The 72,089-nt window shown below is 32.0% G+C and overlaps 2 long non-coding RNA genes across 2 annotated transcripts; both read right to left on the reverse strand.

Annotated features, from left to right (window-relative positions):
* Window positions 1-19,169: 19,169 nt before the first annotated feature.
* Window positions 19,170-33,453, reverse strand: LOC127707373 (uncharacterized). The gene is made up of 5 exons (XR_007984827.1): window positions 33,376-33,453; window positions 26,776-26,922; window positions 25,081-25,235; window positions 21,504-21,657; window positions 19,170-19,290 (listed from the first exon to the last, which is right to left on the reverse strand). It is a non-coding gene; the product is annotated as an uncharacterized LOC127707373 (long non-coding RNA).
* Window positions 33,454-41,241: 7,788 nt separating this feature from the next.
* Window positions 41,242-44,408, reverse strand: LOC127707374 (uncharacterized). Its single transcript, XR_007984829.1, has 3 exons — window positions 44,252-44,408; window positions 42,395-42,464; window positions 41,242-42,110 (listed from the first exon to the last, which is right to left on the reverse strand). It is a non-coding gene; the product is annotated as an uncharacterized LOC127707374 (long non-coding RNA).
* Window positions 44,409-72,089: the final 27,681 nt, after the last annotated feature.

The following is a 72,089-nucleotide window of genomic DNA, read 5'->3' on the forward strand; positions in this document are numbered from 1 at the left end:
CGAATGGTTTTTGGGATGTATAAATACACATCCACGTTTATTTTCTATTTAGAGATTGCTTAATCTATATATAACATGATACATATATATTATAAGGTTAAATCCTAACTATCCTACTGCCTGTCGATTACTTTTTTTTTTGTGCATTGCACAAGTCATATATGAATAAGAAGATGTGATATGAGTGCCAATGAGACAACTATCCATCCAAGTCACAATGTGTAAAAAGTAAATTCTTTGACTGCCCATGGCGTTAAAACACTAAATCCCTGGGATGTGTTTTAATTGATTTTAGTCTCTGATGCATGATTTTTTTATTACTATTTTTTTTTTTGGCTTTTAACTAGCTTTCAGTAACTGCAAGTACTCTCCAATCGTACTTTCTTGTTAATTTGACCTGTTGACACAATTTGTTTCTGTTATTCAATGTTTACTTATTTTGTGTTATATCTCGTCTCACTATTTTTTATATGTACCACCTTTGAAGTATTTAGTATGACGATAAATTTTCACTTCTGTACTCGTACTGTGAACAACAAATTTATTTATTTTGTAAAAAATGTTTCTGTACTCCTAACAACAGAATTATTATATTTAAATTTACCTGACTGTGTACGTTATTTTATTTAACGCCATTTTGTCCCATGTTAGAGTTGTCTTTTTGACATCGTTCCTACATCTTTTTTTATTATATTGTATCTATATTGTGTCATTGACCAAACAAATTCGTTCAGTGTGTGTTTACTTGTTTTTGTTTATATGTCTTTTTGATGTATGTAAGCCATTTCAATTGATATTTTATAGTGTGTCTTTTAATGTTACACTACTGTTTCAGGTAAGGGTGAAGGTTGACGCCTGTTAAAACGTTTAAACCCACTGCATTTGTATGCACCTGTCCTAAGTCAGGAGCCTGTTGTTCAGTGGTTGTTGTTTGTTGGTGTGGTTCATAAGTGTTTCTCGTTTTTTATATAGATTAGACAGTTGGTTTTGCTGTTTGAATTGTTTTACACTAGTCATTTTTGGGCCCTTTATGGCTTGCTGTTCGGTGTGAGCCAAGGCTCCGTGTTGAAGGCCGTACTTTGACCTATAATTGTTTACTTTTCATACATTGTGACTTGGATGGAGAGTTGTCTCATAGGCACTAATACCACATCTTCTTATTTATATATAAGCAACAATAGTTTACCAATGTTCAATTTGACAAACAATAACTGAGGGCATCACATGAACTCCAAAATGAGCGAGACAGGATGTGTCGATAGGGTAAGCGTTTCGTGCCATGCATGCATCATATACCGATGTTTTAACAAAAGTTTCACAACTCCTTCCATAAAGATCTAAAGTCTGAATATTTAAAACAAATGAGACTGTTGGAGACAATTCAAACACATACGAAAGAGAACTATTAATGTTTTTATAAATAAAGTGAAGGTCGATTGATTGATGTTTCGATTGGTACATGCAGTGTTATATTCTTTACCTCACCGTTAAGAATTGGAGTAAATGACAAAACATCATTAATCAACGTTACTTGATAAATATTTTCATTAAAATAAGACGAAATATTTTGTTTTAATGACTTATTTTAAATAAAAAAAACACCAATGAAATCAACCCACCGAAACTTACCATATTAAAATAAAATCTTTTTAAGTGATGATTTTATGTATGTTTTTGTAATATTATACATGAACATTTACATGTTAGCTATCCCTGCCATTTAAGGAGTTAAGTGTTAAGTGCACATAATAATTGTATCGATTAAAATTATACAAAATGTTATTATAGATACGAGTATTTTAGAGCTAAGCATATGTTATTGTCGCCTGTTTATCGTTTAACTATCATTTTGCTGTATTGTTGCTTGAATCATTGTAAGGCGCGAAAATCAAAAACACTACAAAAATCCACAAAATCCATGTAATACATGACGCTATACAGAAAAAGGTAAACATGTTTGCATTCATTTTGGTTTGGTTTGTCTATATACCGATTCTGTTTCTATTTATTTCTTTCATTGTTGTATTGCCTTCTGTGATTTGCAATGTTCGTTATTGTCATTTTCAGATATATTGATGATGCCTTGTTACTCAATAACTTCTACATGTTAGTAGGTGCTTGCATCTCAAATATCCAAGTGAACTTAAAATGTAGGACACTATAAGGTCTGCTTCATATTTTAATATTATCTTAATATTGACAAAGGTTGGCGACGTCAAAGTAAAATCTATAACAAACTTGAGCTTGCCCATTGCCAACTTCCCACTTCTCATCAGTTACATACTTTCTGTCCCATCGTATATTCCAGCTGATAAGTTCATTCATGTCTAGTGTACAAAGTAGTACCGATATTGTCGACATCGCAAAGTAGGCAATGTCGACACAATATTGTACAACGTTGTCGATATCGTTTCATACTCTAATCTACATCGTTGACATTGACGATATCGCGAAGTAGACAATGTCGACACGATATTGTACAACGTTGTCGATATTGTTTCATACTCTTGTCTACATCGTTGACTTTGACGATATCGCGAAGTAGACAATGTCGACACGATGTTGTACAACGTTGTCGATATCGTTTCATACTCTTGTCTATATCGTTGACTTTGACGATATCGCGAAGTAGACAATGTCGACACGATGTTGTACAACGTTGTCGATATCGTTTCATACTCTTGTCTACATCGTTGACATTGCCGATATCGCTAACACATTACTCGTGTTTACATTGTTAATTTTGAATACAACGATGTCGACATTGTGTTGTACTACTTTGTCGATATCCTTTCATCATCTTGTCTCTGCATGGATGGCATTGCCGGCATCACGAAAAAGACAATGTCAAAACACTGTATTCCAACGTAATCTATAATGTCAACATCGCAAAGATGTTGAGGAGGAGGAGGAGGAGGATGACGAAAAGGAGGAGGACGAGGAGGAGGAGGAGGATAGAGATTTGCAAACAATAAAAAACTGTCCAAATAAGTTCTACTATTAAGAACATCGACACAGGCGTAATATAAATACATTATTTGAAATTGAAATTGATAAACTAAACACTTCTTTATTTAAAAAAATGTAGGCGATGTCAATGATACAGACAGGAAAGGGGGACGATGTAGACGATGTCGTCACGATGTTGTCAACATCGCAATATCGGCGATGTTAACGATTTAGATAGCAAGAAAAACGATGTAGACGATGTCGTCACGATGTTGTCATCATCACGATGTCGGCGATGTCAACGATGTAGACAGGAAAGGGGGACGATGTAGACGATGTCGTCACGATGTTGTCAACATCACGATGTCGATAATGTCAACGATGTAGACAGGAAAGGGGACGATGTAGACAGCAAGAAGAACGATGTCGGCGATATCAACGATGTAGACAACAAGTAAGACAACAAGTAAAACAATGTTGCGAGCTGGTATTAATCATGAACGAAGTTGACAATATCGGCGATATCGTCACTACATCGTGCACTGGACATACCTCGATAAGTTACACTCGTGCAGGTTAACATTATACGGACTTCCTAAACAAGCTTAAGGATGTGCTCCTCACAAAAAAATTGATCTTACAGCATTATAATACATTATATCCGTCAAATATTTTGTTACATTAGTGTAAATAAATACTCTCCCTCACAACTTAAGTTCTATTAGTAATAATGTTTTGCTTTGGAAAAAAAATTACTAATTTGAATTTCTTATTATTTATATACGAAATAAATATGTTACCTTAAGATTATCAGAAGAACAAATAGAATGCACAATCCGATGAGAACAACATTCACATACACAATTTCTTCTACAATTAGAAAACATATAAATGTATTTATATTTTATAAATGTATTTATATCTTCTTAATGTATTTATATTTCAAATGTATTTATATTTTATATTAACTAAAACACATCAGCGACATTGCGGGGTCTTAACTCAAACGAGTAATAAAGTGTATTTTTACCTGGATTCGTATTCGTATTGTTATCAGATGAAGTCACGCAGTTAATAAGGTGGACAGTTTATTTCTGCGTGCTGCAACCACTGTAAGACTGAATCGTTCTTTTCATACCTGGTTTAAGCTGGATGGGTGTCAGAAAGAACACAATTCGCTTATCCTTCTGAAGAACCTAATCATTTTGCTAATGGTGTCTCTAGTTTTATTGGGGTGTATGTTTTCAATTGTTTATACATTAAGTTTCTCAAACAAAATTTTCATAAAGAAACTGCGGCGATATAATTATGGTTATATATGTCCATAATTTATCATTTCTTGTTTATTTTATTTCACCTTCGACATTTATCGGGGTTATAAAGTAATCACTTCGTCCGTTCGCCGTCACCTAATATCTGCAACTCCTCCTAAGGTTCAAAGAATTCTTCTCATGATACTATTTTCCTCATGGATTATGTATATTTGCAGCTATTTTAGACTTATCGATTTTTGATTGTTTTGGTACATGTACCTTCAGACTCATCATGGACATAAATGACTGCTCAATTAGTTAATATTATGGAGAAATCTTTTAATTTTTTGGGAAAATACAGCCCATTGAGAAAGTGCATTATCAAATGATGAAATTCAAGAATGTTCTATAATTTTAATAGCTTTTTTTCAAGGACTCAAAATTTTCCGCACTTAGACACATTATAAGTATAGTAATTTTGTTTAGAAGTACATTTTTTCAAAGTCCAGAGAGAGATATTGATTTATGGTCCTTGTAGGCCAAATTATTATTTTTGTATGTTAAGAGAACCCCAAAAACTAAAAAGAGACCTTTGTTCTTCCAATTGTTAAATGGTTGGTTTTAGTTCATTTGGTATCAATAATAGATAACCCTTGATACGTAGTATAATTGTGATAATACAGCACACCCAGTGTTAGTGATCAAGTATACACAATACAAATAGCAACAACAGATGTTGATCTTCAATGTAGAAATTAATCATCAATTATTATTCATGACTTCAATGGTACTTTTAAACCTCTCACTTGTATGACATTCGCATATAATTCCATTATATTGACAACAATGTGTGAGTAAAACAAACAGACATAATAGGTAAAAATGTCAAAAATAGGGGTACAGCAGTCGACATTGTCTTATAATCTTAATCACTATAAAAACAAACAAATATGTCAACAAAGTGGCATATAGACAAAGCACATAAGCAAAAATGAAAGACAAGAATACAAAAAATGACCACAGCACAACAACACATTGGCGGGATGCATAAGTACCGAGCCACGATAAAAGTATATTACCAAAATTGGACTAGACAGTAAAGGTTAATAATTTACAAAGACAAATAAAAGAACACTATAACACGTAATTAAGATGATAAACAACGTCAGTACCCACAATCTATACTTCAAGACCATCATGTATTATTTGTGAAGTTGATATGGAATATTTATCATCAAGGTCTTGATATCATCCGATGAAGTTTAGAAAACTTACGAGACGTTCTTTGACATAATCCTGGTTCATCAACTTTCTGCTCAGACACTGGTGACGTTTTATAAAGTATAGGTAGCAGCTGCAAGCTCTTGAATACCGAATGAGTTGGGAAATGTATATCCCATATGCAGGTGAGGATGGTATATTGCTACTAAGGTGGGTGAAATTGATAATTTCAAAATTAAAATCGTCTCGTTTGTCATTGATTCTGGTACTGAGATGACCGTTTATGTCAAATTCGAGGTATAAATCTAAACTGAGGCAGAGGAAGCCGTGTCTGTTGTTTCTTTAATATATAGCTCTGGAGGATATATTTATGGAACCCAATCAGACAAATTTGGATAGTTAATGGAAAGAACATCATCAATATTTCTGAATGTGAACTTAAATGATCTGGCATCTTTTATCTTCTTGTTTTTGACAAGTGTCTGAAGGAACTCCGACTCATATGAAAATAAGAAGAGGTCGGCAAGGAGAAAACACACATTTCGTTCCCATAGGAATGTCGACAATTTGTTGAAAAGTCTACCTCCAAATTCAACAAATATGTTGTCAATAAGAAACTCCAGCATAATGATCACTTGTTCCTCTGTGTAGCATGTTTTACCTGTGTTTTTTCAGTATTATCAAAATATGCTGTATGGTATCCAAAAGTAATAAATTTATAGCGTATGCTATCATTTTTATATTGAAAAGAATTGTGGATTATTTCTTTTAGACGATTTTTCAATTTTACATGGGAAATAGTGGTATACAGGGTTGAAAAATCAAACGTTTTTGTGTATTACCACCATTGATTTTCCCCTATTAGTCTTTTTTAAATTTGCACTTTTCAAAAAAATGTGCAGAATTTATCTTTGTTTCAAATAAAGAAATACTTGGCAGGAGTAAAGTTTTATCCTGTCCAGTACTATAGATAAAAATTCACATAACATTTCATTGCATATAAGAAAGTAACCATCACTGGAAGTTAACCAATCAAATTTTCCCCTTTTTTAACCTGTGTACAAGCTTTAGTAACCATGTAACCTCAAGTTTCCAAAATATTCTATAGAAACCCCAAATAAAAAAATAATGGTGCTTTGAAATACCTAAGAAATATGTTTATGACCCAGAAATGTTTTACTGCAATAAAATGTAGGATCAATTACCTGCAACTGTCAAATTCAAAGGAATATTTTTTTTCGACCTATTTTCCTATGCAACCGGATGTGACGTACTATGATCTGGTGGTATTACACCTAAAGAAAACTTTTTTGTTAAATAAACTGAATGTGACTTTTTTCCTTTGTAATACTGGTTATTTCAAGCATGTCAAGCATTCCTGTCAAGTTTTGTCACAATCAGTTCAATAGTTTGAGAAAAATCTAGTATAATGTAAGACGACATCTACAGCGATTCGAGCAAAATTTCTTCGAAAAATCCAAACCAAGCCGCATCATGATAGAATATAGTGTGGACCGATAAATGATCAAATATTTATCTCATCTGCCCACAAACAGTTGAATATGATACCAAAGATGACTTTAGGATGATAAATACTACTTATGGACCTCTTTGTCTTCCTTCTAATGTCTCTTTTGGTCCATTTATACCTCTCATTTCCTCAAAATGTCTACTTTTTAGGCCAATAAATAAAAAAGTTTGGGGTAACTTTCACTCATTTATGATAGAAATGTTATAATAAATGATTAATTGAAGTATTCAAGCTGAATGAACTATCTGTATAAAAGTTTGCTGTCTCCAAGGAGGTTTCAATAAGTCCTTACGTAAAACTTAAATTTACGCCGCGTTCCAGAGAGGGACATAAAAAGCTTCTCTTTTGGTGAATAATTTGTTGTTACTGCTTTAAAAATCATTTCATTTACTTAAAACTATATATTTATTAAAGTATTTCTTAGGAAAATTTTCTTAGTATAGCAGAATATAAGAAATAAGGAGAAAAAGCTCCCCAAAACTCTAAGTATGGCTTGTTCTGTCAACTAATATTCATGGTAAAGTCCTATTTCAGGGAAATTTTCTCATAAAATGTGTTTTGGAGACTCAATCCACTCAGAATATTTCATTATTTGTAATATTTCACTTAAATATCAAGAAATTTTAACACATGAGAGTACTCACAAGGTCAAAGGTGCATGTTCAGCTTCCCATATTAGGTGTAATACCACCATTGATTTTCCCCTATTAGTCTTTGTTAAATTTGCACTTTTCAAAAAAATGTGCAGAATTTATCTTTGTTTCAAATAAAGAAATACTTGGCATGAGTAAAGTTTTATCCTGTCCAGTACTATAGAAAAAAATTCACATAACATTTCATTGCATATAAGAAAGTAACCATCACTGGAAGTTAACCAATCAAATTTTTCCCCTTTTTTAACCTGTGTACAAGCTTTAGTAACCACGTAACCTCAAGTTTCCAAAATATTCTATAGAAACACCAAATAAAAAAATAATGGTGCTTTGAAATACCTAAGATATATGTTTATGACCCAGAAATGTTTTACTGCAATAAAATGTAGGATCAATTACCTGCAACTGTCAAAATCAAGGGAATATTTTTTTTCGACCTATTTTCCTATGCAACCGGATGTGACGTTCTATGATTTGGTGGTATTACACCTTTTGATAGATTTAGATTTAGAGAAAGATCGAGATTTAAAATTATCCAGAAGTTCTTAAGAGTTTATTTTAGAATCCACATATGGTTTATACCACTACGCGAGTAAACAGTTTCACAGTATTTCTGAAGACCCTCTTTCACTGCGGACAGAATTTTTGTCAATCTAATGGACAATTCCTTTGTAGAAAATCCAGATGAGCCGGCAATGTACCGTTGTTTGTTCGGAATTTTGTGAAGCTTAGGTATCCAATACAAAAAAGGTGAGTCCTCAGATTTGCTGTCCAATGTAATAATCATTGAAGCCATGAAGGACTTATGATTCGCCAAAATCTCATCCTTGTCAAATGATATGTTTTTGTATGTGGGATTACCTGAATGCTCATTCATTCCTAATTCTCTTACAAGACATTCGTAGTAGTACGATTTACATAAAAAGACAATATTATTTGAAGCTTTGTCCACAGGAACAACAACATATTTATCGTGAAGAGATGATAGACATTTCACAGCTTCTTTGTCTCTGAAAACGAACTTTGGTCGATCATTCACGCAGTTTTGTAACTTACAAATTCGACTTTTTAATAGAGACCTGATTGTTTTGACCCATTCTGACAAAGTGTCCAGTTCAACTTCTTTTCGTTTAGCCCATGCTCTGGCGTAGTCCTCAATGAAATCCATAAATATTTTGAAGTTATGGTTCCAATTGATTTGTTGGGGTTCTCTGAACTTAGGAACATGATATATTAACTTTCGGGGATGCTCATGTTGAATTATGTTTAGAGCCCCAGTAATAACATGGCCAGAAGGACTGTAAATATAAGGCGAGTGGGAACAGTCACATGTCAGAGGTTTTTTTTTTTTTAGATATTCTTCTAAATCAAGGTCCTGCCATGCTTGCTTGTAGTTAAATACTTTAGGTGCAATGGTTTTGGTGTAACTGTAGGATACAATATGAACAGACTGTAGTATTAAATTCATTACATTTACATCACTGCAGGCTGGACGACAAATTTCCTACTCCTTTGATGTTATCATTGCAATCGTATGGAATTGCAGTACCTTGTTCCCTTTTCCAGAAATTGTCTCTATCTTTTCGGAAAGGAGTACTTAGTACAGGGTTTTTTTTATGTGGTCATAAATTTTTTCTCGATGGTGCGTACTTTCATAGATAAAGAAGGATCATGGTCCGGTTGATTAAAATGGTTATGAAGAACCCTAAATTGCGGATCTTTATTATCGTGGAAAAGTCCGTGGAAGTGTTCCTTTACTAATTTTTATACCGGGTGTAAAATTGAAAAACATTCTTGTTAAGAACTTTCACTACACGTTTTTTTTTTCGACACCAATGTTGCAGCGGATTTTCAAATATTACCTTTTTTATTTGTTTTTTTGGAAATTTTGGAGAAAAAAAATTAGGGGGAGGGAAGTTTTAGAAAAAAAGAATTTATTATTTTTTTGTAATTTTTGCATTTTAATTTTTTTTTTTTTTTCAGTTTGGAAATTTTTAATTTTTTGGAAATTTAATTATTTTTCATCCCCGTGTGAATTGGAGCGGGGTGTTATTTACACCCCTGTAATTGACCAATCAGATTGCAAGATTCTTGCTTCATAAGAAATTAATATATTTTTATACACGATTTTCTTTTTGACAATAAATGTGTTATTATACTCATATTGAGAAATATTGTCAAGAACAGTTAATCATTCGTAAATATAGCTCAACATGCAGACTTCTTATACGTTTAGGTATTTCACATCCAATTTTTTATGGAAATATTCTTTATAAAGCACAAAAATGTCAGTATTCACCTCTGAAACTAACAAAACCTTTAAATAGACTTATTAAGAAGGGATATAGTTACGATACTGTTGTCAGGTCATTAAAGATTGCATATTTTGGCGTTAATATTGATTCACTTATAGGGTCTTTGCATCGGCACTAAACACATTTATTTATAAACCAGTTGTTGGCATGACACGGGTTATGTTCTTCTCATATATGTTATGATGGTATGATACTAAACCCCTAACGGGAAGGATTGTGCCTGATATTCATATAATGAAGACATAATCTTTCAATCAGTTTAATTGAAGTCTGGAGCTGGCATGTCAGTTAACTGCTAGTAGTCTGTTGTTATTTATGTATTATTGTCATTTTGTTTATTTTCTTTGGTTACATCTTCTGACATCAGACTCGGACTTCTCTTGAACTGAATTTTAATGTGCGTTTTGTTATGCGTTTACTTTTCTACATTGGCTAGAGGTATAGGGGGAGGGTTGAGATCTCATAAACATGTTTAACCCCGCCGCATTTTTGCGCCTGTCCCAAGTCAGGAGCCTCTAGCCTTTGTTAGTCTTGTATTATTTTTAATTTTAGTTTCTTGTGTACAATTTGGAGTTTAGTATGGCGTTCATTATCACTGAACTAGTATATATATTTGTTTAGGGGCCAGCTGAAGGACGCCTCCGGGTGCGGGAATTTCTCGCTGCATTGAAGACCTGTTGGTGGCCTTCTGCTGTTGTCTGTTCTGTGGTCGGGTTGTTGTCTCTTTGACACATTCCCCATTTCCATTCTCAATTTTAATCATATTGAAGGGGCTGTATGTTCAATATTATATACTGCAAGGGAAAGTATACAGGTTTTGCACTTGCCGTCAGGAGATATGAGGATTTGTCAAAGGAAATAAATATTTTATTCCTCTGCTTATACTTTTTGTTTCTTCTTGGATATTAAATATGCATTCACCTGTTATTGTCATATCATCTTGCCTTTTCAACTTTTTTTGTGACAAAAACAATACATCTGTTCAATAACTAATTATTTATTAAATGACAGGTTTTTTTCTGAATGATTTTCCGTATGAAATAAGTGCAAATATGGTGTTTGCATTTAAATTGCTATGGAAAACAGTGAAACATTAAACAAACCGCGCGAAATGTCTTATGACGTATTCAGTTGAAAAATATTTCTTAATTTAATTCAAATAACCCTATCGGAAAAATGCTTGTACCAGGTCAGAAATATACAGTTTTCCGTTTGTTGATATGGTCGAACGTTTGATATTGTCAGGTTTTTTAGACTTCCCTGTTTTATTTAATTGACGTTCGGTATTTTTGTTAATCCTTTTTTCATAATATGGTACCTAATATTTTAGTAACATTAATGGAACTCTGTCTAATTCCTGCAGTTCTGATGCCTGCAGGTAAGGCAAACAGTATATTTCCGCTATCTTGTTTCTGTCTTTTTTGCTTGCACGCAAATATTTTTTTTTATCCCAAACCACTCTAGTGCATACAAAAATTAAAGGAGATAGTTTAGAATGCAATATCGATCAACATCGACCAGTATGCAATTTCTGAAGTTCATCGAAAATGCTCTTCTTTTGGGTACTGGTATTAAGGAAGACTAGTAAAAATATCGGCAAATCCTGAATTTTTGGTTTACAAAGAAATCATAATGAATATTTGTTACTATGTCATAAGTTAGTTCAAAAAATTCAGTTGAGACTGAGTTGCACAAAATCACTCCTTGTTTTTGGTGAAGTTCATGTTGCTCCGTCTTTAGTTTATTATGTTTTGTTTTGTATATTGTTGGATTTGTTTTGGTCGTTATTTGTTTTTGTCATGGCGTGTCAGTTTGTAATCGACTTATGAGTTTGAATATCCATTTGGTATCATCCACTTCTCTTTTATGTATCTAGTCATACGAGTTTGAATCAACCACCTCTCGTGTATGTATCTAGTCATGTGTCTATCTATACGAAACTATGCAAACAGAATCCAAGCTTATGTCATGACAATATAATAAGTGTTTTTTCACTTTCCTTTTCTTGTAAAGTTTTTGTATGGCGATACGTTTCGATGTTGGGTCCAGTATTGTGCGGTTTTATTATTAAAACTTTCATACCAAATGTTTCATTCATCATACCTGGTCTTTGTACATCAGGCATGTTTGATGAAGTAGGATTCATTGTTCTATCGGAAATTGGTTCTGTTGAGTTTGCTTGAAACTGACTACCACGGTTCCCAATTACTGGCTTTATAAGATGACCTACACACATGAAGTAAAAGCATTATTACATTCAGGCATACATTTAAACAATGTATATAGTATTGCAATGTTTTGTTATTTGTATGATTCTGAGATATGTTTAGATTGAGATAATATTTTGAAAAACTATAAAACGAAACATTGTTACCGTACTTATTTTCGAGCTAAAAGAGGTTAAAGATTGTGAATATCTGGCATTGTATTTTAAGATATTCACATAACTTTATGATTTTGAAAACTAATATGTGAAGGAATAAAATAAGCTATTTGATGTAGTTTTGATCACAACCTTTATTGAAAAGTTTTACATAGTTCTTGTTTTGTCGTCTACATAACAGTTTTACGTAAGCAGTCTTTCATAACGCATTTTGAAATAAATACATATACATATATATGGTAAAGAGCGTATTTTAATACATCATTCCTGTATAAAGGTTTCCCCAAATCAAGTCTTCTTACTTTTTTCAACGAACGCAATGTGTAATGGTGTCTTCCGACAAAATCTAAAATGTAGTACTGAAATAGCCAAAAAATCTTACACAAACAATTGTTTGTCTGTTCCGTCATTACGATGTGAAATTTGCGCGATGTGAAATTTTCTAAAAGGCTACAATTAAGATTTTAAGGAATCTCTTGTCGTCTTTTAATCTTATTCAGATATGACAAACATTTAACTCTTGCATTTGTCGTTTTGTAATGCTGAACTATATTGCCATATTGTCAATGTTCTGTTTAAAAAATACTGATATTAGATAAGAATAATATTCTACTATTTTCTAACTAATTACTCTCAGAGGAACTGTAGCCTACTCGATCAACGGAATTTGATCCCAAGTACATGCAACTTCATAAAAAGGAATATCAAGAGACTAGGTCTTGATAAAATGACGCCCTTGTAAGAGGATAAAAAAAACCAGACGAAAAAAAGGAAAATTTTCAAACCGACAACAAAATTATAACTAAAAGTAGACAAACAATAATAATTAAGTCATATCTCTACACTTTGATTTAGTATGAATTATGTATATTTGACATCGATAAAAGAAATGTATAAACTTACTGTTGCTTTCGTCCACACATAAAACAGGCAAGCGGTCTGAGCATGGTCTGAACTGGTAGGTCAGTTTTCGAAACATAGTGTCTCTAGTGATTGCAACACACTGTTTATTTCCTTTGTCTAAATGTCAAGAACTTTTAATACATCAAAGTCCCAGATCAAACAAATACATTTAAAGAAAAATCAACAATATATAAATATTCAATACAAAATCAGACAAAAGTCATACGACTCCGGCATGACTAAACCCGATCTTGAATCAGCTAATTTCATTTCAGAAGTGAAATTGGTTGACGTCAGATCAAGATAAAAACGGATTGTTTTAATCAACTACGAAAGAGGTAATTACTTTTACTGTAATTTCTTTGAAAAAGGATGCAGCTAAACTATTTGATTTAGGAGACACCTACAAATTACCGAATCGTTCCCCGCCTTTAGCAAAAATACATTACAACTGTATGTACGACTAACAAATCAGATAAGAATATAAATTAAGTTTTACTGTTAAGTTCAAATAAAGCGGATTTAAGCAACTATGCGTCACCATAAGGCCTTCAACAATGAGAAAAAACCCATACCATATAGTCAGTTATAAAAGGCCCGGACATGACACAGTTTTAAAATCTTCAAATAAACAAAAAACCAACGCCCTGATTTATGACAAAATAATAAACGAAAAATAAATATGACAAACAGTCGGAGATTTTGATGCTTATTATAGATGTTGTAGGTGGATGATAGTCATAGTTAACTGTAAGTTCTTGAACACTGGTGACAATTTAAAATAAGTTTATATGTTTAGATTTGAGAATTTGTGTCCAAAATTAATCCCAATAAGCGATTCCAACGCACTGAATTTGTTAAATGTTAGATATTTTCATTTACTTTGTAAATCATTGTCTGTTTTGAAGACTGTTATCATCTGGATGTCTTTCAAATTGTTTGATCAGTGGTTTTATTTTCCATTGATGTATAATCCGTGCCGCTTTTCATATATAGCAAAGAGTAAGGTTAATAACATATAATGAATATTATCTTTTCTTTGGCAGTATTATCCATGTCAGCAATAAAGACTGAAGGCAAATTTAGGAATTCCAATCGAATTTGTACCAGCTACGGTTAGCACGACGGATGTCACTAGTAAAGCATATTTGCTTACCCTTCCTTAGCACCTTAGATCACCCTGAGTTTTAAGTGGTAACTTTACTTTACTTTAGTTTTCAGTGTTTTATTTCGTCTTATTTTATTTTAAAATGTCTGTGTTGTGTCTATATGTGTCAGTCTTGTTTGACCATTATCCTAATGAACTTATTTTCATTCGACCTTCGTCAATTTTGGATTACAGAATTATTTTGTACAGCGCGTTTACAAATTCATTAATGTCTTATGATTAGACAGGAGACATTCACCAATCAGCTTTAGCATAATCACCTGAAATGACTCAAACTATTTCAGCTAAAGTTGTTTGTTTCGTTTGATATTTTGTAAACTGTTGTTTGAATGATCGTAAGTTTTTTATATGGTGTTGTCTGTTTTTTATGATTTTTGATTGCCCTCTCGATTATTGTTGCCTCTTTTTTAGTTTTAAGTTATTCACCTTTTACGGTCATGCCATTGTGCAAACGTCTCTTCCTGGTTTGTCACATATATTTAATTGAAATCCGTCGTGGCTTTACGTTTAGTCTTATTCCATACTGCAGCCTTTATTATTGTTGCTCATTGACAGCTTTTGTGTAAATACTATTTGAAAAATACATTAAGGTTCACAACAAATCAGCTGAAATTTAATCCTTGGTGAATATGCTTTTATTTTTAGTTGAGTGTTGGTTTACATAAATTAGCCATGCTTCAATTCGAACAATGAATGGGTAATTTTTTTTAGATTATTATGGTACATACTTGACATAAGAATTGAAAAGGTGTAATGCATTTGTTATCGGCGATGAAATATGATTCAACTAAGATTATCTTCCATTATTAGAATAAATGTCAGTTAAAAAGTAACATAAAAAGGCGTATGATATCAAAGGGACAATCAAAACTAATTAAGTCTAAGAAAGACCGACAGAAACATGTAAAAAAACGAAAAGGAACGTTAGGCAAACAATAGTCTATAGAACAATACAGGAAAACTAAAGACTGAGGAACAAGAACACGACCAAAACAGAGAGTAATGGCAGGTGGTCCGGCACGGTTTGCAATTCGGCTCTAAATGTGACACCCGTCATCTTGCTTATGGTAAGTACTAACTTAAAGGTAACTAGTCTTATTTGGTGAAAACATAACAAAGTAATGTTTAGATTAGTATTTATTTCATTATTAGTGGCATAGTCAGGTCATTCGAAAAGTATATAACATTGAACTCCAGTGGTTGCAGCATTGATTGTATCAAACAATTACATTATCTGACAGAAAAAAAAGTGTGCTTTGAAAAATCAATACACACTGATGATGGCATGCATTTTATTATCTTAAATGTTGATTTGATTACCGACTTTGTATACAAAATGTTATACGCACTATCTTACCTTCTTCATACATGAAGTACCGTAACCAATAATCAAAATATGTACTGTTGTGTTTCACAAGTGATGTATATTTGACTGCACAGTTGTAGATAGCAGTAGTCCATGTACCGTATCCAATGTCTCCTGCAAAATAGTGCTGACTGAATGATAACACTGTTGACTGTTGATTGCTGTACCCCAATTTTTGACATTTTTACCTATTATGTCTGTTTGTTTTGCTCACATAGTGTTGTCAATAAAATGGAATTGTATGCGACTGTCATACAAGTTAGAGGTTTAGCTAGCTATAAAACCAGGTTTCATCCACCATTTTCTACATAAGGAAATGCCTGTACCAAGTCAGGAATATGCATGTCATTGCATAAAAAAAATTCTGAGTCATAAACATATGAGCTGCTTCAGATAGAAATCGACCTTATGCAAATGAATATCTGTTAAATTATTTCGGGCTGAAAAAATCAATATGCAAAGTCTGTTACTGTTTGAAATTGAGTTGATATCAGAATCATACTAACCAGACCAAAATTCATCTTTTATTTCGTATTCGAATGTTCCGAAATCTATTAAAGCCTTATACATGTACACATATAGATATAAGGCCGGTATTAATCTGAAGCAGCTCATATATCTTGTGTGTTTCTAAGCACCATTCTTTTTTTATTTGGTGTTTCTATAAAATATTCTGGAAACTTGAGGTTCAATGGTTACTAAAGCTTGTAAACCGGAAAAAAAATGTGAAAATTTGATTGGTTAACTTCCAGTGATAGTTACTATATTATATGCAAAAAAATGTTATGTGAGATTTTGTCTTAAGTACTGGACAGGATAAAACTTCACTCATGCCAAGTATTTCTTCATTGGAAACAAAGATAAATTCTGCACAATTTTTTGAAAAGTGCCAATTTAACAAAGACTAACAGGGAAAAAAGAATAGTGGTATATGTATTAACCCTATTTAGTGAAACTGCACATGCACCTTTGACCTTGTATGTACTCTCAAAATTCATGCTATTTCACTGAAATATTGCAAACATGAAATATTCTGAGTGGAATATAAGTAGGTAGAGCAAGTCATACTCATTGTTTTGGGGAGCTTTTTCTGACTCTTTTTCTCCTTATTTCCTATATTGGGCTATAAAAGAAAACTTTTTCCTACGTAATTCTTTAAAAGATATACAGTAATAAGTAAATGAAATGTTTTTTAAAGCGGTTACAACAAATTATTTATTAAAAGGGAACCTCTCTGGAACGCGGCGTAAACTTAAGTTTTACGTAAGGAGTTATTGAAACCTCAATGGAGTCATTAACATTTTATATGGATAGTTTATTAGCTTGAAATCTTCAATTTTACTCATTTATTAATTAGTATCACATTTCTTACATAAATGTGTGATAGTTACCTCAAAAGTTTGATTTATCAGCCTAAAAAGTTAAAATTTTGAGGAAATGAGAGGTATAAATGGACCAAAAGGTACCTTATAATGAAGACAAAGAGGCACACTACTGGTGTTTATCATCTTAGAGTCATCTGTTGTATCATATTCAACTGTTTTATGAAGATGGGATGAATAATTAATCATTTATTAGTTAATTTACTGGTCCACACTATATACACCTTATCGCTATTTGTCCGCTATTACAGGACTCCACACAAGTTCCCATAAAATTTTGACGTCATAATAGAAAACATCTGACGCCACAATGGAAAAGTGATTATTGTATGACGTCAAAAGTTCGAGCGGGACAGATTCTCGGGTCAAGCGGGAATAGCGATAAGGTGTATTCTATCATGATGCGGCGTGATTTTGATTTTTCGAAGAAAGTTTGCTCAAATCACCGTGGATGTCGTCTTACATTATACTTAATATCTATCAAACTATTGAACAGACTGCATTGTATAACAAAACTTGACAGCAATGCTTGAAATAACTAGTATTTCACAGAAAACTAATCACATTCATTTTTTTGTGAGGTGTAATACCACCAAGTCATAGTAAAAAAATGTACGTCACATCCGTATTCATACGACAAAGGGTAGAAAAAAAAATATTCCTTTGAATTTAAAGTTGTAGGAAATTAACCCTACATTTCATTGCATAACAAATTTCGGAGTCAGAAACACGCGTCTTGGATGTTTTAATGCACCATTCTTTTTTTTATTTGGTGTGTCTGTAAATGAAGGGCGAAAGATACCAAAGGGACATTCAAACTCATAAGTCGAAAATAAACTGACAACACCATGGCTAAAAAAGAAAAAAGACATACAGACAAACAACAGTACACAAAACACAACATAGACAACTAAAGACTGAGCAACACGAACCCCACCAAAAACTGGGGGTGATCTCAGGTGCTCCGGAAGGGTAAGCAGATCCTGCTCCACATGTGGCACCCGTCGTGTTGCTCATGTTAGTACACACCGGGTGATAAATCTTTTTCGGAAGGTCACATTCGGGAAAAGGGGACGGGATTGTAGTTACGACATTAAGAACATATCCTCTATCATCTGTGAAACGGATATTCCGAAACGGTCAACCAACTCGTGATGGTGTGCGTAAAATTTACGAAGGGATGATGTAATGTATTTTGGAAATTTGAGGTTAAATGGTTACTAAAGCATGTAAACAGGAAAAAGAGGGGTGAAAATTTGATTGATTAACTTCCGGTTATGGTTATTTTCTGATATGCAATGAAATGTTATGTGAAATGTTGTCGTTAGTACTGGACAGAATAACACTTTGATCATGCCAAGTATTTCTTTTCTTGATACAAAGATAAATTCTGCACAATGTTTTGAAATGTGACAATTTAACAAATACTAATTGGTGAAAACAATTGTGATATTACTCCTTTGGGACATCTGAGATCACCCCCGGTTTTTGGTTAAGTTCATGTAGCTCAGTCTTTAGTTTTTCTGTTTGTCTTTTGGTGGTTTTTCAATTTTTTTTTTGCCTTGGAGTTGTCAGTTTGTCTTCGACTTATGAGTTTAAATATCCCTTTGGTATTTTCGGTCTTTCTTTTATCCGATACACGGTCATTTTAAAAATATCACTATTCTCGATCGTCATAGGCTCTATCGAAGAAATGCTGATAAGCGTAATGAAATGTGAGATTTCTAATCAATGGTATTATCCATTTTGAAGAAAAAAAACATAGGAACATATGGAAATGATATTTGAGTATTGTTGTATGAGATTGTATTTTGATATACTGAAAATTAACAATTATAACAACTACGCAGGTTCATTTGACCAAACTGTAATCTGGCAGCTAGCCCGTACAAATTGCAGGAGGAAACGGGATGCAAAACAGCCAGTGATAGTACTAGATTGTTATCAAGATTCTGAATGATAATTTACAATGTATATTTGCATACATTTTAAAACTATTTGTTTACAAAGGTCAAATAAAAATGAGATTAAAATACTTGCCTTCTTCACAAGTAAACATTTTTTCAGAGTTGCAGTCACTTTTCGAGAACGTACCATTTCTTTTGGCGAGGCAATAATGTTGATGGTGTTCTCTATCACCTTTTTGTATAATCGCAGTACGCAAGTCTAAAAATATATGCAATATATTAAAATACAATGTAGTTTCATGTCATAGTTATGTAAATACTATAAATTTAGAATTCGGAATTCTTTAAACAGCAGTATGTGGCAAATTGTGAATGTCTAAAGGCATAAAAAACGGGTTGTCCTACCTATTGTTTTATTTCTTACGGTACATAATTGGCAAAAAGACTTCACGGTGCAGATGAGCGTAATCATTACCTGTACAAAAGTTATATCTGAGCAGATATTTTGACTGCTTTCAAAGTTAACTTGATATACTTGGAGCAGACAAGTAAGTAAGCTTTATCGGTGGCAGACCATATCTAGGGATGCTTCTTTAGGATTGATCCAGCCCTGTTGAGATACTTATTGAAATCCAGACGTGTACACAGTCTACTATGACTAGTCTATAGGACAGGTCTGTTCCAGACTAGATACGAGAACTGTGCTCTTACCGGTCCTGATAGAAGACTTGACTTTGTCCTAATAATTTTAAAAAAGGTCTGCTGTTGACTGGGCCTGAGTACAGGCTTGCGTTTGGGAACATATTCCTTTTTTTTTGTGTGACCTGCTTTAACAAAAATCTAGTAATAGATTAAAATTAAACAAATAAAATATACGATATTTCGACGCAAAGATATTGTGTTGTATTGTCAATTCTTTAAAGATTTGAGAGTATAAAACTTAATATTTAATAAAAAGATGATCGATTGGATAAGAGGAATCACGAAATAATAATAATTATAATAAAATAATAATAATAATAATAATAATAATTGTAATGAAAATTATAATAAAACAATCATTATTTAAAGAGAAACACTACTACGATAAACTCTTTATTCAGTATTATACTGCACTCGTTCTATTTGAGCAGTCAAAATGTGATGACTGTATATTTCTATGTCGTATACAGTCACTGACCCGATAACACTTTTCCTCGTGAATATTTAAATAGTAGAGCCGGAACTATATTTGAATATTCATGACGACCGCTTCAACCTGTAGCGTGGAACGACTGAAACTTATTTCTTTTACAATTATTTCACTTGTTAGTATTTTTTGTTTAAAATCTATAAATCATTATGTTTTATGCTTATTGTTGATATTTTAGTCCATACTCAAACGAATTCGTTCGCCATCGATTGGTTTCAACAGGTAATGTACATTTCATTGTGTTGTATATTTCTTCGCCAATTGTGAGGCCTTTTTAAAGGGTGATTTTTCCCAATATCTTAATCAAATAAATAACAATAACACAATAAAAAACAATTCAAAATGTTTTTATCTAGATTGCAGTATAAAAACAATAATAGTGTACTGACTTGACATATCAAAGATATAAGGATTCGGCCCGAAACGGGGAAAAAGCTCGGCAGAGCCTCGCATTCCCCGTTTATAAGCCTCATTCCTATATGTCAAGTCAGTATTATTGTCTATATAAGTGCCTTGATTTTGGATTTTTCGTTAAATATTAGTTATCTATAGTTGAATATATAAGGTTGGTATAAATAAGAAGATGTGGTATGAGTGCCAATGAGACAACTATCCATCCAAGTCAGAATGTGTAAAAAGTAACCATTTATAGGTCAAAGTAGGGCCTTCAACACTGAGCCTTGTATCTGTCATAGGCAAAGACGACCATAGTCTGGACTTGCTGTTCCTTTACTGGGTATTGATGTTATGTGTCGTGCAACGTATTACTAGTAAAGTTTGAGCAAGCGAAACGATTGTTTTAAACCTTTTTTGATAAAGTTATCAAAAGATAACTGGTTTGTCTTGCACGTAATTTATATACTATGTGTATTTCATTGCAAGATATACCTTGTCTAAGAAGAAGCAAAGCAGTAAATGCATATTTGAAAAATATATCCAAAATGGCTATACTATCTTTATTTTTAACTCTATTTCGATATAATGATGCTGAAAATATTGTGTTGATTTACATCTTTTTAATAACCTTAATCCCGTCCTCTTTTCCCCGAATGTGACCTACCGAATTAGACATAAAAAAATGGATAAAAACCCATTTAATTTCGACAGAACAAAATATAGGTGTTGAAGGATATGCTCCACTTGTGGATTCTTTGGAACTTCATTTGGCCTGTCAAATTAATTAATAACTTATAACTAACATTTAGTGTGTATGCCGTCGTCTGTCCGACTAGATTCTTAATTCTAAATCGGGAAATTTTGTACCATAAAAACCGACATACCTGTTTCAAATTTGAAGATTGGAAGTGAATTACGAGATCTCGAATAAATTTTGTCAACAATGTCTACCTCAGGTACGTCCCAAAAGATACAAACTGGACTCTTCTCTACATGTGACGTCAATTCGTACTTATAAATACACTTGCAAATGTATTTCTAAATTGACGAAGCAGAATGGTTAAGTAATTACTTTCATAACAAAAAATGATAAATGAATGAAAATAGTCAGATAACTTTTCACTCACAAATGTATCAAAAAGCGAATATGCAATATGTGTATGCTTAATATTATATATACAATGGTTAAAAGAGTAAAATAGAGGTTTAAAAGGCATGTATCGCTCTCCTAACATTTAAGCATACTTGCGTTGAAAGGAAACTGTGGTGAACCGCAATCTTATCTTGCTTATAGTTTTTGATTCATAGATTATTATTTATCTATAATTGTGTTCTACATATTATGCAAAAAGTAAAAACAAAATTGTGATTGAGCGGCATAATTTGTGTATGGATTCGATTGATGATTACAATTATTTGACTTATTTGTAGACTTAGTGTTAATGATCAAATTTGTAGTTCAAAGTTTCAGTCTATCTATTAAATGTTTCGAGATGAAAAAGATGTAAAATCACTAAAAATTGCCAAAAGTCATCATTTAAAGGCAGTACATAATGTAAGGAGTCGACTGAAAATTTCAAATTCTTATCTTGCTAATCTTTTCGGATTTTTATAGTTTCTCTCTACTTTCCTAAGTTTTACCAAAAAGCAAAAATATGTAAAAACAATCTCGTCATTAAAGGGCAATAATTCTTACAAAAGGTCGATTGCAGATTTCGTTCATGTCATGTTTTATTCATCAGTAAACCGACGAGTGTCATATGTGAGGCATAATCGGTTTAAACTACTGGAGCACCTGATTCCTTCTGCTAAGTCTTCATACTTTAATATGTAATATTTTGTGGACTTGTTTGTCATTTCATCTATTTTCGTCTTTTGTCATGGTTTTGTCGGCTATTTTGTTCTACTAAAGAATCAAGAATTTTCCTTCGGTATCTTCGGCCTCATTTTTTGACTTGCTTGTAGATCTTGCATTACTTCATATTTTGCAGGTAAAAGTTCCTCTCTATCTATTATATTTTTCTTTTTTTTTTACCAAAACGGAAAATTTTGTTAAAAACTTAATTAAAGTGGTATGGGAGTATAAAAGAAACTAATACTTTGAAAAAAATGTGGTATATGTTGTGATATGTTCAAACATAAAATAAGGATGATTGGTCACCGATCTTGATTTCAAGCTGCAGGGTTTGAAAAAAATAAATATTTAATATGGGTTATACAGAGAAAATTATGTAAATAGAAGGTAAATTAAATGATAAAAAAAAGTAAAATAACAAAAATACCGAACTCCAAGGGAAATTCAAAACGTAAAGTCATTTATAAAATGGTAAAATCAAAAGCCCAAACACATATAACGAATGGAAAACAACTGGCATATTCCTGACTTGGTAAAGGCATTTCCTTATGTAGAAAATGGTGGATTTAACCTGGTTGTATAGCTAGCTAAACCTCTCACTTGTATGACAGTCGCATAGAATTCCATTATATTGACAACAATGTGTGAGCAAAACAAATAAATATAATAGGTTAAAAAAGACAAAAATTGGGGTTCAGCAGTTTACATTGAAATATAATCTTAAGCACTATAAAAACAAACAACTGTTTCAACAAAGAAACACAAAATGGCATATAGACAAAGTACATAAGCAAACACGAAAGACAAGAACTAAAAATTGACCATAGCACAATGGCGGGATGTATAAGTACCGATCCACGTCATAAGTATATAATCAAAAATGGATAAACAGTTAAGGTTTAAAATATACATGGACAATAAAAGGGAACTTCAACACACAATTAAGATGATAAACAACGTCAGTACCTAGAATCTATACTTCAAGACCATCATGTATTATTTGTGAAGCTGATACGGAATATTTTTCAACAAGCTCTTGGTATTTTCCAATGAACTTTTTTAGAAACAGGACGAGCCATTCTTTGACATAACCTTGGCTCATCAACTTTCTGCTCAGATACTGGTGACGTTTTATAAAGTCTGAGTAGTAGCTGCACGCTCGTGAATACCGAACCGAAAGAGTTGGTAAATGTATATCCCATATGCAGGTGAAGTTGGTATATTGCTGCTACGGTGGGGAACATTTATAATTTCAAAATTAAAATCGTCTCGTTTGTCATAGATTCTGGAAAGGAGATGACCACTTATGTCAAATTCAAGGTATAAGTCTGAAAATGAGGCGGAGGAAGCCGTGTTATAGTTGTTTCTTTAATTTCTAGTTCTGGAGGATATATTAATGGAACCCAATCAGAAAAGTTTGGATTGTTAATGAAGGAACATCATCAATATATCTGAATGTGAAATTAAATGATCAGGCGTCTTTGATTTTTCCTGATTGACTAGTGTATGAAGGAACTCCGATTCATATGAAAAAAAAAGAGGTCGACAAGGAGAGGCGCACATTTTGTTCCCATAGGAAAGCCGACAACTTGCTAAAAAAAATCTACCTCCAAATTCACAATAAGAAACTCCAGCATACTGATCACTTGTTCCTCTGAGAATTTTGAAATACAATACGAGAAGTGAGCTCTTATAAAATGTTTTAAGAATATCAAGAAAAAAAATGGGATCACCGTGCGTTTTTTCCTGATATAAAATAAGATAGATAAATTTTCTGTAGATTCCTTTATAAATCATACTATTTCTCAGTTATCTCATCTTAATACACTGAGTTGAAAACTAATTGAAATCAGGCAAAAATATTTATAGATTTGTTCATTTAAATGAACATTCTAGTTTGTCAAATGTATTAATGCATCAAACTTCGCTGACTTGATTGAAAATCTAGACCTATTGTGTTCTGCTATTGTACAATCCAAGATGGCGAAACACACCTATACTTAATGTATCTCAAAGGGTAGAAACTCATATGACTTCAATTTTTCCACTATGAACTCGCCGTTTTCTCTGTAGCAATATTCCGCAGTGCCGTTAATTTCTTCAGAGGTCATGGTTTTGCAATTTTTCGACGAATGGATTTTTTATTGTTCCATGGTACTTTTGTCTTTTTGTTGAAATCTTGTCATTAATATTTAGACATGAGTTATGGCATGAGATATGGTGCTGCATGTACAATATGTCTAAAGCAATTGTTAATGAGAGTCAACAATTTGTTTGGGGGTAAGGCCTTGGCTTGTATTTGATTTTAACGAAACTATGTCTGAAATGGTCATTTAAGGTTAATAGTATCAATTTCAATATGTTAACGAAGTAGTAGTGACATCCCAGCTGACGAGTATGTGCCATACTTTTCCAGATTACATCACGTTTTTCATTAATAAAAGAAAAAGGAAAATAATTAAAACAATCATGATAGACACTTTAATTCATGTTTCCAAAAATTATAACATTGAATTAAATCATGAAGGAAAAAAAACTTTTTGCATGTTATTCTTAAAAAATTATATTGAGTTTATATAAACATGATAGATATACTATATACTTACATGAAATGCAAACAAATCGCCTTTCGCTGTACAAGAATATGCACATTGAAATACGCTGTCCGATTTAATTGCGTATGTACTGTTCGGGAAATATTGGTTTAAAGTTTTATATACATTATCAATTGTAGACATCTGAACTGATACGTCCAGGCAACCTGTAACACAAATATAAATGCATGCACTGAATAAAAGTTTTGTTTGGAAATTGATTTACGTGTTTGTTTTCACTGTGATGTGACAATATCGTCTGAATAGTTAAAAGAACAAGAGGATCAGTGTTGATTTACATACCTAATGTTATCAAATCCTTGCACTCCAACTTTATGTTCAACTAAATATAGAAATCTAATTTATTTCAATAATTTTCCAAATCAAAATATATATTCTAGTTTTTTGTCTTTTCGCACAATTACATTTTACGATTAATAATTTTCTAGCAATTCTTTAAAAATCAGGACTGAACGTGAAGAATATTTCTTCACTTTTGTAATTTTTTTTAATTTCTTGATGATGTTGCACTATACATGCTATATAGGAGTTAATATTTCCAATTGATTCGATATGCATGTCTCAGATTTAAATGCAATGAATATATAATTTTCATACTACAAAATTTAAGAACAGAGATTTCATTGATGTCATTCAATGGTCTTATAAACGGGGGGAAGATAACAAGGGTTAGTCAAAGTTCGTACGAATGAAGACATAACCGACAACACCATTGCCAAGAGAAATAAAACGGGTCAACTGTTTCTAATCCACTAGTGACATCCTTCTTATATTTTGTTTTTAACCACTAGTTTGAGGTTTCACTCTAGAGAGATAATTCCATTTGAGAATTTAGAAAAGTCACACTAAATATTGTACGATATCTTATTCATCAGGCCAACATGATTAAAATATGCTTTTTGATCTGGTTGGGTGATTTACGAATATAATTTTGTAATTATATAAGGTGTTTTCAATCATTACGTCTGGAATTATGAGAAATTAACACCAATCCGCCGATTTCAGTTTGAAAAATGATCAAAATGTTTCTTTTAATTTTTCCGAACTTTATTTCTATGCACATTTAAACTGGGCATTTCAAAAACACTGTTATCGATTTTGCGTTATGAAATCTACTCCGATGTGCAGACGATGTACAAATGTAAACGTCGGGTATACGTTAATGATACAGCAAACAAACGACAAACATAACAAAAAAAGGACACATAGAGGGAAACATACAGCCTTCAACAATAGAAATACAATAAAGCAATTAGTTGTTTGAACTATTTGCAGTTTTGGTAAAAAGAGTATGCATTTTTAAGATAGACTATTTTTTTTTTAATTTGACTGGGATTTGTCTTTTTTGTGATTTTTTCGATTTTTGTCAAGAGTTGTAATAGTCCGTTTGTTCACTAGTGTTTCATAGAAAAGGTATCTTCATTCCCACATGTAGTATTACATACAATCTGGATATTGAGACGAAACAAATGCAATAGATTCGCACCCACACGCGGTTTTCATTGTTTGTCTAATTTCACGAAATTAAATATATATTAATTTTGCATTTTGACCGTTAGTTGTTAATCAAAATAATTGATGATTTACAGTATTTTCTCCTGATACAGTTAGTGAACTGAAAAAGATTCTTTTAATAATCTTTCAGTTATACATTAATCGTTTTGATATGACAAAATACCATACTACCATAAAAAGATGTCCAATCTGATGTAAGATTCCGTGACGATGTCCATGCAGTAAATGTTGTAGGTAGCTCAGCATATACTATGTGTGTGTACATGATGTCGCTTAGAGATGGAACAGTGCACATTTTCTGTGCATCCTCCCATTGAACTGTTTAACACAATATTCTATCAAAATTAATGCATATTGTATTTGTGTTTACACAACTTTATTAATATGTATAAAATGAATTGTGTTTATCTAGAGGAGACAAGATCTCAACTCCAAACAAAAACAGAAAAATTAATAATGATATTAGAGATTTCAATAAAAGCTTCTTAGACGAAAATTATAGCTAGCATGGTTTAATATATCATTTCTGATCCTCTAAGATATGGTTGATTATCACCACACATGGCATAGTAGATCATAAAAGAGGGACGAAAGATACCAGAGGGACAGTCAAACGCATAGATCGAAAACAAACTGACAACGCCATGGCCACAAATAAAATGACAAACAGACAAATAATAGATGACACAACATAGAAAACTAAAGACTAAGCAACACGAACCCTACCAAAAACTGGGGGTGCTCTCAGGAGCTCCGGAAGGGTAAGCAGATCTTGCTCCACATGGGGCACCCGTCGTGTTGCTTATGTTATTACAAATCCGGTAAATAGTCGAATTCGGTAGGTCACATTCGTAAAACCTTGATGACTAAGTATCTCAGTAAAATAGGAAGTTAGACGAGAACCGTTATTTTCCCCCTAAAATTGCAAAAGTAGTAAACTTACTCAAAATTATATTAGTACTATTTATAAATGAACAGGTTGATATAATCCTGACACTTAAGTGCAAAGAGGTCACTTGTGATGTTACTATGCCGTCATCAACATTTGGAAATTTAAGTATTTTACCTATAATTGCCATTTCACGCATATTTTTTATCAAAATATAAATGAGCAACCTCTTTACCATGTTTTCCCAAAAAGATACTTTACATTTACATCTTTGTAAAATACATTTTGAAGCAAAATATCTTTTTCGGGTGAAGCTGCTGTTCATATCTATATAGAAATGACAAGATCTCAAAATGAGGCTTCTTTTTGGCAGTTTGTTGTTATTTTGTACCAAATGTGAGAAATTTGAAGCCCTTATGCTAAAAGGTAAGACAAAATTAAAAAATATTAAACGTTTATATCCGACAGACTTATGTCTTATTGACACATGAGGGGTGTAGATTGGTAGATTTATAATACTTTTTGATCGTCGAATTCAAGCAAAGGGGCCTCGGTGGCCGAGTGGTTTAAGTAGTTACTACTGTAATCACTAGCCAGTCAACACTGAGGTTGTGAGTTCGAACCCCGCTCGTGCGGGTGCACTCGACTCCAATCTAAATTGACTAGGATTGTCAGTTTTCCTATCGAAGGTCGGTGGTTTTCTCCAGGCACTCCGGCTTCCTCCACCAATAAAAACTGGCCGCCACGAAATAGCCCAAAAGCGGTGCTTAAAAGTGGCGTTAAAACACCAAAAATCAAAATCAAATCGAATTCAAGCGGCCAAAAAAGTGGCCTTACCATATGTTTTCTTATAAGATTATTTTACTATAAAGTTTTAAAAAAGATATATATAAAAATAAGGAGATGTGGTATGATTGCCAACAAGACAATTATCCACCAAAGTACAAAAAAGTGGATATAAGTAATTATAGCCCATCGTACGGCCTTCAACAATGAAAAAACCCATACCGTTTGGTCGGCTATAAAAGGCCCCGACATGAAATATATCAAACAATTCAAATGAGAAAACTAACGGCCTAATTTATAACAAAAATATTTACGAAAAACAATTATGACAGACGTCAACCAACGACAACCACTGAACTACAGGCTCCTGACTTGAGACAGACACATAAAGAATGTGGCGGGGTTAAACATGCTTGTGAACGCTCAACCCTCCCCTCACCTGGGACAGTAGTGTAACAGCACAACATAAGAACAAACTATAAAAATCAGTTGAAATAGTCTTAACTCATCAGATCGATACAAAGAAAAACATCAAACAAAAACACAGACAGGATGTGGCAAGGTATATATCCATCCCTCATCCCTAACAACAACAAAAAACACTAAGTACAGATCTGAGAGTACTCGCAGTTACTGACAGCTAGATCATAGCCAATTACAACTAATACAAAAATCATGTATCTAAGACTAACATATCAATCAGTACACATCCAACATCCAATGGATTTAGTGTAAAGACGTCATTAACAGTCAGAGAAAAACATGAACTTGTGCAATGCCAAAATATAGGTATCGATAGATTATAGTACAGTGAAAGTACATATGTGTAATATTTATATATCAATTACGTATCAATTGACATTATTTCGAGCTACATTGTTACCGTTTTCATGTGGCTTGTTATCCGATATGTAATATATGTTATAGCGAGTAATTAAACACAAGTTTCGCTTTGTTGATCTACATTCAACAAAATTAAAGCCTTATACTTTGCTCATAAAATTCTGATAATATCCAAATACAATCAAACAATATATATAATAACACTTGTAAAATCGCTCTTAGAGTTTCCAAATAGGGGAATATAAGTATTGTAACTGACAAAAAAAAAAACGGTAAAGGGAAAAAACGATAACGTTGTTTACTCTTAACTCTAAACCGCAACTAAACTTAACATTTTACAATATAAGACAAAATCTTAAGAATTTCCATGGTTATGCTTTTAACAATTAATGACATAAATGGTCTTTTTTTGACTTCAGCTTTTAAACTATAAAGTATCTGTTTCTATGTAGCAACATTCCAGGAGCGCCTGCATATGACCTAACTATAAGCTGTAAAGGGGGGGGGGGGGGGCTTGGGTTCTTCAGAAGAGTGACTGGATGCTGCTCCACATGTCGGACTTGTCGTGTTGTTCATATTATACAGTCTAATTCAGGGAAGTCACAATAGAAAGAAAAGTATGGGATTGTGACTTGGACGATCGATTGGAACATATTCGTGGTCATCTGTGACATTTAAATTCCATAGCGATCAACCAATTCACGTTGCCATCTGAAAAACGTTTGAGCAATAGACCCAATATTTTTCACTTGGAATCAATGGGTAAATTTCTTCCTTGTAAGATGCAACCCTCATGTTAGGAAGCTGTGAATTATTGAATAAACTGGGAGACATATACCCCATATGCAGGAGCTGCTGTAATGTTGTTAAATAGAAAAAAAAAAAGGTTCACAATTGGAAAACTGAAATCATCTCTTTTCTAGTAGAATATAATAGAAAGTTTTATTATCGAATGATAATTATTGTCAATTTGTAGATGTATGTTTATAATCCTTTATACCAAATTAAACATATGGCAAAATCATAGGTACTTTATTCATATGACTTGTACCACGTGACTTTGACCCTTTTGATTAAATCACTTCCCTTAGTTGTAGATTGAAAATATAAATTATATCAGACTTGCGGATAATCCAGTCTTTTTTCGTCTTGGATCTAATACTAACGTGTCTTTGAAAACTTCCTTTGGGGGATACTTACAAAAATGTTCTGTAATTCTAAGTAAAAATACTTACAATTTGACTATTTACGAAGTGGGAAGGATGAAATCATCATGTTTTAAAACAATTTGGCCGAAAACTTAAGAGATCAGGTAAGATTAAAGTTATTTAACCTGATAATGCAACCTGTAAGGTGTTACCCTATATGCGGACAAATCAAGAACTATCTCTTCTTGTGTCTTCATTTCTATTTTGGATCTTGCTTTTTCACGATTTTTCGTTATTTTATACTGTAAAACATTTATACTACGGTAACGCTTCTGATTTTCAAACTGAAAAGGCCGAAAGTTGTCAAAGTAGACATTCGAAGCTACACAAATCACCTTATAAATATAGATTTATTTCGTCTTCAAGTCATTGTTCCACTACTAAATTGTCTTTTCTACTTACTAGTACACTTGGTACAATCAAAAACCTGACAATAAATTGTTCAAATAAGGCCTTTGAAAATAGTGGAATTAACTACTTTTGGAGTGTCAAAAACTCGTTGGAAGTACTTGATAAATTGCATGCATATATTGGTGATTTTTAATCTGTTCAAAGTTTTGATTTTTATACCCTATATACCACTTTGCCTCATATTCTTATTAAGAAAAAATTCACACACCTAATTAAATGGGCATTTAAAAAGTCGGAATGCGAATACATATGTTCAAACTCTTTCAGGTCATTTTTTAGTAGCAACAAACAAAAGAGCTATGTCAATTGGACATGCTTTGATACTATATCTGCCCTTGAATTTTTACTTGATAACATTTTTGTTCGCTTTGGAGATTCCGTATATCGTCAAGTTATCGGAATTGCAATGGGGACTAACTGTGCACCACTTATTGCGGACCTGTTTTTGTATTGTTATGAGTTACAATTTATGACTAAAATCAGCAAAAACCCATCGAAACAACATCTGATACAAAAATTTAACAATACTTTTAGATATTTGGATGATATATTGGCTCTCAATAATGACGACTTCAGTATGTATACTAAAGAAATTTATCCTGTTGAACTTACTTTAAATAAAGCTAATACTAACAATGACCACTGTCCTTTCCTCGATCTTGATATCTATATCATTAACGGGAAGCTTAATACAAAACATTATGATAAAAGAGATGATTTTTCATTTCCTCTCGTTAATTATTCATTTGTAGATGGTGACGTTCCCTTGTCACCATCTTATGGTGTTTATATATCTCAACTTGTACGATTCGCTCGTGTATGTAACAACGTATTAGATTTTAGCGAGAGAAATTTATGTATTACTGAAAAATTATTACACCAGGGTTTTCGATATCATAAACTAGTCAAAACATTTACTAAATTTTATCATCGGTATAAGGACATCATTCGTAAATATAACTCAACATGCAGACATCTTATACGTTCGGGTATTTCACATCCAATCTTTTATGGTAATATTCTTTACAAAGCACAAAAATGTCAGTATTCACCTCAAAAGCTAACAAAACCTTTAAACAGACTTATTAAGAAGGGATATAGTTACGATACTGTTGTCAGGTCATTAAAGATTGCATATTTTGGCTTTAATATTGATTCACTTATAGGGTCTTTGCATCGGAATTAAACACATTTATTCTAAAACCATTTGTTGGCATGATACGGGTTATGTTCTTCTCATATATTTTATGATGGTATGATACTAAACCCCTAACGGGAGGGATTGTACTTGATTTTCATATGATGAAGACATAATCTTTCAATCAGTTTAATTGAGGTCTGGAGCTGGCATGTCAGTAACTGCTAGTAGTCTGTTGTTATTTATGTATTATTGTCATTTTGCTTATTTCCTTTTGTTTCCTATTCTGACATCGGACTCGGACTTCTCTTATACTGAGTTTTACTGTACGTACTGTTGTTCGTTTGTTTTTTCTACATTGGCTAGAGGTATAGGGGAGGGTTGAGATCTCAAAAAACATATTTAACCCCGCCGCATTTTTGCGCCTGTCCCAAGTCAGGAGCCTCTTGCTTTTGTTAGTCTTGTATCATTTTTAATTTTAGTTTCTTGTGTATAATTTGGAGTTTAGTATGACGTCCATTATCACTGAACTAGTATACATATTTGTTTAGGGGCCAGCTGAAGGACGCCTCCGGGTGCGGGAGTTCCTCGCTGCATTGATGACCCATTGGTGGCCTTCGGCTGTTGTCTGCTCTATGGTCGGGTTGTTGTCTCTTTGACACATTCCCCATTTCCATTCTCAATTTTATTGTTCATTTGTACACGAATAAAATGCAAAAAACATGTACAATTTGCCTATATCCAGACAAATTGATGATTCGACTTAGGAATTGACATATTTTCATTTTTATTTTAGGGACATATATAATCCTTTTGTTATGGATGTCGTCATGATAAAGCAATATGGCCGCTTTGCAAATTAGCAAGGTACCCCACATTTTGCCAAATGATTGGATAGATATGTTTACATAGTCACAAATCTTTGAACTATTTAGTAAAAGGACATCATCTGACAATTCTATGAAGTTTTCATAGTAATCATCTTAAATCTCTCCAGTCAATGTAACTGTATAGCACCAGAAAGAAACCTCATATATTTGATATGATTGATGCAAATAGATGTCATAACATTCTCCAGGGACTTTCCAGGTAAGGAGTTATATACAACAAAGATGCATCAGTATATTGGACGTATATAACCAAAATACAGCCTAACAAAGCAAACAAGTCGAAGGTCAACTATGTCTGAGAAAATATCAACTTCAATTTTATAACTTAAGAGCTTAGAAAGAAGGTGGTTTATAGTGTAACGGACGTAACCTTATAAAGGTTGCTAATGGATGGCTATTTACTTTTTCTGCTGAGTGCCTTCAGGCTTCTATCCTTGGAGCCACTGTAACAATATATAATACGTAAGGTTATAGTTTTAAGACACAAGTACATTGACATGTCCTGTACAACTGTATATAAGAATACAAAATTGGTCACTGGTAGTGTGGCGACAATTAAAAAAATCTACAATACATATATGTTTATAAAAGATAAACTAAGCCTACCTTGAGTTGTATTGAAAACAGAACTTGAAGTCACGATAATATTCAAAAGCAAAATAATATTTATTACTTGATGCCACATTTCTACAAAGGCCAAGGAAGTAATTATAACCCACTTTATTTCCGCGATAAAAAAAAAACGGATACAGATACTTTAATAATTTATCATTGATGATAAATAATGCATTGGTACATGTATTTTTAGACATTCATTTGTAATTATTATTATTATTGGTGGCGTGAATGGTTGTACCAAGTGCAGACTATGACAGTACTTAATGGTCAATTGTTTCGGTATTTATTCTTGATGATCACTTAAAGATTTTGCCACAGTCACTATCAATTTATATGGACACTACATAATTTTGATCAATTCGATCTTCCGAATGAATTAATTATTTAGAACTTTGATATACTATTTGGCCATTTAGGGCTGCGGTATAAATAGTTCAATTGTCCATTGTATTAACGGAGACCGTATACGAATTTATTTATTTTATGTTGTTGTTGTTGTTGGGGGGGGGGGGGGGGGGGGGGGGGGAGGGGGGGTCGATTGCAAACTAATGACTCACAGTGAATATTCCAAACAATTTCTATCCATAATTTCCTTCTTTTGTTTTCGATTATCTATTACTTTATGGATATAAGGGATCCCCATAATACCAGAAAAAAACTCATGAAAGTGGAAAGTAAGCTTCAAATATTGTGAAATCAAGGGTTCTTAAAGTTTAATCGTTTCAGTTACCGTGAATTTGTTTCGGCAACAATATGTGTTGAACAAACCTTTTTAGGACTGAAAAGTAAGTTTAAATAACAGATCTTTCTTCCATATTCTTTGAATACTAGCTTTTAAAATGAGAACTCTGAAAACTGAAAATCGGCTTCCAGTACAGCAGCCAATATCAAATGAAAATAACATGCTATAAATTTCGTACATCCGAAACGCTTTACTGGATTTAACTTTTATAGGAAAGCTCCAACCCAAACGTTTGAAAGCGAGAAATATCTAATTACGTAGAAACATTAGGAACTATATGACCAACTTTGCGTAAAGGAGTTAGAACCTTAATTTCTTATTAATTTCTTAAATTTTATGATATAAGAGTGTAAGACAACACGATGTATATATTAGCAATTCAGAATTGAATTTGCTGTTAGTAATTGCAAAAACTCTTTGGTACAAAGAGTTTCATATTACTTGTATCTGATTTGTTTGTAATCATTTTTAGTATTACATTTTGGGGAGTAATTATATGAAACTGTGACGAACAGGGTTGACTATGTTACAATAAAGTATACATATGTATATAAAAAAAAATTAATATGAAAAAAAAACCCACACACATAAAGCCCACAAAAAAACATATTGAAAGGAAAATGAAACAAAGCAAAAAAAAAAAAAAAAATGATAATTCCTAATAAAATGTAAATTATTAATTGATAGGCATATTATTGTTTAGAAATTTAATCAGGTTGTTCACCTTTGTGTCGTCTTTGATATACGTATAAAAATAAAATATATTACTAATAAACATAGAATAAGGCATGTGCTAGTTAAATGCTACATATGCGAGGACGTCTCCAATGATTGATGTAGCAGATAAAGAATTCTTTAGTAAGGATTGGGATTTTGTAGCCGTTCCTTTTCCATAACGGTCGCGTATATTGTTCCGAATAACATTCCAAAGACATACTGGTATTTAGTGATCCCTCCGTCCCTGACGAGAGAAAAAAAACACACTTCTGTCATTGAATGAGAAATCACCCCTACCTAAACCCTTGGTCGCCTATTAAGATATATATACATGTAATAAATATAAGAAGAAAAAATAGAAAAAAGGAAATTTTTTTAATACCAGTTTATTATTAAAACAAAGCAATTGTTTGAATTTGCTTTAACATGTTTAAGAACAGAGATTGTTAGCGAAGGATATAGCACATGTTTCTTTTCTGAAATATATGAGCTTATTTTGTTTGTTTGTTTTTCTTATTTTCTAATAATATGAATGTAATTGTCAGTTTGTGAAAATCAGAAAGTGATATTGTATTTTCTTTTGTTCTTACTTTTTCTTTTGTTTGTAACATGTTCTGTTAAATTATTAAGAAAATCTTTAGTGACACTTTCTTAGAAAAGGCTTTAGCAAATGCTTCTATTCTTAAATATATGAGCTTAGTGTGTTATTTTTGCTTGTTTGTTTTTCTTAATTTCTAATAATATGACCGTAACTGTCTGTTTGTGAGACTCTTAAAGAGATATTGTATTTTTCCCCTTCTTTTTCATTTTCTTTTTTTCCTAACATATACTGTTAAACTATTTAGTGTCGGAGTTTACTCCTAATCTTCACTAGATCAGAGTGTTTAACGTAAATTATAAGCATATTAGTTTCCCATAAATAGTAATGCACGGGACTAAAAGTACGTGTGTATCCGGATAGAAGGTGTTTCAATGAGAGATCTATGACTCCTTGATTTTTAAGATTTTCAAACATCTGTTTTCTTTGCGCATCATATCAGACTAATAGAAAGTGTACAACATCGTCTGTGACTTCACAGTGTTCACAAAGTTCACTAGGATTTTTCCCTATTTTGTAAAGATATGTATTAACATTTATAGAGCCAGATCTTATTCTGTATATGATTCGTTCATTTTCTCTATTCATTTGTGTAATAGTTATCTTAAAAGATACATTGTTTTGGTTGAATGTAGTAAAAGAGTGACGAAAGATACCAGAGCGACAGTCAAACTCACAGATCGAAAACAAACTGACAACGCCTTGGCCAAAAATAAAAAGACAAACAGACAAATAATAGTACAGATGACACAACACAGAAAACTAAAGACTAAGTAACATGAACCCCACCAAAAACTGGGGGTGATCTCAGTTGCTCCGGAAGGGTAAGCAGATCCTGCTCCACACGTGGCACCCGTCGTGTAGCTTATGTTATTACAAATCCGGTAAATAGTCGAATTCGGTAGGTCACATTCGTGAAAAGGGAAGGGTATTGTAGTTACGACATAAGGAACATATCCGATATCATCTGTGAAACGGTTGTTCCATAAGGGTCAACCAACTCGTGATGGCGTCTGTAAAATTTACGAAGGGATGATTTCAACTTCACCATTTTGAACTCGAAACAAGTCGGCAAGAAGAGGGGCATCTTCCCTTTGGGTTGTCTGACCACTGTATTTGCCATATTTGTTTTAAGATGTTTTTTTGTTAAACATTTGATGTCTTCCTTTTATAGGAGAATATGACAATTTAGTGTACATTTATTAAGAACCGCTTTGGCTGTCTTGTTTGCAATTTCATTTCCTAAAATTCCGACGTGGCTTGGGATGCACTCAAATATTATGTTACTACATAGCTTGACTAACTGGTTGTATAAAAATATAATATCGTACAATAAATAATTTTTTACCTTAAATAAATTACTCTTTAAGGTATGGAGAGCTGATAAAGAGTCGACAAATACAATCACATTATTTGGTTTAAATTCTTCTACCCATACAAGAGACAGAAATACTGCCATAAGCTCACAAGTAAAAATTGACACATTCTTATGTAGTTTTTTTTATTCCCATTTCGGGAACAGCAAATATACATGAGGCATTATTAGAAGTTGGATATTTAGATCCGTCCGTATATATTTTTAAAAACTGTCGATATTGCGTATCAATCATAAAGTTACTTTCACTTCGAATTTAGTGTGGATTGTCCTTTTTCGAGATGAGCATTGAGAGTTGTGAACACACACGGGGTTTAAACAAATGCCAAGGTGGGGTGGGGGGGGGGGGGGGGGGGGTGAAAATTGTTTGTATCTATATATTTGGTTAATGGCTATATCATTTTGATTAATCATATCTTTTGAAACAGAAACATAAGAGTGGGGCACCCATTTCATCTTGCTGTACACTAGTGGCTACATTTTTATATGCACCTGTACAAATTCGAAGTGCTTGACTTTGCACCCGGTACAGAATTTTCTTTACAGAATGTGAGACGGAGTTGTATACTTCACATCCGTAGTCTATTTTAGATCTTATTAGTGCAATATATATGTTTCTAAGAGAATGAATATTTGCTCCCCACTTAGTACCAGTTAGAAGTTTCATACAATTTAATACTTTACTGCATTTTGCCTCAATATATTGCATATGTTTTAACCAAGTCAATTTACTAACTAAAGTATCTTTTTTGTTTAAAAGTCCAAATTTCCATATCATATCAAATGGTTTCTGGAAGTCAATAAATACTCCAACTAAATATTATTTTTTTAAAAATGATTTTTGTATAACGTATCAAGTCTAATTATATAAGACTGAGTACACTTTCCTTGAAATATTCAACAGTCAGCATGTTAACCTTTATTCGTCTTTGTTTTATAGCTGCGTTAATGTCCCATTGACGTACACTATGATACACTATTTTTTTGTCATCCCTTAAAACAACTTACACCTTTTGCATGAATATCAATTCATACAGACAATGATGAGCGATACAATTTTTTAGATGCCCGATGAGAATTAAAACCAAAAAGAATGATCGGACATATAAGGAATTTCAGCCAGTGTTTGCAATTAATTGTAACATTAGCATACGATATCGATAATTACATTATTTGTTTTTAGTCAATTATATCAAAATATACATTGGTTAATTGAACGATTACTCTTGTCGATATTTTAGCTCGTTTTCCTTTATGAATATACTTAAACAGTACAGCATTTCCAATGAGGGAAATATAGTGCACCTTGACCGATATTGCAATCTATATATTCTCCTTAAAGTTTGGTACACTCTAGAGAGGACCCGCGTAAATTGATATTGATGAATATATTGTTATTTGACTGACATTGAGTAATATTGTCCCTGATATTTATGCAGTAATTTTACATTTCACTTGCAACCTTGTGTAAATAAGCTATACTACTTGGGACAATTTTCCTCAATATTAGTACAATAAACCCAAAGAACAATTCACAAGATGACTTATTATAAGTGCACATGTACCAATCAATTGAGTATATTCAATTGTTCTGACATTGTATTTTATCCCGGCTGCAAATCTGCGAGAGTATTGTACTTTTTGCTCAAATTTGCGATCAAGATATATTATTTTTGTGTGGAGAACATCAATTTAATGTTATGGTCTTCCTTGCTGATTTCTTTCCTCAGAAATAAGTTGTCTGTAGCTTATTTAACAATAGTTTATCTTTGTTTATCTATATTTTCTCAAATTGTAAGTTTTTTGCATGCAGAACTGTATCGCTCATCATTGTCTGTATGAATTGATATTCATGCAAAAGGTGTAAGTTGATTTAGGGGATGATCGATACAGTCTAGTCCAGGCTTTAATGATTTTATTTGAAACTAATTCTCTGACAGCTTGTGATTTTGTGTGGGTGTGTATGAGACGACTCACTTTGCATTACACTGCACCATCTTATTTATTGGTTAAAATGAACGGAGGTGTGGAAGATGAACTAATGATACAGCATCTTACATGAGTAAAACGACAGGTGCCACATGTGGACCATGCTTATCCTTCCGAAGCATCTGAGATCACCCCCCAGTTTTTTGGTGGGGTTTGTGTTGCTCAGTCTTCAGATTTCTATGTTGTGTTTTGTGTACTGTTGTTTGTATTTAGGTCTTTTTATATTTCAGCCATGGCGTTGTCAGTTCATTTTCGACTTATGAGTTTGAATGTCCATTTGGTATCTTTCGCCTCTCTTTTAAAGACAATATAAATTCATCATTTGAAGTAGCAGAAAGCTCTTCATAACTTTCTAGACATGATTTTGTATTCTATCTCTTATATGTATATATTTATATATATATATAAAGAAGTCTAAATTGAAAACAACGTTCAACCCTATGATTGCGTTGGATAAAAACCGAAATTTTTATACGTGTGCATGCAAAACAAATTTCTTGGTAGAGGGGTCTAAATACAGCACAAACAACATTTTTCCAAAAGACCAAAAAAAGTGAAAAAGTACATTTTAACAAAACGCATTTGACTAGCAGGTCGAACAACTGATGTTCTTAAACCCTGCTGACTGCCATTGGCGATTGCAAAATAATATGATCACGAGATGTAACAAAATGGATCTTATAATTAATCTATTACCAAACAGAAAACAATAAATATATTTATATTAACCTTGACTTCTATGACCTTATACATATATAAGGTCATAGAAGTCAAGGTTAATATATATTTATTTATATATATATACATATATAAGGTCATAGAATGTCAATGTATCAGAATTTGTTTTATTTATAGTATGTTTATGATATACACGTATTAATATTGAAATTTACATGTATTAATCAATTTCCTCTAGAAATAACAAGCAAAATTCGAATTTATTTTGAAAATGTCATATATTTGTCTGAGTGTTATACTATATACATGTACACATGTACTACCATCAACCTATCGCGCATGCTTTTCACTTACCCGACAATGATAACACGTACCTAGTGTTCATTAAAATAATATGATAAGAATGAAACATTTTAAAATTGTTTCTAGACATGCTGTGTATTTTAATGTTATAAAGATAGAATGACAGTATAATTATTGAGAACCGCTATCTAGAATCACAAAAGACTAGTCTACAAACAGTATACAATTTTCCTGGAATAAGTAGACATTAATATCGAAGTCTTATTTATTTGCATGCATTTTATTTATTATCGATTGTTGTTTGCTTTCAGTGGCAAACATTTCATATATATGCAAGACGAAAATAAATTAAAAATAAATTAAAATAAAGAAGGTTCTGATAAGTTGGTCGACTAGAATGCATATCGAGAGTAGCCACTAAATAAAAATGGTATTTTGAGTAGGCACAGGAAATGTCCCTTTCACCTGGCCATTTACAGACCACTTATACATTTGTTGTTTGTTTTTTTGTTATTTAAATGAAAAAAAGTAATATCTTTTTATATAACGATAGCAATTCTGTCGCAAACTTGCACGGACGGAACAAGCCAATCATAATTATAAGCAATAATGTTGTTCACTTTACAGGTGCTAGTAAAATAATGTCTTGGTGGTTTACAGAATATTTAAAAGAAAATATTTAAATGCAACATTAGTTCTGTCAGCTTGCTAAAAATTTGATTTTTCAGAAAACCTTAATATGACGTTACAATGTAAGCATTGTCACAATTAATTGTAAGGAATAAGTATTACTCTCTTAGAACTTATTCTTGGTCGGACAGTCTCTGTGTTTGAACATGTTGCAATAAAATGTTTTGTTGGATCAGGATTTATACTTTATATCATTAACTACAAAATAAGGCCAACACCGTGTCTCATGGTGCTATTTCAAAGAACAGCCTCCAGTGCTAAATAGGTTTGGAAATTAGCAAGTTTAAGCATATCGTCAATTGACATTCAATTAAGTTTGAAAATAGTACACATTTTCCAGGAACACATAATCTAAAAATTTCTTCTGAACTGAAAAGGAAATAAAACAGTTAATCAATCCACACGTGCAAGTATTTGTCATATTTATAACCTGTCTCGCGTACTGAAAAAAAACGCGCTTTTTAGTCTTTGAATGCACTGTTATAATCCATCACATACATACACATTTAACTCTGTCATATTACTGTATGCTTTTTCTCTTAAGGGCATACGATACAGTTAGAGGGAAGTACAATGTAATGACGTTGCAAACGGAAAATGTTATTTTTCGCGACGCGTCAAACTGTGATATATTGGGAAAAGATGCATTTTTCAACTGATTTTAATCATTAGCTAAAAAACAAGTACATTGATTCCTCTTTATTAAAATGATATCTGGTTTGATTATGTATGAAGATTATTTGTATCATTTTTTATGGATGACTTTTTTTTTTAATTTGATAACTATACAGCAAACAAAGCAGGTTTTTTTCTTAAATCATGAAACTTTGATATAAATGAATTATTTCCAAAAAATTGTTACACAAATTTAGAGCATACTTATGTAAATAAGATTATCCAAATGTTTTCACAAAAATCCGCTTGTTTTCATCTTTTGAAACCAGTAAAAATTAGGTATGTCTATCCATAAGAATAGAAATGTCCAAGAAACCGAAATTTGAAGTAAATGTCTTGATTTCTGACCCCATTTCTCGCTAAAAGTAGCACATGAAGGTATATTTTTTATTACGTATTTGAATTGACAAGGAGAAAAGTAGCTTGTTTGCAAAGTTTCGTAAAAACATCAGCGTGGGATCAAAACTGTATCGTGTTTTCACAAATTTCCTACCTACACATTTTCTTTAGAACTTCTATCAAATCTTATACAGTACTACAACAGTTAAGGATACATTTTGTAGTAATAAAAACATATGAATAAAATAATTGTAGTCCACTTAAAAAATATATATACATGATTATGCGTATACGTGGAGTGTGAATATTTACAAAAAGATGTTACGACATTTTCAACTTAGTCTACGACTGATTGATAGTGTTCTCCACTTGTCTCTCGCATACTAAAAGGAATAAGATATCCAGATGTATCAATGTGTTGTATTTGATCGATGTTCTGTTGGACAGTCGATTGACATCCTGAAGCTGTTATCTCTGATACTGGCGTCACCTCATAATATTGACCTGTTATAGAATCTGACATTTGATGTGATATTTCGTTGTAATTGTTTTGATCTCTTCGTGCTGTCAAAGATGTGTAGGCAGCTTTCATCAATTTTCTTCTTTGGATAAAGATACTGAAAAAAATCAAACTATATGTTTAGTGATGCAAACTGAGGCAATTGACAACCTGATAGTCACATTACTTGACATTGACAACTTTGAAACTCTCTATTCCATTTGGTTGATACACAATGTATATTACTTGACAACAAAATTGATATCCTTTTCAATTTTGAAAAAAATAAATCAAAATCTTGCTGACAAAAAATATGATAACAAAATAATGTTTAGACCGACTTAATTGATAAGTGCCTTAATGAATGTCTTAGATGCCTATATAAATTACTTTTCAACTTACATGACCAAGAGAACAATGATTATGATTGCAAAGGATGCAGCGCCTCCGGCAGTAATTTCGATACACAAATCTGCAATGATATACAACAAAAACAATATCAAGACACGTTAAGAGAGATTGCAACGATCTGTGAGTGTTAAAGAAATTCTGCAACAACCCAGTGAGGGGTATGTCTGTTGTCTGTCATTTTCTACAATCTTGTTACTCATAATTACAATGAAAACAAAGCTTAGGGTAAAAAAGTAAAACAAGTTTGCTACGCTGTAGCCAAATGTCCCCCTTACTGTATACATGAGGAAATAAATCATGTGTCACAATAATCAAATCAAAATCACGGTACAAGGTTGCCAGCTACATATGATGGTGAACATTTGCACCAAGAACGACAGCTTTCTGATAAATGGTATTACAGAAGTTGCAACAGCGAGTGATAATTTGAAAAAAAAAGTACTTAAATATGATAAAAGACAACCACGATCAAGAGTATAGCACTTTGAATTTTGTGCCATTGGAAACTGGAAAGGTTGATTGACAATTGTTTAACCACTCATTTTATGCCCATTATATCGTGCAGTTTATTTTATTTCAATAAAACTGATATATAATTGGTTTAATGAATCATATGCTCCAAAGTGTATAGATCTCCTACTTCTTTTTCTGAAAAGAATGTAGGACTTATGTTTCAGACTTTTTTCTTTTTTTAGAACGAATCATTTATTGAAAAAGGAATATTTTATACTTTCTAAAATGTTTTTTTTCAAACAAACCAAGCGCTTCATCCCATAAAAATGAACAACTGTAAGACAGGGGCAGACTTATTTACAATGCATGTATTTTCTGTATGAGAAGATATCGAGAGTTTCCAATATCGACTAAACTATATATTGAACTAAAAGCGCTTGAAATTTTAACATATTATTCAAGATTGCATTGTTTTACTCTCTTTCGAAATGTACTGAAAATTGATGTGCGAAGTTAAAAATTAAAGGAGTGCATGGTTTGTTCATTCCTCTACCATGTCTACGGAATTGAAGGTATACAGTTGTATTGTGTAAAATGTTTTTAAAACATATCAATGCTGTGTTAAGTGTTGATGATTATTTTTGCAAACAATTGTTGTTCAATTTTTGTTCACTCCTCTTCTGTTTTACTTGGACTGTTTTTATTTTGCCATTTACCTTAAGTACGATACGGTACAGGTAGAGTATTTTAAAATTTAATATTACAGTGTACATGTAAATGCCTTTTGTTGTATGTTAACTTTCCAAATGTGTTTGTCATTATGCCTATTTTCTGGTATCCAGTAAATCGATATTCTTCAAAAAGACAACCTAAATACAAGCTCATGTGAGCTTTTCAATTCGACTACATCAAAGTTTAAATACACACACATGCAAATGTCATGAAACAACACAATTAGAAACATATAATGCATGGTAAGATAATATTGATGGCATATAAAAGTTATAGGCATAGTTTCAGTCATATGTTAGGAAAACGGCATGCAAAATAAAGTATATCTTAAAACAAAGCATAAGTTAAAAGAATTAAGAACAGCAGATAATAGCAACAAAAAGCTATCAAATCAAGCAGTCAAACAAACTGATAAAACATTAAAGGTCAAGCATTAAATACTACATCCATGCACTACATCGGCTTGATCTGTTATTTGGATCCCAAAGCAAAGGTTTAAATATGATACATGGCTCACATGCCAATGCATTATAATTTTGATTACTATTTGTGTTTGTGTTTGATTTTTTTCTGAAAAAAAAATGGGTTTTCAAGGCAAATTAATTGTTAAGTCTGCTTTGTCCAATATTTGTAATATTTAGTGTTTATATAATACTATAATACCTAATGCGCGACTATTAGTCCTTTCTTCAGGCCTTCGTACATCAGAAATACTTGCAGACGTCGACGCCAATGATTGTCCTAAAGCAAAATTTGTTGTGTAGGTTGGAAGTAAGCTGTCATTTGATTCCGTCGGTATTTTGGTGCTGACATATACAGTATAGCCTGCAATATAATATTAATGTAAGGCTTGTTTATACAACAATGTAAATGAACTATATTCCATGAACACATGAAACATGTAGTTATTTAGATATAAGTCCACAAAAGAAACGCAAAAACAAACAAATAGTTCTGTTGTTTTCCCTTTTTCTATTCCTTGACCAATTTTAAATATTCAAGATCATGATTTTTTTAAAGACAGCCTAAATACAATCAATTCGAGAATTTATTTGAATACGCTAATTACAAGATATTAAAATGTTTAATTATGGAGGTGTCTTTGATAAAGTATTGTTAATACATGTAATAGTAAAATCTCGTATATTTTACAGACATCATCATGATTTGATTGACCGTTATTGAACATCTGTGTCACAGACATGATCGTTTTGTCATAACCACAACTTCGTTATCAAATCCTGAGAAACGGACTTAATCACAGAAGGTTAACGTTGATCACTGCTACAGGAAAAGAGTTCAAGGTGAGATAAACCAATTCTGATGGACATTTACACCTCATTACCGTTTCATACGTCATATATAGTTGACCTATTGCTTATGGAATCTGAAAACTGAACTATTGACGAAAACCTGACCAATGAACGGTACACTCAATATGTTTATCTTATTTCTTTTTGTATCTGAGAAACGAATCTTTCACGAAGCTTAACGGTTGTCTATGAATCGTGAAATGATACGAAGGTCGTGAATACCTTGAAATGATTCTACGTGTTCCATATACCAAATGCAGTTGCCAATTTATTCATAATTGAAAACATCACGTGATGATAAGCTGTAAAGGTCTTTAATGCAGTCGATGAACCATGACAAAAAGACCAAAAAACATAAGCCAATCGGAAACGTCAGCACAAATTGCAACTGTATATAAGATATCAAGTATGAAAGTCTTCTACCTTTTCAATGTAAAGCTTTTACACCGCGACTGTATCAGGATTAACCTACTTATGTCTCCCAGTCTGTGACATTCATTGCAATTGCGAGAACTTTAAAACTATAACGACAATAGTAATTTTTGTCCAATTTGTCAATTTTGATCTGTTTTAACGTCATTATGATATGACCATAATACTTTTTCACTAATAGATCCTCTGATTAAATAAACGTATATGTATTTTATTGTCAATAAATGCACATAATTAAGGGGACATAGTTCTACATTGTTCTATGATGTGGAACTTCAAGCGCAAAAAGGGTTATCATTGCAAGGTAAAATACATGCATTTGGTTTAACAGCATAAAAAGATTAACCATGTGCATGTGTTGCACAGATGCAGAGACATGTAAACAAATCTTTTTGTGTTTTATTGTTATATGTTATAAAATTATATGTACTTAAATTATGAACATTTTTTTTGGTTATTATAGCTTTTTCCAAGAATAGAAATGGAACATCATTAATTAACACTGAGAATGTCCTTGCCAATGAGTTTATTTTCTAATTATAATATTCATTAATCATAAGCTTCCTTAGATTTGTAAAAAGGCCATGTTCTAAACAACCATGAAATACACGTGCATGATGTAATCTAGAGTAGTAAGTATTATAAAAAAGATAAAAAGGAGCAACGATCCTTTTTTAAAACTTGCTTTTGTTTACAATGGTCTTGGTTGCTGACAACTGAGGCAATAATCTTCATAATAAATCTGTGAAATCTAAGATACCACACTACTTCATAGATCAGTTTATACAAGTCATCTCTTATACCTATACCACATATATCACTACCAAAATTTTCAACTACAAGCAGGTGTTGTACATCTCATATTTACCACTTTCCAATACAATACGTAATTATTAGGTCTTTCTACCTTTCCGTTTAAAACTGTAAAATTGTTCTGAATATTATTATAAATTTTATTCGCATTTTTTTCTTCTTCTGTGGTTATTATGGTTGGTGACATGTCGATACGATATTCAGTATCTGATATCAATCAGTAGGTGCGCATTGAAACTCATCATGTTTAACTAAACACTTTTCTTTGTAAACATTAATCTATCTCCCCTTAACTTGCATTGTTGAGATCACTAATACTTTCCTTATGAACAAAAGCGAAAAAAATATTTTTCCAAATTGTATATGACTTTAGTGCATTATAAGTGTAATTATCAAACCATTGGTTTTATTGATCAAATGTTTTTTCTATTAAAGTTCTTGGTCCACCAAACGGACATTCATGTATATGTCAAAGGTTGAAGTCATGTCCCAAATTGTAATTTTAACTTCTCAGAACTCATAATGGATATAGACAAATCGGGTGTTACAAAAATGAAAATCGCATCAGGTAGTAACTAGAAAGTTTAGTCATAAGAAACAATGACATTTTATAGGAGTTCCTCCCCTGGAATTTTGAAATATATTTTATGGTGATATATCTCATAAACTATACCTCTCATTTTTCAGCAAAAACATACCCTTGGCCTCACAGCATGGCGTTCGCATTCTCAATTGATACAATACGCACGTAAATGATCACCCTACACGGACCTCATTAGCAGGCGTTTGTTTCGTACACAAAAGTGCTCCAAGAGAGATCTAAGAAAGAAACACTGATCTCGAGACTAGATAAATAGAACCACACCATCATGAGTTGGTTGACCCATACGATATGTCTGTGGCTTAACTCACTAGAAACATGGTTTTGCAGTCTTAGATATTTAGATATCAGTATAGTAGTCTAACCTGTAATTTTGTTTGAAGATTGTGTCCTATTCCCGATTATGACATTTTGACTACGTGTGAATTCACATGGCGGGTGATGCATGCATAGCAAGAGACGCGTAACCTGTCAACGCACACAATCTGCCACTTTTATGAGTTCACGTGATTCCATCATGTCTGAGTGCAAGCATCGTACTCAAAATTTGTATGCTTGTAAGCCCTGAAATTGCATGCAATGTCGTGCAGAGTATACCCTCACTCCCTATAAGATATTCACAAAAATTAAGTGCGCAGTGGCTATGATTGAAATTAAAAGTACATGGATTGTCAAATAGGAAGTCACTGCTCTGCAGACCTGAAAATTTAATACACTGAACTCAACATTTCAAGGTTTTAGGAATAAAAATCAATCATAATTCAAACGACTTAGTAATATGTAACAAAAAAAAAACACAGAACAAACCAAAATCTTGACGGATGAGACCATTGCAATAGTCCTTCCCTTTTAAAATATAAAGTAGTGTTTCAATATGCATTTTATGATTCTTATATGCATTGTATCCGACATCGTTTTAAAATATCTTTATAATTGAGATCATTTTAAGATATTCAAGTACCTGAGATTATTTTAAGTTATTTATGTACGTGAGATTATCGTAAGATATTTATATACATGAAATCATTTTTAAGATATTTATATACATGAAATCATTTTTAAGATATTTATATGCATGAAATCATTTTTAAGATATTTATTTGACTAAGATCATTTAAAGATATGTTTTAGACCTGAGATCATTTTAAGATATGCATACAGCTGAGATCACCCGCAGATATAGTTGGGGCTCGAGTTTCTTAGTCATTAGTTTTTCATATTGCGTTTGGTTTCGTCGCTTTCGGTTTTTTTTTTTGCCAAATCGTTTTTATTCACCTTCGACTAATGAGTTTGAAAATCCCTTTGGCATCTTTCATTTCTCTTTCAGAAAAATTGGGTTAAAATTTGAGATTTGAAGACAGCTTTTGATCTGGAAAATTACGTACTATTACATTTCGAAATGTAATAGTTTGGTGTTGATATTCTTGCTATAAGTTATGGACAACAATTGCTGTATTCTATGCGACTGTCGTACAAGTGAGAGGTTTATCTAGCTATAAAACCAGGTTTAATCCACCATTTTCTACTTAAGGAAATGCCTGTACCAAGTCAGGAATATGACATTTGTTTTCCAATCGTATGAGCTTTTGATTTTGCCATTTGTTATTGGACTTCTCGTTTCGAATTTTCCTTGGAGTTCTATATTTTTGTTATTTAACTTTCTACACAAAAAATAATCATTATTCATATACTAGTATTACATTTATGATTTACCACCTTACATAGAAATATCACTGATAGATTTGTATGTTGAACATTCTACTTTGTTGTACTGAAAATGGTATGAAAATAAACAAAATAAAATATAAAACAATCGTTAACCGATGCAGACAAATACGTGGCTGTACGGGGAACATTATTGATGTCCATTTCAAAGGTGAAAGATAAGAGACTGTAAGTAGTGTACATTTTTTGAAGATATATTGAAAACAACTTTAAATAGAATAGACAAAAAATAAGACGTCGCATACAATATCAAACAACACATTACAAAAGATACGAAAGTATTTACTATGCATATATCTATAATATATTCCAATGTCTATATTCTTTCATTGTTTGATATTTGTTGCACTATATTGGGTACTTGTAAGTGGAGTGACTTAACCTAATAAGTTATCAAAGAAATATGCAAGAGTAATAGTAGAACCGAACATACATCCACTTCAGTTGAACTTTGGTGGATAGTTGTCTCATTATCAATCATACCACATCTCCTTATTTTTATATAAAGACATCCTCTATTTAATAGATAAACAGTTAAATTTTTCAAAGAATATCATAAAAACTTCAAGGAGTGTCTTTTCGCCTTTCAATTTTATTAAGACATAAAAAAAAAACATTCAACTCTTGACTTTGTTGTTTTATAATGCTGTACCATTTTGTGAAATCTATATTTTATGTTTACAAAATAAGGATACGAAAAAATTATAGTTTTCTACAAAATTTAAAGCAAATTTTGCTAAATAATCCCCGTATCTTACTCGATCAACGGACGTTTATTCTATGAACATGTAACTTCGTAAAAATGAAAATCATAGGACCGACTCTTAGATTATTTACACTCTTGTAAAAGGAAAATAAAGCAGACAAGAAACCGAAATTGAAAATACGAATAAAAAAGAATAGGCAAACAAAAATAACGTCATATATCTGTATCTTGATTTGATTTAATATGATTTCTGTTTATTTGATATCCATAACAGAAATGTGTAAACTTACTTGAGTCGCTTTCGTCCTTACATAAAACAGACACGCGATCTGAACATGGTCTGAACTGGTAGGTCAGTGATCGAGAAATATTGATCCTTGTGATTGCAGCACACTGTTTACTTCCTTTATCTAAACGTGAAAAATCATTGATAAATCATAGTCCCATAAAAACGTGCTAAAGATTAGAATTTCCTTCTAAATCAGGCAAATATCAGACGACTCTGGCAACACTGGACCATAAGGAGATTCAGTTTTATTAATTACAGGTAGTGACAATGGCTGAGATAAGATAAAGCTAAAAACGGATTGTTATAATTTACTAAGGCAGCAGTAATGACTAAAATTGCAATTTCTCTGATAAAGGTACCAGTTAAACCATTTAATTAAGGGGACGCCTACAATTACAGAATCATCACTCCCAAATTTTGGCAAACATACATTAAAATGACAATTGTGTGTACGACTAACATAAGCAGATGAAGATAACGAAGTTTCATTATTATGAAAAAAGGAGATGTGCAATGATAGCCAACGTGACAAATATTCAGCAGAATCCAAAATAATCGGATTTGTGCAACTATGCAACTATATATCTTTGTTCGGTCTATCACAATGAGCAAAACCCATACCGCATAGTCAGCTTTAAAAGGCGTCGACATGAAAAAATTCAAACAATTCAAAAGAAAACGAACGGTCTGATTTATGGTCTTTTTCTCGATTATGACATCACTGAAAGCATAATATCACCCAATATTCAACTGCTATGAGCAACACAACGGATGCCATTAGAGAAGATGATTTGTTTACCATTTCATAGCATCTACGAGCACACTTAGTCTTGTTTTAAAGGGGTTATTGTTGTTTTGCTTAAGTTTTAAGTGTTCTATTTCGTCTTGTCTTATTTCAAAATGCCTGTATTGTTTCTGTAGGTGTCAGTCTTGTATTTCCATTATCCTGAAGACGTTATTAAACTTTCAAAATTTCAATTTGTAAGTTTAGGGTTACAGAATTATCTGATACATTCATCAGTCTGCTATTATATGATGCATTATCGCATAAAACTACTCATTAACGAACTTCGGCAATAATAACACGACAGGATATTTAAGTGGGACGGGATGTGCTTACCTCTCCGCAGCACTTGGGATCAACCCCGGTTTTTGTTGGGATTTGTGTTGCTCAGACTTTTGTTTAGTGTTTTGTAAACTGTTGTTTGTCTTTTCGTCATTTTTCTTTTTAGGCCATGGTAATGTCTGTATTTAGGATTTTCATTGCCCCTTTCTTATTTCTGTCTCTTTTTATGGTTTAAATTTTTGACTGTAAATCGGTCATTTAATCGTTCGAAGATCTCTTCTTGGGTTGTCATATATATTTTTATCGAAACCCGTCATTGCTTTACACACAGTCTTTTTCCATACTGCAACTTTTGTCATTGTTTATTCTTGACATTTCTTATGCATTGTTATAGTCAATGGGATATTATTATCTCGACTATATAGTGCTTTAATGTCATTTGTGATCCTTCTATGATATCGCAGTTATTGTCTTAAGATATATATTTTGATTTTATAATAATACATTCAAGAATAGCTAAATCCATCTAAGACCAATTGTACTTGCGGCAGTTAGAAATTTTGTTTCTTAATCAATATTTTCTAATGTTATAAATGGAAAATTGTGACAACAATACGCATTGAAGTCAACAGAAGAAAGATATATCCCTTTTGCAATGTCATAATAGATAAATTAAGAACGACTTAATATTAACATAATGTAAACCTGATTGTTCAAAGTTATAATTGCTTTTGTAATCGGCGATGGAATTTGGTGCAAATTATGTTAACCTGATTGTTCAAAGTTATAATGCTTTTGTAATTGGCGATGGAATTTGGTTCAAATTAGATTTTCTCTTTTATAATCAGAATAATTGTGATTCATAAAGTAACATAAAAAGGTGGAAGATATCAAAAGGACAATCAAAACTTAGTCAGTCGGAACAAAAACAGACAAAAAACATGACAAAAATAAAGGATGAAGAGACAACCAAAAGTCTTTTTAGAATACTACATAGAAAACTAAAGACCGAGCAACAAGAACCCAACTTCAAACAGTAAGTGTTCTCAGGTTGTCAGGAAAGGTAATCAAATCCACATGTGACACTCGTCATCTTGCTCATGACAAGCACAAAGTCGGTTATAAGTCTAATTCGGTGAAGACATTTCAAATGCATTTTCAGATTCGTGTTTTTTTTTTATAATAACTATCATGAACAGGTAGTTCGAAAGGGATATTACATTGCATCCCAGTTGTTTCAGTATTGCTTGTATAAAACCATTACGCTACTTTGATAGATCAATACACACGGATAATGGTATACTTGTTATTATATTAATAAATTGTTGATGTGCTTCGTTTACTGACTTTGTATACAACAAAGGTACACGCACTATCTTACCTTCTTAGTACATGAAGTACCGTAGCCAATAAGCAGAAAATATACTGTTGTCTATCACAAGTGATGTATATTTGATAGCGCATGTTAGTATAGCAGTAGGCCAGGTCCCGTATCCAAATTCTCCTACAAAAAAAAAGTAAAATCACAAAAATACTGAACTCCGAGGAAAATTCAAAAAGGAAAGCCCCTAATCAAATGGCAAAATCAAAAGCTCAAACACATCAAACGAATGGATAACAACTGTCATATTCCTGACTTGGTACAGGCATGTTCTTATGTAGAAAATGGTGGATTAAACCTGGTTTTAAACTAGCTAAAATATAGTGTTGTTGGTATGATACCATATTTCCTACTTTTAGGGAATTAAACGATGCTATTTGTTAACAGGATAACAAAAATATCAATATCGATTAATGTATAGTGATTTGATATATTTTACAATATGAATGCTCTAAGAATTGATAGTTTAAAACTGCGACAAACTGCATAATATTTAACTTTGTGCTTTTTAGTTTTTTAACGTACGTATTGTTAATAGTGGTAGAAGTATTGTATGGTGTACGAATTGGAAGATGTCTTAGGGTTGGATAGAATCCGTCATTGCATGATACTTAATCTCTTGATATAACACAGCAAAGTATTGTATAGGAGTTACACGACGGATTGCACATATGGAGCATGATCTGCTTACCCACGGGAGCCCCTGAGATCATCCCCAGTTTTTAATTTGGTGTTACTTGTGAAGCTTAGTCTTTCTTTTTTCTATGTTGTGCTTTGTAGACTGCTGTTTGTCGTATTTCGTTATTTGCCATGGCGTTGTCAATTTGTTTTTGACTTATGAGTTTTAGTATTCATTTGGTATCTTCCTCCTCTCTTTTATCCAATAGAGTCATTTTAAAACGATAATTATTCTCAATCTTTATAAGCTCTAACGAACAAATAATGCTGACAATCATAAAGAGTTATGAGGGTATGATCCATTTTGAATAAGAACAAAGAAATTGCCAAAATGAACATTTGGAAATGATATTTTAGTATTTTTATTTCAGATTGGATTTTGATACTTTGAAAGTGTACAACTATAACAAGGTCCATTTGATCGGAATGTAATGTTGCAACTACCTTGGACAAATTTCATGAGATAGCTGGATGCTAGTTATAGAAAACCTGCGAACTCTTTTCACAAAACTTTAAAGGAATTTGTTTTAAAAATTCTGTATATCAGCACACACAACAGTATCATTTTAGAGAATAGTAAATGTTAAGAGCTAGTATCATTTACACATTTCGATTTTCATTTTAAAAAGGTTGATGGGGTTAATTCACCAAGTATCTTAAGACAAAAATACTCCCACGTTGTGATTGTTTAAGAGTAATCTACCATTTAATCAATGTATAGGATTTGTTTGTGAAAAGAGTTCCGGACAATGAAAAAAATCATTTTCTTTTTTAAATGGATATTTTTCACATAGATCATCGTTTGAATCATTCAGTCATATAGAGAACTCATATGATAGTTTGCCTTGGATATTCAAGTACTACACAACTCAATTGCCTCTATTTATGTATGTATCTATATGTATATCTAATTACTATTAACTAAAAGACTTTTCTGTTTGTATAATGTTTTTATGTAAAAGGGAAACCGTTACACGTGTGTGTGATCCTTTTTGTCTCTTTGACCAAAGATAGTTATAGTCATAAATTAAATTGCAGTACTCGTCGATATATCATTCTTGTATCTCACGAATTTGGGTTTTGCTTACAAAACTTATTTTCTTGTAACGTATTTTATTGTTGAAGAATGAATGTTTACCGTTTTTTTCATTTTGTTGTCGTTTGTGTGTGTCTCATTGACGTATAAGTCACAACCGGATCCCCTTTTCTTCAAATTTAAAAACATAAGAGATGACAGCAATACCAGTTCATGACACAAAATAACTGAGTTAAACTAACAACAAAAAAAAGAAAAGTAAAGCGTTTTTATGGTTGTACTAAATAGAACTTGTTTTAAAAAAACTTCATTTATCATTTTGTAAATATATTTTAGGAACACGAAAAAATGCATCAAATTTAGCAGTGAGAACAGAATTGGGCTGCTATCCTTTAGAATTGAAAATAAAGGTCCAAAGTTTATTATATTTGACAAAACTTTTAAATAACTGTACGAATTCCTTATTACATGAGGCATTCATACTATCAAAGAATCTTGACTCATCAGGATGTTACACATGGTTTACTTATGTGAAAATTATTGCAAAGGAAGCACATGTTGATTTTAAGCATATGGAGGAATGTAAAAATACAAACCAAATAAAAACACTAAAAACTGAAATAAATGTAAAACTCCTTAATTATTATTAAAAATTAAATAAACAGAAATTTGAAAAAAAAAACAGATAATAGTAGTAAACTTCTTTATACAAAACTTTAAAACAAAATGAAAAAATAGAACCATATCTAAATTCTAATGTATTTGAAAATAGACGTAATATCACCAAGTTAAGATTAAGTGAATATAATTTACTGATTGAAAAAGGGAGACACCTAAAAATTCCCAGAGAAAACCAGTTGTCAGTTCTGCAATATAATTGAGGACGAGAAACATTTTCTTTTGTATTGCAGAAAAAACTCCACCATAAGACCAGCTTTTATTAAAAAATTGATTGAGGCAAACTGTATTGAAAATTTAAATAACATAAATGATGATGCTAAAATAAAATGTATTCTCTGTCCATCAACACAAAAATAAGTAGAAAGCATAGGTTCCTTTATTAAGCAGTCATTAGTACTAAGGGTAGGGGACTCATAATTTAATTATTTACTGTCATATATAATTATATGTATTGATTAGTTCGTTCATTATAATTATACATGCTTTCTTCTTGTCATTTATATTATACTATGTTTTGTTTGTTTTAGTCACAAATCATATAAGTTGATTTACATGACAATAAAGTTTCTAAACTTAATCTCGAAGTCACAATGTGGTCTTTGTAAAAATATTGCAAATAAAAAAATTGAATGATTATATTGGAAAAAGTAACGTTGTGTAAATTATATTAATTATTTCAATTCAAATCAATACTAAGCTGTTGCTTTTTTCCGCTGCAAGCAAATTTTGACCGCACTTTAAAAATTAATTTCCTTGTTCTAGATGTGGTAATCCTGTTAGTAGCTGCACTGTGTAGGTTATTTTTCTTGTATTGTTTAATGACAAATATAGTCGAGATAGACCAAAAAAAGGGGGAGGGGTTGCATTTTAAACTAGATTGACATTATATAAATAACACATAGCTGAGAGGGTGATAGAGCAGATTGTTACCCCGAGAAAACATTGTCAACTGAGGCGAAGCCAAGGTTGACAATGTCTTTTCGAGGGATAACAATCTGCTCTATCACCCTCTCAGATATGTGTTATTTGATTTATTATACTGAATGTGCTGTTTTTGCTGTCGATTAAATTTCAAGTTCAAAGTAATAAACTATGACGTCTTGTACATAACAACCATCCGTATTTAATAAAACGCACACTTGATCAAGCGTCTCAGTGAAGGGTAATAGAGTATTTGCCATAGGATAGAGTCGTATTCAATAAAGCGCACACTTGATCAAGCGTCTCAGTGAAGAGTAATAGAGCATTTGCCATAGGATAGAGTCGTATTTAATAAAGCGCTCACTAGATCAAGCGTCTCCATGAAGGGTAACAGAGTAAATTAACACCCTCGTATTAGCCAATCAAAATCTGGCATTTTGACATGAAGTATAATAACACTACATATTATGTACAAATTTTCAATGCGATCTTAAAAAGGACAAAGTTGATATATAAACTGCCGTCCATTAGTGTGTGTGTGTAAGTTTGGCCGATTTGTTTTTAAAAAATAAATTGATTCTAAAGGAAAAAAAATACTTTGTTTCGGAAAAAAGAGGGAAAAAAGTCATTGATTTACATTCAAAATAAGGGACGAAAAAAATTACGACACTTTAAAAAAGTGATGTTCATGTATGTGCATGAGAAACCCCCCCCCCCCCCCAAAAAAAAAACCGAAAAAAAAAAAAAAAAAAACACACACTCACACTCACACTCAGAAAGGGAAGAATAGTCGGTGCATAATCATGAATTCGTTTCTGCTGCCAAGGGTTTTTCACAAGTATAGTAGTTAGCAGAAAAGTTCCAGTTTCCTATACATGCTATATACACCAAACTATACATTTTACATATTTCGTAAAGTAAATGCAAATTTCATAAGGCTTAGTCTAAATAGCTTTTTACTGTCCAATATCTTGCAAGCACGAACAAGACCGTACGAAAGTATAGTTTGTCTATGTTTTGTAATTGCACAACTATTGTAAGTTGATCATGCATTCGTTCTAAAATAAAATTTTAGACAAGATAAAAGTTAAAAGATACTTAGTGAATCGCTTTGACGTCCGAAAAAGTTAATAGCCAACACATACATTGTAACTTTTAAAGCTAGTTGAATTGATTTTTATGTTTAAAGAACGTGCGATATCATAAAAAATGTTTATGAAAACATAACAAACACGCCAGTAAAGAATGTTGAAGTATTCGGTATTAATCAAAACACAAGGGTTATTCCTGTACTAGTTTTTCGAATTATTTGATTAAGACGTTGAGAACCTTTGGCGACCCCACAGTTTAAATGTCTATAATAAGTACGACGCGATGAGTGGGCGTTACAGACGAACGTTCGCCTAATCTAACCCAGTCAATTGAAGACCTGAGCGCGCCAAGAAATGGTATCGTCCACATTGTTATGAAAACGATAATAGATGTTAAACTAACAACAACAAAAAACCGCAAAAGACATTTTACGCTTGATAATGTCTTACGTTTTATAATGTCTTACGCTTTATAAAGTCTTACGCTATATAATGTCTCACGCTTTATAATGTCTCACGCTTTAGTATGTCTTACTTTTATAATGTCTCACGCCTCATAATGTCTTACGCTTCATAATGTCTCACGCTTTATAATTTCTCACGCTTTATAATGTCTTACGCTTTATAATGTCTCGTGCTTTTTAATGTCTTACCCCTTATAATGTCTCACGCTCCAAATATAATGTCTTACGCTTTATAATGTCTTACGCTTTATAATGTCTCACGCTTTATAATGTCTCATTCATAATGTCTTACGCTTTATAATGTCTCACACTTTATACTGTATCACGCCTTATAATGGCTCACACTTTATAATGTCTCACGCTTTATAATGTCTTACGCTTTATAATGTCTTTGAAAAGATATAAAAGTGACTGTCTTGTCTTTATCATAAGGCTTCAAAAAACTGCCCGTTCTTTATCATAAGGCTTCTAAAAACTGCCCGTAAGTACCTTTAATTATTTTTTCCTGCAGGTATTCATATTCTTAAATTCTAAAGCAACTATAGAACAAGTTATCTCAAAATATACGTTTAGCGCAATAAAACACCAAAGATGCTATTTCAAAGATACATGTAGTTACTCACTGCTTCCTACAAGACCATCATTCCTAAAAGATATCAAAAAATGCACATCAGTATATAAAACTAAGGAGATTTGGGATAATTGCCAATGAGACCATCAATCAACCAAATGACGGGGATTTATCAGAATGTCTATTATATTATGACTATCAATCTAATTAAATCACACCCGGCAAAGGAGATGAAATCATTTATAATTCATTAGTTTAAGATGTATTTTAGTTCAATCACTGCAAAAATACACTTGGATCAACCCGATCTTTAATATACTCACGGCTTTTATTATTACACATAAATAACATTCTCTCTTTGCAGCTGCGTATCGGTCGTTCACTTGTAGAATAGCACTGATGACCACTTGAAACAGTTGTCTTTAGGTCAAATGTATTAGCTGTTGCCATACCTAATTAATATATATTAAGTGATAACATTTTGTCAATGAAACAAAAGGTCAGTGTGGGGGTTGGAGGAATGTACTTTTCTAGGTAAATGGCGGAAATCATAAACCACAAAACAAGAGGTTTAAAAACTTTAATTTGACTCTTTTCGACAAAAAACTTAAAATATAGTTAAATCTGGATACTACAATTCTGCTTTTCAATTGCACATTAAGTTTTGTTATTGAGACAGCTTTTAATATAACTATATGTGTGCAGATCCTTCAACACCCCACTGCAATTTTATCAACCTCGATCCCTTCTCATCACGTTTTAGTGTCATTGATAGATATTGTTCTTTTGTGATAGTCTGTGCCTATAATCATTGTGTAATACTAGTATTGTATTTTGTCGGTCAGTTAAGAACACTATTTGCTGAATGTTTTTTTAATTTTTTTTTTGCGTGAACCCCCTGATGGGCTCACGCCTATATATTGGTGAGTTGGTAGCATTTATGGGCCATTCGGATATCTCCAGAAACAAGATTCTCGGTACCTCTCGAAAATTTTCGATCATTTATACAGGTAGTTATCTATTTCTTTGAAACGGTCCCTCTATGAATAGGCTACCACGTGACATTTTATATTTCAACAATCAAAGTTCACTAAAGACACTAAAGATTAGGTTGCAGTCAAAAAATCATTTATATGTTAGAACCTTTTTGCCTTTTGACAAAGCCTATGTATTTTTAATAATGTTTATTAAATATCAAGTATAATGATAACGCAGTTATATAATTCATGCTTTGAGACGGTCCCTGTGCGCGTTGTGTGTATTGTATTTAATACAGATTGTGACAATAAACATGTGAATAGTTTAATAACATATAATGTCCCAGAATAAACTGATTATTTCTGAACGTTTTCACGTGATATTTTGTATTTCAATCATAGCCTGGGAAATTGTCGGAAAGCATGAAGAAAATTAACAAAACGATATTTCTGTTATAAATATTTATCTTAGGTCGGAAACACAGTGGTCGGAAAGCAGAAAGATAGTAAACAAAAGGATTTTTCTGTCAAAAACAAATAATTTCATTAAAAGATACTACCAGACCAAGGGAATATTCTATAAAATTATTAAGTTTAAACCGAGACTAAATTTATGCTTAATAGAATATAATTAAAAATGTTATACGTGTATTATGTCCCACAGGTTTGAACAGCGAATACAGTTAGGAAAATTATATGCAACATATGAGCACCAATGAGCAGGGATGCGTACACATAAGTTAGCATCTAAATTTTAAACGGTAGAGAATGAAAAAATACTTGTATGGTTTCAATTCAAAAGGATTTTAAATCCTTGCATCTCACAAAAAACGTAATTAATATTTTACAATTATCATAAAAAAATTTAATTACTACGTTAATTATTTTATACTGTTTTAATATGGATTTATAAGTCCCTGCTTATTTTTTGTATAGCAGTATATTCATATAGTGGAAAGTTAGACTTTAAGAAGAGATTGATTTAATTGATAAATGAAATGTTCATCAGTAAATACTTGATATTTGTGTTTATTAATATTATATTCTAAATTTTCGGAAAAGATTCATTAACAGGAATGTATATATATTTTAATAATTAAATTTCAATTCTTTTTTTTTTAATAGTTCAACCTTATAGCATCTAAATCTTTGCAATATGGTACGATTTTAAAAATTGCATTCATTGTTTTGACCAGCTATCCTACACGTCTTGGTTCATTTACATTATATATCACCCTGTTCACACGACACACTATCGGTTTGCGTTCACCCAAATTCCGGATTAAATTGCATTGAATCCGGAGTCAAAACACTTGAGGTAGGTAGATTGACATCCGAATTCAACTATTAAACATTAGATTTGAGCCTAGATTAATATATGTGATGACGCCAATGCGTATTCTTATCCAGAGTATTAATGCGTATGCTTTCTACTTACTATTTCTTGCGCAAAAAAAAAAAACCAAAAAAAAAACGTGCATGCATAAATGTTAATTTCAGTCGCGAATGTGAATTTTCGCTTTTTTATCTAAATTCAGGACACGGCAGTAAGAGCTTGACATGTGACTTTCAAGCATGGTCATCATTACTTAAGGTATTCTGACCTCTAGCTGTTTGTCCTTTCTTTTTTTTTTTGAGTGACTGTCCTATTATAAACTTTGACATTTTCGAAATGTTAAGGATTTTCTACCCCAGGAATAGATTACCTTAGATGTATTTGGAAAAACCTTTGTTCCGAAATGTTGGGTCCTCAATTCCTTTCAACTTCGTATTTTATTTGGCCTTTTTAACTTTTTTTATTTAAGTGTCACTGATGAATCTTTTGTAGACTGAACTCGCGTATGGCGTACAAAATTTAAATCCTGGTATCTCGTTATATCTACATATCTTTTTTATATAAATTGGTTCTTTTGAGAATATGTTCAGGTATTCATAAAACATCTGAAAATAAAATATTCTTCAAAACCAAGTTTTCCTGTAGAATATTTGGATTGATTTAAGTAACTTCAGGAAATCCTTAAAATTTGAGATGTTTTATGAGACCAAAATAATTGTCAGTATATAAGAGGTCCCAATGAAGCTGGTGTTTCACTCTCAAGAAAAATATACGAAACCATTTTATAAGTTGCATGCCACACGATCACTTCACATGGAAATTGATAAAATAAATGCATCCAGATTATGAAGCAAACTGAGTGCTTAAATTTATATTGCGATTTGTTTGTGCAATTTGCATTAGACATCCGGTTTGCAGAAACTGGGATTTGCAATAGGATTCAGAAAAAATTATGTACATTCCCAAGTAATAAATAAAATAGTCAAGCCTTAAAATGTAAATTCAAATAATAGCTGTATATTATACACTTTTCTATTCACAACTATCCAACATTGCTTTCAATTGACTTGTGCAAGAATCTGCACACAATTACATATTTTCAATAAAATAGTTTTAACCTCATCATATTAATATGTTATTCTATTCACAGTCAAATATTTCAAATCAAAAGCAAACAAAAATTCAGCAACATTTTTTTGGTGACCAGTCAGCGGTTACGGGTTCACGTGTTGATTTTCTTTTTTTTAAAAAGCAACTTGTTTTTATCTAACCACGTTAATTTACTGTTGTAATTTCAGACATTTTTGTGTGCATTTATTATTGCGACGGTGGAAACATGTGCATAAATGCAATAATTTTGAATTAATGCGATTTCAAGAAATGCTGCATACAAATAATGCTATAAAAATTGGAACTGCGAATTTTAATTTTTTGCGACCTTCTTCCCTTCGCAATTTTCGCAATGGTAAAATATCGCAAATATTTTTGAATTTACAGGTATTAGTTTGCGCATATATAATTTCATTGACACAATAACAGGTTATCAGGGGTTACCGAAGAATACAACGGAAGTCGACAATATGGCCTTTACTGATGATACAGAAACGCCATATGAGCATTACAGTTCATTGTTTTATTAAAGACTACGGTCAACTGCCAAGACGAAGACAGAGATGTGCTGTTACTTAATTCGATATAATATTGTTTTTGATAGGTGTTTCAATAGGTTGTTATCCCGTGCACATTGACTCTATAATTCATTAAAATCGACTGTCGTTAGGTATTATAAAATCTTGAAGATACACCACAAGCATGAGTAGGTTTAATTTTTGAATATAAAAAAAAAAGAAAAAGGAAGACTATTGAGAGATGTACCTTGAAATTTGCGTTAATAAATAAAAGAGACAAATAATTTGAACATATTATCGTATAATCTGAACAGAGGCAGACCATTTCCAGATGCGCAAAATATATCTGTTCCTTTACACGGTCCAATACAAGTTATTGTGGTCTGCCATGATACATTTACCGATTGGTTTAAACACTGACAGACATTTCTCTGAAATGGTCAATGTCAAACATTTAAGTGTCTCAATTTACTTCCATGTGGAACGAATTAATTGTCAATGTTAGTTTTGTAATCATAGTAATAATGTATTCTTATATATCCTTGGTTTTTAATTTTCAGTTCTGGATTTATGCAACAATTTGTTATTCTTTCAATCTCTAAAAAATGCCTTTTGAAGCATATTGTTTCTTTTTATATCCGAATATTTTTAATTCAAAAATTCAATAAAGTAAAATTAGGAAAGGAATAAAATGACGTTAGAGAACAAAAATCAAGTGAAAAAGTAGTTATTATCTTTTACTTATATTTTTCTGGGTAGCCTAAGTTGCTTTTATTTAAATTGTAGCATCAACTATGGTGTATTCAAAACCGCTACAACACACATCTCAATATAAAGCTTATAACACAATATTAAAAATCATATACTCACAACATAAATGAAATATTGGTATATAGGTCGATTTGTGCAAGCAAGCAGACATTCAAAAATATTTTTTACATTGTGTGGATACTTGCTTTCCCGAAACCATTTTTGAAAGCTTTTTTGAATGTCAGATATACTTCTTGAGTTTAATGTTGTAGGCACACAACCTACAAAATTAATTTAAGAACTAAAGTACTGATTTAAATGCATGTAATTTTAATTTATGTTTATATATCACAAATTATTGTTTTTTTTTTTAAATTAAGTTTTGATCCACTGGTAAGAATCTTTATGTACATTTTGATGAGTTCTGCTTGATTAAATTGTATGATTTAAAAAAAAAAATTATAAAGTTGACTTAAGCATTTCAACATTTATTATCCGGGGCTGTTAAAATAACTGACACACATATACCCGTATAGATGGTTTTCAAAACAAAAAGTGGAAAACTTATAAATTTTAATTGTTTTGAAATTTGCTATTATTTTAGGTCTCCACGTGTTTCGGTTCTTATACTTCATTTATTTCGATTATAAAAAAAGAAGTGCACAATGGCATTATATGGTTACTTTTTTGTAAAAGTTTCATAAATTCTAATAAGGGGTTACGGAGTAGTTGCGGATACTACAATAGGTTATCCCAAGATATAGCAAGATAACTCAATAACAAAGTCATCAATTTGCGACGTCTTACCACAAACATAGGACAAAAAACTAACAGGTGCACAATGGCATTATATGGAGAGGATTCTAAAAAAAAGTTTCGTTAAAATCTGATCAATAGTTTAGGAGGAGAAGCGGATACAAATGTGTACTGTAATGTGCGGATATGACAAAGTTCATGTCATGCAAAGGCAACCCCTCTCAGCGGAAGTAATGAAATGGGCAGTGCAAAAGCACATCATATAAGTAAGATTTTTAGGATAGTTTAACATAATTCTGACAAGCTGTCCAGAAGCAGTTGCGGATATAAAATAAATTTTAACAGAAAGACGAATAGACGAACGAACGGACAAACGAACGGAAAAAATTGACGAACGAACGGATCAAGGAACGGAATAACGGACAAACAAAGCCTTCAATAAAATACCTCCGGGTTTAGAAGGCAGACGATATAATAAACAAAAAAGGCATGATATAACACTGCAATCACAAAGAACAATTTGTATGCCATTAAAAACTCTATATCTTACCTATAAAAGATGCCCAGTCTGACAGTAATACAGTTGTTTGTATCCAGGTTGCAAGTATTTTATGAAGTGGTTTACTTTTGTCAGCTATTCTATCAGTTACATTGTTTAATGTTAAAAGTTGGCATCTTTTGTTTGCTTCTTGCCAGTTGGATAATGCATGATCTTGAAAAGGAATATACATTGAAATTAAAAACCAATTGTTCAGAGAACAATTGAAGGTCTTTCCACCAGTAAAGATCTATTTTGAAATAAAAATATTTAAATTCGGTTTAAAATGTCATTTCAAGCGTCAAATGATGGCTAATTGTACGCTTATTCCAAAAATATATTGTTTCTTTACAAAAAAATTAAATAAGGAAGATAATTTGAGACTTCCGGTTTGAAAAATGATACTTCCGGTATAATTTGATAGTTAACTTGACACTGATTCCAAAAATATATGGTTCTATGTACTTTTACATTAAATATATACAAAAAATAGCTACTTCCGGTTTACACAAGGTCACTTCCGGTTGGCTTTTAAACCTCAAATGATAATGCAAAAAGTCCCATGACTTTATCATGTATACTTATGAGGTAAATGCAAAGGTCAAAATCTAGAATGTCAAATTTACCAATGACCTTGAGCTCAATTTCAAGGTCATAAACCAAGGACCTCAAATCCAAAGACCCTACGTCTTAATTATAATTTTTTATATGGTTAATGAGTTATATCACCATACGCGCTATTTTAAATATATGGGGGAGGGGGGGGAGGAGAAAACTCCTATTTAATGTTATCGTACCCTTTCAACCAAAATTTATGTGTTACGATATGTCGCAACTAAAAATTTAGTAAAAATAATTTGTCTATTTCTAATACAATTTTTGAAAAAAAAGTGAAAATAAGCCCAAATCAAATTTTAGTATATGACCTTGACCTTTGACCTTGACCTAATTTTCTATTTTTTGGACCAAGGACCTCAAATCAAAAGACCCTAGGTCTCTATTACTTATGGTTTACCAGTTAGAAATGCATATCACTTATATCAAATGCATAAGGGGAAATAACTCTCATATGGAGTCTCCGGACCGCTTCGGTGAAAACCAAACTCAACATCCTGAAGATATAGCGAGCAATTTGGTAAAATAAGTTTGTCGTAATCTTTTGCGGTTGCGAAGAAGTAGCAAACACAAGAAAAACAGTGTTCGGGGAGATAACTCTTACAAAGAAAAGTATTCGGTTAAGCAGGGTCAGTTTTGAAAGCTCATACACTGTTCGATATCATATACCAAATATCAAATCGACATCTTGCGAAACAACCAAACAGCGAAAGAAAAAAAATTAGGCGGAAGAAAAAAAAAAATAATCAGGACAAAATCAATAGATCTTTCCACGGAAAAGTGGAAATACCTAATTAAGAAACTAATTACATTTATTTTGTAACATTATTTTGTTATATCCAAATTATTAATTCTTTGGATTATAGTTAGTCAAAAATAGGTGGATGTATTTTTTTCATAAAACAAGTCCAAAAATTTAAGTGATAAGGGTACATGTATCATATTTTTGAAATTGCAATTCGTCATTTAAAAAAGAAGTTAAAGTTGACTTGACTATATGACATTAACTTTCAAATACACTAGAAGGAAATTTTGGAAACTATAAGGATTATATCTACTGGTGACTTAAGCATTGATTTATCACATGGTAAGATCATTTTTACCTCACTTAAACAAACGCAAACAAATCAAAAGAGCTGTTTGCAGCAGAGTTAAAATGAATACAATAGTTTACAAATAATATATACGTACATTTGATAAATATAGATTCTATCAAATCACTCCTTGGGGGATAGTTAAATTTTGAAGCTCTTAAATGCGAGTTCTACTGAGCATGTTATAATTTGAAAATTTAACTTTAGAGATAAAAACTGTTTTCCATGGGGTAAAGTGGTATACTCTGTTTCTCTTATGATATAACAAAAATATATAGTGCAATGTTCCGAATGCGACAAATTATATCAACGTGTGGTTTATCAAAATGACTATTGTATCAAACTGGTAAGAACAAATTCAAATTCATACTGAATCGCAATTCGGGGAATTTATCTAGACTTTGGTATTTCACAGGTGAAACTGAAAGTGTAAAAAAAGATCAGTGACGGAAGAAATTACAATTTAATTCAATTGTATTCATTTATGGTTTATATCCGATAGGTCTGATTTCCTGAATTCAATTTTATTATAAATGGCAGGATGTGATTGTCGGATGGACGTCCTGTATAATGTTAAAGCATATTCCGTCCTGACAATTGAATATTAGTTGACAAATTTCAATTGGGTGTAAAATTTTTAGTATCGATAAAAAAAAATTTCCCGAGAACCTCAAATAATAGTTTATACTCAGCAACACAAATACGGCACCACTACTTTCCATATATAGCAGTTTCATCATTTCTAGAAATTTGCAAAAACTCTTACTATATTGTTCAGCACAACCTTGAAATTAATCCACGGTTTACCGAGAAATTTGTGTTCGGTAACGACAATGGGAACATAATTTGCGAAGTGAATAGCCCCCCCCCCCCCCCCCCCCCCCAACAAATCTATATTATCTATATATAGTATAACATATTAAGGTATCCGTACTAAAATTGACCACGTGCACGCGTTTAGTTAAATTGACTAGGATAAATATATATCACTCATTGCAGTTTACCTTGTATTTATTGATCACCATTAGGAATGCATATAATTTGAGTAATTGTTAGAATGGTTGTATATGACACTGGGACGATACAACGATCGAACAGTTTAAATGGAATCCATTCATTCTTCCTTGTATCCCTTTCTTAGTAGTAGAAGTTTTAACTACGTTACAGACTAATTCAAAACTTGTATTTTTGAAATGGTGGTATAAGAACATGAGTTATTATTTTTTCAAGTTCATAGATAGTATTGATAGATGATCACATATGCTAAGAGCATAAATGTATAAACCCTATATGTTTGGGTTTATACATCTTTGCTAAGAGGGACGCATGGAATGAAGTGTTGGATTCAAGTGAATGGAAAAAAATACTTTACAAACAAAACTAAAATAAGATTTTGCAATGGTTGCTGCCCTTACTAAGACAATAACAGATTTACACTTCCTGTATTGATTATGATGTTGTTGTTTGAAAAATTCTATCAAGTACAGCCAGTACAAATAAGAGTGTAGGACGACATGATTCCGTATTAGGAGTTCAAGAACGGTTTAGTGTGGGCATTCTTTCATAGAGTATAAAATGGTTATAATATTTTTTATTGTTGTGTTCGTACTAATATTTTTAATTTGTTATTTGTTATAACGTTATTTTAGAATTACATTTACTTTCAATTCTTTTTCTACATTGCTTGTTATTGTATTTTCTGTTATGCAACTTTCGTTAGTCCTCTGACAGAGATTTTAAAGGGAGAGGGTTCATATCTCAAAAAGCTAGTTTTTTATGTGTCCGTTTCAAGCCAGTAATGTCTTCGGTGGTTGTCTGTTGCCATTTATTAACGATTTTTGTAATTTTAAGAACTTTGGTGTTGATTGCAGATCGTTGACAGTTTCTGTTTAATTTATTATTTTAGAATCGGTGCGATTTAGTTTGGCACCTGTCTACTGTTGAAGACTGTGTGTTGACATCCATTAGTCTTTAATTGTTTTGTGTCGTTGCGCTTTTGTTTATTGACGTATACCCCGAATCTCATTTTATTCTTATTTTGAACAACAATGAAAAATTAAACATGGTTTTCAATCTGAAATCATCACAATCTGGTTCATTTCCTGGATTATCCCCTCTTTGGACATTTGGTTTAATATAGAGAAGAAAGAATATAGAGTATCCATCCATGACACAAAATCAGCATGTGCACAGCAAAACACACTTATGGTTGTTTGTAAATGTTAAAGGTCTTGCCACTGGACGCAAAGCAAACAACAAGCAATTAATCATTATTCAGGTCATGTTGAACTTTAAGGAATTCTACAGGAGGTCTTTAACAAATTAGCTTAATATTCAAAAAACATTTTTTTTTAAACTGAATTGATGTAAAATATAGGGAAGTTTGCATTACAAAATATAATTTCAAATATATGTTTTCGGCTAAAAAAGAGTATGAAATGATTGTTTTACAATATTACATACGATATTTTATGCGAACGCGTATTTTTCAACTTTCTTTTTATCTATGCTTCATTTTTCCCCATCTTAATTTATATCAGAAAGGTATTACCAACAATACTAATATTTTTAGTTCGAAACTCTGATAGATACAATACATAGTTACTTGTAAACACTTTAACTCACTACCAATCTTTCACTATATAATACTGAACTATGATTAAACAGAAAACATTTACCTTCTCCATACACATTTTTCTGTATTATCCCTTTACAAAATACAAGCAAAACCAATCCCGAGAAAACCATACTATTCATTTTATTAAATGAATGTATTTCTTGTACTATTAATAAGGAAATGAATAATATTACATACAAAGAAGAATTTATATAATCTGATGATATCCTGGAAATTAAGTGAAAAAAGAGCATGCATGTCACAAATTGTTTTATACGTAAAAGCCAATAAATTCCTGGATAGTTTAAAGTCCCTTAACTTTACCAAAAAGCATGTGTCGAGTTAACAGAAATCAGTATCATGCATTTTTAGCTCACTGGCCCAAAGCGTCAGCGTAAACTATTGGTATCACTTGGCGTCCGTCGTCTGTCATCCGTTAACGATTACAAACATTTTCTCATCTGAAACTACTGGGCCAAATAATATGAATTTCATAACAGCGTGGACATGGACACATGGTTTTTAAATGTTATCGAGTGTGTCATTGGCTGTCGACTATAAAGATTTCACGCAAATACGGTACATAATTACTATCTTAACACATTTCTAAAAATAAAGGAGGTGTTTTCAAGGAATTTGGTCTTACTCAAACAGATTTTTTGTTTTTAAGGACAAACATTTGAGACTATTCTGATTCGATTTTTTTTTCTTCATTTTTTCATGCTGATTAGTCTTTGCTCTCTTTCGCCGAAATATATCAATCCTCAAATTTTTTACACAATAATAGGGGCAATACAGTTAAGAGCCTTATGACTGGTGGTCAAGTTACTTTGAATACAGGCATCGGTAAAGAGAATATCCCAGGTATTACAGTTTTTGATAATACCAAGTGTATATAAATAGTATATAGAAAGTCGGACCGTAAAGGTCTGAATGTAAACAAATTTGTCCGAATTCTTGTATAATACAATATGGAAATATAGAACATCTTTTAACATGACCATCGGGATGTCTATATTTAAGGAAGATATTGGTTTTGGGACAACACCCGATATTCATCCGGATGTCAATTAGTGAGTATGTAAGTATTTGAATAAAGTAATTAAATATATTATATATTTTGTAACTTAATGTTGAATCTTTAATCTAAATTAAAAAAAATGCAATTGCATTATGTAAAGTTGACCTTATGCGATGATTAGGCCGTTCATGATGTAATGTGATGTAAACAAACAGGCTATGTATGCACTTGTCTTATGAACTGAATCGATATCAAACTTGTTTTAAACTAAAACAAATAGGTCAATTTTGAAGGCAAAATCCAAAGGAAGTAAATATTTTATATTTGCATTGTTAAATTAGTCAAAACAATATAAATAAAATTGTTTTCATCTAAACATTAGAACGTTTCAGTTTCCTCTATTTGAACATTTATGATTTCCTGCTGTTAAAGTTCACCCATGTGAATGATATTATGGCGAAGTTCCCAGGGATCAATATAGGTGTTCCGATCTGCTTTTCTTTCATTTACAGTTATAGCTCTGTAACACTTTTCTATGCTTGTACAATTTTTATTGATGTTATTCCTTTGAAATTTCTTAGTTGTTGTTTGGCAAACTTGAATCTTTAAGCGTTTTCTGGAATAGAAACGATAGAAATGAGTTTTTCTAACGATGCATTGTATAAATTAAATATGATAGATGAATTGTTCACAAATTGGTATCTCTTCATACTATCGTAATACATGTAGGTAGTGTGGCATACTGTAAAGGAGAGGCGAAGGATACCAAAGGGACATTCAAACTCCTATGTCGAAAATAAACTGACAATGCCATGGCTAAAAAAGAAAAAGACAAACAGACAAACATCTCTGACTGTTAATGACGTCTTTACACTAAATCCATTGGATGTTGGATGTGTACTGATTGGCATTTTAGTCTTAGATACATGATTTTTTTATTAGTTGTTATTGGCTTTGAACTAGTTGTCAATAACTGCGAGTACTCTCAGATCTGTACTTAATGTCTTTTTTGTGGGGATGTATAAGTACCCGTTCACGTCGACTCTGTGTTTTTGTTAGATGTATTTCTATTTGTATCAATCTGATGAGTTTAGCCTTTTTCAGCTGATTTTTATAGTTTGTTCTTATGTTTAACCCCGCCACATTCTTTATGTGTCTGTCCTAAGTCAGGAACCTGTAGTTCAGTGGTTGTCGTTGGTTCATGTCTGTCATATTTGTTTTTCGTAAATTGTTTTGTTATAAATTAAGCCTTAGTTTTCTCAATTGAACTGTTTCATATTTTTCATGTCGGGGTCTTTTATAGACGAACACACGATATGGGTATGCCTGTAATTGCTTACATCAACTTCATTTAAAGTTTGGTGGATAGTTGTCTCATTGGCAATCATACTACATCTCCTTATTTTTATACTAGTCAACAAAAGTAACAATACACAAGTTTGAACTCTAATATATCATAAAATATAATAAATAGAAAAAACTGTAAAATTATCCAATGAAAAGCATTCATTTGCATAGCAAATGCATATGATTAAAAGAATCTGACCAAAATGGAAAGTGAGGAAATACCGTGTTATTGAACACGGGGGTCAAATTTATTTTGCGGAAAATGATGACAAAAGTCGGCACTTAATTTCGAAGATGAGAAGTAAGTATTCAAATATCTACACATTCAAAATTTTAGGCAGACCATGTTTAAGTTTAAAGTTTTAAGTTCTAATGTCGTTTTTTGAATTTTTGGGTGAAAATACGATTTTTGAAATAACAAAAATTGCAAATAAAAAATTTCGAGTATTTGCCTTAAATCAATGGTTTTGATAAGAAAATAACACTCTGTAAATATTAGACAAATTGGGCAATTATTTACCTTGGTACAGTGTATCCAATTTCATTATATATGGAAAATACATTGCATTGTATCGTTTCTTTTGTTGACTAGTATATATAACAGTACACAAACACAACATAGAAAACTAAAAGACTGAGCATTATGAACCCCACCAAAAACGGAAGAGTAAGCAGATCCTGCCCCACAAGTGGCACCCGTCGTGTTGACGTGTTGATAAAAAATGCACTTTCAACTTTCATGTTGTTTTAAATCAACAGATTGTATGATAGACCTATCGTAATATCACAATGATATTACATCGTCCTATCTCAGCTCAACATTTATTAATAACAAGTCAGTACCATACATGTTAGCTATCCATTTTATTTGTTATCATAGCAATCGAAGTGGATGACTGAGCATTAGCCATCTGCAAGAGAACATCATGCAACGTCAACTTCACATCATGTAGTTTAAACTCAACGTAACGTATTATTGGCATATCATCACAACATCGTGACTTATCAATATACTATCACAACTAAAGCACTTGTCATTGCTAGTCAACAAAACGCAGATTCAACTTAGCATATCGTGATTTAGAGTTAGCATTTTGATGACTCAATTAAACATCACGCTGTCTTAACTTTACCTTTTAAGCTTCATCATAACGATTTGTAATATCTCTAATATATGACAACTAAGGCTTTCCATAAAAAACGATGGTGATCTTAGGTGCTCATGAAGGGTAATTAGATCTTGCTCTACATGTGGCACCCGTACGCGTCGTGTTTGTCATGTGATTACAAATCCTGTGATAAGTCTAATTCGGAACATCATATTCAAGGAAGAGAGGACGGGATTGTGGCTACTACAATTTGAACATATCTGTCGTCATCTGTGAAACAGATATTCCATTACGGTCAACCCATTCGTGATGGCGTCCGTAAAATGTTTGAAGGGATGATTTCAACTGCACCAATTGAAACTCTTAATTGGTTTTAAGCTCTGGAATATATCTTTTGTCGTCAATTTTTGTTTCTCTACTGACCATCATTGTCAATTTATAGATGTGAGGGAGAGATATATGTTGCAGTATATGTTGTATCCTTTATTTCAAGTTTGACGGGATAGGTGCATTCAACATAGTCACAAAACTTTGAATTATTTAGTGAAAGGACATCATCTTTATACCGGAATGTGAAGTTAAAGGACACGACTGCTTTATCTTATCACCTTGCACTTTCACGACTTGACTACATCAGCTTGTTCAAATTTCTGACCAGTTGAACAGTTTGGTTTTATAAAAACAAATTGCTATTTGGTCAGAATTTTGAATTAATTGCAATAGGTGGAGAGCAACACTTACAGTCAAGTCACAGTAATAAGATTACATTTTTTCAAATTGCAATATGCAATATGCATGTGTTTGGATCTAAATCTCGTGTACGTATGGTCTTAATATTTCCAATACTAAAAAGTATTTGCTGTAATTACATATATATATATATCATAAAAAGTGACACGAAAAAAAAACAATCTAAAATATATAAACAATATACGCATTTACTAT

The sequence above is a fragment of the Mytilus californianus genome, unplaced genomic scaffold, assembly GCF_021869535.1.
Source record: "Mytilus californianus isolate M0D057914Y unplaced genomic scaffold, xbMytCali1.0.p SCAF_68, whole genome shotgun sequence".
Classification (NCBI taxonomy): domain Eukaryota; kingdom Metazoa; phylum Mollusca; class Bivalvia; order Mytilida; family Mytilidae; genus Mytilus; species Mytilus californianus.